Source organism: Aotus nancymaae, unplaced genomic scaffold, assembly GCF_030222135.1.
Source record: "Aotus nancymaae isolate 86718 unplaced genomic scaffold, 86718_ANA_hifiasm-v0.15.2.pri h1tg000040l, whole genome shotgun sequence".
Lineage (NCBI taxonomy): Eukaryota > Metazoa > Chordata > Mammalia > Primates > Aotidae > Aotus > Aotus nancymaae.
The window spans coordinates 53,466,236-53,538,324 of NW_026988454.1; the positions used below are offsets into that span (position 1 = coordinate 53,466,236).

General features: G+C 36.4%; 1 protein-coding gene across 1 annotated transcript; it reads left to right on the forward strand.

Moving 5' to 3' along the window:
• Positions 1 to 3,487: 3,487 nt before the first annotated feature.
• Positions 3,488 to 32,587, forward strand: HDAC2 (histone deacetylase 2). The gene is made up of 14 exons (XM_021666831.2): positions 3,488 to 3,756; positions 13,512 to 13,624; positions 14,928 to 15,045; positions 16,999 to 17,073; positions 17,518 to 17,656; positions 20,075 to 20,216; positions 23,939 to 24,031; positions 24,112 to 24,220; positions 27,050 to 27,190; positions 27,745 to 27,853; positions 28,812 to 28,942; positions 29,727 to 29,882; positions 31,466 to 31,523; positions 32,217 to 32,587. The coding sequence occupies exons 1-14, from the start codon at positions 3,705 to 3,707 to the stop codon at positions 32,245 to 32,247; spliced, it is 1,467 nt and encodes a 488-aa protein (XP_021522506.2). The 5' UTR covers positions 3,488 to 3,704; the 3' UTR covers positions 32,248 to 32,587.
• The last annotated feature ends 39,502 nt before the right edge of the window (positions 32,588 to 72,089 follow it).

Here is a 72,089-nt window from a genome sequence, read left to right on the forward strand (position 1 = left end):
ACATGCATACGCCACCTCCATCTGTATGGTTCTGGTGCTAGGTGGAGAAGAATGATGACTGGATTTTAAAGAATGTTAAAAATGTTAAGATAGGAAACAGGAAGAATTCAGATACACAAGTAAGGTGACCAGGAGACATTAACAAGCTGATTTTCCCAGATGCAGTGTGGGTATAAAAATTAGAAAATGTGGCCGGGCGCAGTGGCTCATGCCTGTAATCCCAGCACTTTGGGAGGCCGAGGCAGGTGGATCACGAGGTCAAGAGATCGAGACCATCCTGGTCAACATGGTGAAACCCCGTCTCTACTAAAAATACAAAAAATTAGCTGGGCATGGTGGCGTGTGCCTGTATTCCCAGCTACTCAGGAGGCTGAGGCAGGAGAATTGCCTGAATCCAGGAGGTGGAGGTTGCGGTGAGCCAAGATCGCGCCATTGCACTCCAGCCTGGGTAACAAGAGTGAAACTCCGTCTCAAAAAAAAAAAAAAAAAAAGAAAATGTGAGCAAGTAGATGGGTTAGATCAAAGTGATACTGTGTTTTGAAGGTCATGGGCAAAGCATTAATCAATTAACAAGGTGACAGGAATGACTTGAAAGGTTTAATGTAATAGTAATTTAGTAGATAAGCTATAGTTCAAAAGTATATTTTTAATGTAAGCGGATAATCTGAAATATTGTTACACAAATGCACAGTTCAAAAGTACTATAATCTCTCATTGTTAGAGACTGATACTCAGATTTATGAGTTACAGTTTGTAGTACTGTGTAAAGATAGGTACTTGCTTACAAGATCAGAATTCAGCTTGAGGCTGTTTTAGTTTATGACAACACTTCAGTGTACCACTGTACTTTTCTGTCTTCTGTATCACAGTATGGAATTGCTACACAAAATTAGCACTAAGAAATCTAAATTTCCTTAGATTAGAAATAAGCTTATATTAATAATTCTCTTATAGGAATCACAAATTAAACTATCTGCTGCAGTTGTCAGCAGGGTTTAGTTTTTAGCATAAGCTGTGGCCATCAATTTCTTAACAGTCCTGTTCTTAAATAATCATTTTTAAGAGATCATTTTACTGAACAATTTTAAAGCACTAAATATCTTCAAGATTGAAAAATTAACTATCTATAGATGGAGCAGAAACTAAAGAAAACCAGTTAAAGGAAAAAGGCAATCCTTAACTATGCATGCATCTTATGAATTATCCATGCTTTCAGCTTGTTTCCTTTTACTGCATACTGTCTAAAACTCCATAATTAAAAAGGTTTGATAAAGAGTTAGAATGTGGTCAATGAAATTCGAACCTTGTCAATGGGTTTCAATAACTGATGTCACTCTTAGCTCTGCTAACCTAAATTTCATTATAGAGATTAGGGACAGAATTCTCTTGGCTAACTCCTATAACTGGATAAAACTCTTTCTCCAACACCAGTTTCTAAAGGCAATATAATTTGCTTCTATTGGTTTAAAATTATTAAATAAGTTTCTCTCAGCCAATCAAAAGCTATGTCCAGGCTCTTCTCACAAGTTCAGTGGTAGGTGCTGTGGATACAAACAGTAATTTAGTAACTGTCACTGTTATTATAGTAATTGTAAAATCCCTTATTCATATAGTTCATTTTCAAAAAGCGTTCCATATTTTCTTATTTGAGATTCTCAATATTCATGAGAAATTACTCTCCAAGTAATACTGCCCCATTTTACAGAAAAGGCAATTCAAAAAAAGTTTAAGTGACTTGCTCTAAGTCACTTAATAGAGAAACTACTATATGCAAGACAAACCTGGTCCCTTCACTTACAACACTCTGTTGATAGTGGGACATTCAGACAAGTTGTGGGCAACTGCAACAGGGTTAAGTGTTGAGCTACAGCATACAAGGTACATGGCATGGAGAAGAGTCCTGTGGGGAGAGGGGTCAGGGAAGCCTTCCCAAAGGAAACAAAGTCTCATTTCAGACTTCAGTGTGTTGGCCCTGGGGAAGAACATTCACTGCTACTAAATTAAGTTATTCTGTTCTCAGAATCTTCCAAGTTGATTTTGAACTTGATAGAGCACAACTTAGAAGGTCAATTAACTTTACCTTTAGGCCAGTGTTTTACTCACCCTAATTTCTGTACCAACTAAACTACATCAGTCACCTGGGGTCTTGTTAAAAATACAGAAGAGGGGGTGGAGGGAGGGCAGGGGCCACCACAGACTTCCTTTTTCTAAATCTCTTGGGGGTGAGGTTGAGGAAAATTGCTGCTTTAAGTATGAACACTTTCGGGATTTTGAAGTTAAACAGCAAATTTAAAGAGTACTTTTGGTAGTAACTCCAAATGGTTCCAGCATCAATACAGATTTTTTTTTTTTTTTTTTTTTTTAATGGGGGTATAGAAGAGAGCACGCATTTGAGGCGGGGGAATCGTAAATGATACAATTGGAATGGGTGCTATAATACAGGCTGTTAGCCTCTAGCCCTCACCTGCAAGGTGGCTGCTTAAGGTAGGTGCTTGATAAATGCAGATTTATTGAACACAGGAACACACGTATTCATAACTTTCAAGAGTTTCAGAAGTCTTTCTTTTAGCTCTCTGCTCCAATCTTCCAGTTTCTAGCCAGTAGCATCGCTGGTAGAGTGGAACAGCTAGGATGTGTGGTTTTCAGAATGAGTTCAAACCTCTGGACATATCAGTTAGCAGTAAGAGCAAGTTCCTCAATCTGCCTCCATCTCTAAAGGAGTACAATTACTACTTACCTCCTAGAGTTGTTGTAAGAGCCTTAAATGAGATTAAGTATTATAGATTATCAATGAAATATATTTTAAATGCAAGTGCTTAGAACTGTACCTTATAAATGAGCTCCACAAATGCTTATTAAAACCCAAGCGGTATCCTCCACCCTTAACATCTGTAATAGATCCCCTTAATAGATCAGTACCTCGTATCCATTACGAGGAAAAAAAAAAAAAAAAAAAGAATAAACGAACAAACAACAAACAAGTAAACTGGGCTACCAGGCACTGGGACTATAGGCAGCAGACCAGCCGGCTCGTGGGCCTGGAAAGGTTGCGGGAGTGGGCTCTCCCCGCCGGGCTTGCGGCACGTGGTCGGCTTGGGCGGGAGCTTCGCGACAGTGGGGGAGGGGTGCAGCGTGGGACGCCGAGGAGGGGTCCAGACCGCCAAGGCTACGAGGCGCCGACTGCGCAGGCTCGGGGACAGCCGCAACCATTGCCCGCAGACCCGAGGGGGAGAACGTCCAACGGGTAGCACGCTCCCCGGATCTACTTGCGCAGCGAAAGCTTGTCATCTTCCTCATTTTAAGAATGTGTATGGCGCCACCGTGCGCAGGCTTTTCGCCCTCATAGGGCCTCTAATCCCGAGCGTGAGGCAGCTTCCTTCTCCAGCCGTGCTTCTTCCTCCCCCGTGGAGGTCGTAGTGGATGCGCCCACCTCCCTGCGGCCTCCGGTGGTGGTTTGGCGGCCCCCTCCCCTCCCCAGCGTCGCGAGTTGGTGCCGCTGCCACCCCCCGCTTCGAGCTTTCGGCTTCTCAGCCGGGCGGTATCAAGCTTTCCAAGAGCCCTCTCCTCTCCTCCCTCCGACCTGCCTTTCCCCGCGGGACTACCGCCCCCACCTTTCCCTCAGCCCTTTCCTCTCCCGGCCGAGTCGAGGCGGCAGCGGCAGCAGCAGGAGGAGGAGCCCGGAGGCGGCGGTGGCCGGGGAGCCCATGGCGTACAGTCAAGGAGGCGGCAAAAAAAAAGTCTGCTACTACTACGACGGTGAGCGGCCGGGTCGGTGGCGGGGTGGGCGCGCGGGTCCAGGACTCCGGGTTCCGCAGCCGCCGTCGCGAGTGGGCGCCGGGGCTGAGGGGTGGGAAGGAGGAGGGACCGACGTTTGGCTGCATCTTAACCCGTTCCCGGCCCGGCGCGGTTAGCGCGAGACCCTTTTCCTCGCGCAGCCCCCGCGCCTTCTGCGGGCGGGAATCCCGGGGCCGCCCACCTTGTTTCCTATTTCTTTACCTTCGGCCTTGCAGTCTGTAGCCCCAAAGGTAGCCGCTGCAGGGACGGCGCCGGCCTACCCCGCCTTGGTAGTGGCGGCGGCGAAGGGACGGCCCATTCTCTCCCCTCTCCCGCCCACCATTCCTGGCAGGGCAGGTTTGGGGTGCCCTGCGTTGGCTTCCTACCTCCTCGGCCCGCCTTCCCCGAGGCAAAATTTCTACCCCGGCCCTGACTCTACACAAAGCCCCGCGGCCGCGAGAGCTCCGCCCCTCCTGTCCCCTTCCCCCTCCTCGCCTGCTCGGCTCGCCTCCCCTCCCCTGCGTTCGGTCTGGCTGAGCGTCTTCTTCCTCGGCTTCCACCCTTTCCCCGGACCCCTCCTCCCGGGTGGGCTCTGGAGAGTAATTACTGAGGGTGGGGGCTCAAGTCCGGTGTGTGGCTTTATCACACCCATGTTTTGCGTGGGCTCCAATCCTCTCCTTTGTTCGCGGGGTCTTTGAGCGCCTCTTTCTCTGGTTTCAAATGGAAGGGCGTCACTTTCTCAGTAACAACAATTCGAGTTTTCCAGTTTGAGACAGGTAGCCTTCGCAGGAAATAAGAGGAGGTGGTAGGGAGATGTGGAACTGTTAAACTGCTTGTGTTGTAGATCAGACTCGATGGGTCCTGGCTTGCCTCCGAGAGAGGTGGTTACCACCCACTTCTTTGTTGCTCTTTGTTCGATCAGGAAATATACCCTGCTATGGGGATTTAGAGAGCTTTGGTATCTTGGCGAAGGCTGTTCCTAGGTGGTGGGAATCCTGATGTGGGAAAACTTTGAGGAGAGGTGCAGAAATACTAAATAGTCTAATGAGGTAAATTTGAGCTCATCGTGAATTATGAAAGTTAGATAATTTAAGCATTCTCTAATTTGGAGTATGTGCAGTAAAATTAAATCTCTGAATCCTGTTTCCTGTGTTTCCTGTGCTCAACGGGAGTAGTAACCTGTTCCACAGATTTCACAGTCTTGGTAAATAGTTTCTAATAGGTTGCTCTTGAGAGAAGGGATTCCAAAATTTAACAGAGAACCTATCCTAGGCTCCTTGACCTGAGAGTCCTGTCTAATTTGTATGAAGTAATACAAATTTTGGAAGCTGTTTTCTACATTTGGTGTATAAATCACAATATCTTAGAGAGTTAAGACCCTAGAGTACCAGCTCAGAATCTACCTTTAATTTGAAAATGGCCATACTGTCTCTCTTTAGTTAGCAAGGATTAATCTTTCAATGACTGTTATATAAAATAACCACCTGTATCTTTTGGGGAAAATCTGAAATCTTACAGAATTAATCTAAATGATCTGATCTGCGATAGCTAGGACAGAATAACAGCCCTGCTTTTAAAAAATTATTTTTCAGAGGGCTAGATATATGTGTTATATAAATTGATTTGAAATTATGCCATCGTGGAGGGGTGGAGTTGGAAATACATTTTAATTTCAACATGATTTACATTGCATATTTTGGGTTATTCTTGTCCTTCATTCCCTGATCAAATTGGAAAGGGAATAACCCTGTGTATAAGTAAGTTTGTAAAATTATATTATTTCTAAAGTTTAGAGATTTATCCTCATCGGGGCTTGGAGTAAGAGGAAAGCTTTAACAGGTTAGGGAAAGTGGTACTCAGGTTCTTCTGGAAGCTGTCAGTTGCTGTTGGTAGTGATGGGCTCTGAGGAAGTAAGCTGCTTGTAACTTCTTGTCACCACAATGTAACCCTGGAACCAGGAGGGTACACTTGAGTAGCAGTTTGTGAACGGCTGTCTGTCTAGTGCTGGGCCTATTTATGATAACCTTTGTTGAGGGATTGGGAGCAGGCATTGTTCCCCGGGGAAGGATGTAGGGTGGAAATATTTGTTTGTGATTGTGACTTAATATAATACTTTATTGTAGCCCATTCACCTGCTTTACCTGATGGCCAGCAACCAAGTGAATAGCTTATAGTTTGGAAATCTCTGTCAGGTTATTTTGTCTTTTGTCTGTGACTCTCACTTGTTTTTTAAAGTGGAGTTCTTAGTTGCTTATATTTCACATACTGTTGGAATTTTTGTGGGAGGGACTTAAAATATTTTGCAGAGATTTAAATTTCATAGGTATTATGCTAATTATTAATATGTGATAGCGTGCTTACCTCATCCAAAAACTTAAGTTTTTATTACCAGAGAACACTGTTTTGTCAGCTTACAAAATTAGCAATAGTAATTCTTTTTATATTTTAAGAAAAGAATGCAAGGAAAGGAGGTTCCCTACCAAAGATTTGTGTCTTTAAAGTATGTAACTTGGAATGGGAATGGGTTGTGTCTGTAGTAATGGGGTCTGAATTGTCTGCTAGCGTAGGTTAGATGGTTTTAACTTCTTAGTAAAGGAGGTAGAAGGAAGAAAGTGAGTGAAAAAGGAAAGGAGGGAGTCTTGTCTTTAGTCTTCCTGTGGCCCTTAGGCACACTGAGCCTCTTGGCCACACAGAATGTCTGCCTTTGAGGCTGTATGCATCTTAATGAAGGAACTTATGAAGATCTATATATTGTTCTTTGCGCACTTTATGTAATCTTCAGATGACCCTTTAGGTCACTGAAATTCTGGTCCCAAGGAAACCTTCAGACGTTGATGGATGAGGTATCCTTAAACCTTTGAAGAAGAAAAAGTTACTACGTCTCTGACTGTAGCTATTGACCTATGCTTCCAAATTCCCCAAAACATAATTCTAAATCTTGTTCATTCTTTATACACTTGAAGATCATCAACAATCTGTAAAATGATACAGCTAATTAGGTAGTCACTAAGATCCCTTCTGGGCCTTAAAATGATGTGATTTTTCTCTGCTTAAATATAATTAGCAGCCAAGCTGTGTTAGGGTCTAGTTATAATACTTATATTTATAATACTTTGTCTAGACATGTTTATACTTTGTTTTGAATTAATCTTGAGTCCAAACATATTTAGTGCCTGTTTTATGATACATACAGTATAATAGGGTTTATATACCTAATCTATGTAACTATACACAGATTGCTCTGTGCTCTGTTTTTTCCTCTGTGAGGGATGCATAATCAGATTTGGAGACAAGTGGTTCAGAAAAAAACACACAAAGACTATAAAGATCAAACTATATAAACATAAAAGTTGTCAAGATTAGTTCAGGCTTGGAGGCTCATGCCTGTAATCCCATCACTTTAGGAGGCTGAGGCAGTCAAATCACCTGAGGTCAGCAGTTTGAGAAGACAACATGGTGAAACCTCATCTCTACTAAAAATATGAAAATTAGCTGGGCACCAGTAATCTCAGCTACTTAGGAGGCTGAGGCAGGAGAATCGCTTGAACCCAGGAGGCAGAGGTTGCAGTGAGCTGAGATAGTGACATTGCACGCCAGTCTAGGCAACGAGAGTGAAACTCCGTCTCAAAAAAAAAAAAAAAAAAAAGTCACCAAGATCATACCTCCCAACATACTCCTTATTTAATAAATTATAGAAATTCTACTTGGCAGCCAGCGGTTGTCAGATTTTCTTAGCCTTGTATTTATGAGTGGTACCAAAGTCTTTTGCTGAATAACCTTTAATACAACTGCATAGGTTCTTAGCTGTACTATAAATATTTATTATCCATGAAATAGATTGGAGGCAAATCATTGCTAAGTTAATTACAGCAGCAGTTTATAAGTACCAATAATACTAATTGTACAATAGAACATGACTAAATAAGACTGAAATTTTCCTCTGCTTGACTTGTCTTTCCCCTAGAAATCATTTGCTTCTCATTTCTTTCAAATTTTACCTTATCAGAGAGGCTTTCTCCTATTACCTAAATCCCTTGCTGCCTTATTCTTCTTCCTTTCGGTTGTACCATGAAACTTTTGTCTCTCTCCTCACTAGAGTATAAATTCATTAGTACAGTCTGTCTGTTTTGTTTGTGTCTGTATCTTCACCAACTACATTTAAAAACATAGCTTTTTTTAAAAATAAATTAGTGATGAGTAAATGATTAATTCTTTATTTTTATTTTATTTTTATTGTTTTGAGAAGGAATTTCACTCTTGTTGCCCAAGCTGGAGTTTGGTGGCGTGATCCCAGGTCACTGCAACCTCTGCTTCCCACCCCCCAACCCACCCCAACCCCCGTTTAAGTGATTGTTCTGCCTCAGTCTCCCAAGTAGCCGGGATTACAGGCGCGTGCCACCACACCCAGCTAATTTTTATATTTTTAGTGAGACCGGATTTTACAGTGTTGCCAGGCTGGTCTCAAACTCCTGACCTCAGTTGATCCACCCGCCTCAGCCTCCCAAAGTGCTGGGATTACAGGCGTGAGCCACCTTGCCCAGCCAATTCCTTATTCTTACAGATAGAACACTTTCATATAATGTTCTAATTCTTAGAACTACTCTGAGCTACATTTAGGTAGGATGGGTAGCATTTTGTGTATTTAGATGAAATCAGATTCATAATTCTGCTTGGTGCAGTCTACCACTTTTCCTTTTCCACATTGACTCTAATTTTAATGTCCAAGCATAGGTCGGCACTCGGAATCTTTTTCTTTGCTCCTTTTCAAAGAGTTTTCTCTGCTACCAAACAAAAACCCTTAACAAAAATTTTAATTGCTTCTGTTGACAAATCCTTAAAGGAAAACACTCGGGATTGGAGAAGGCATCTCTTAGGGAATGTTAATAAATTCAAACTTGAAAGAACTCAAGTCTAAGGATGTTTTTTTGTAATGGATAGTAAGCTTCATTCCTCTGTATTTCAGTAGCAGTCTGCTTATAGATACTTGTTTATTAAGTCAGCTTTGGGTTCAGTCATATCAAATAGGCTTAAAGTTCCTACTGTGTGCCAGGTTGCTCAAGTCCTGAGAAAGAAATAAAAGACTGCAGGTATAAAGTAAGTTGGGGGATCTTTGATAGGGTAATCAGAAAAGGCAAGGCCTGAAGGAAAAGAATGGGCCAGCCTTAAAAAGAGTTTACTACCTAAGATATTGCCAATAGGAAAGCCAGATAGTTATTAGTAGAACTTGGTGCACTTAATGGGAAGGAAGACAAGGAAAATGTGGAGTCACATGTTAGGCAGTAAAAAGTGGGACCGCACAAAACTGTGTAGTAAGAGATTTGACTTTACCTTACCCAGAGGTGGAAAGCCATTGAAAGTTTTTCAAATGGAGTGCATTCATTCTCTTAAAATACTTGGTAAATAGTTGTAGAATATAGGCTGGAAGCAAGAATTGAACACTTATTGGTCCATATAAAATGTAATGGTTGCATTTTAGATAGAAATAGACACATTTAAGAGAGATTTGGGCCTCAAACCAATATAATTTTTGATGGAGCTGGGGTGTGGTGGCAGAGAATAAGGGATGACTCCTAAGTTTCTTGATTGAGCACTTAGGTGGTGTGTGATACTACTCACTAAGATTGGGAATACTAATTAAGAGCTCTATTTTGAACATCTTATATTTGAGATCCTTACTGAATTCAAGTGAAAAGACTGAGAGTAAACCTCTGAGTTTATAATCCAGAGAGGAGATCCTAGACATAGAAATCTGGGATTTGTTGGTTTATAGCTGGTGAGACTAAAAAAGATACAGCATTGATAGACAACTGGTTCCAGGACTTACTCCCAAGAGAAGAGAATTCAGGGCAGAACTATTGTTCACTGATGTACCCAAACACTTAGAGCAGTACCTGCTTGGCACATAGTAGGCTCTTGATTAAATGAATGAACTGAAAACCTTTGATCTTTAAAGATTGGTGGAGGAGTGGCCTTGAGGTAGGAGTAAAATCCAAGAAAATGGTATTATGGAAGCCAAGGCTCAGAATGTCTCAAGGAGGAGTGACCTCGTTGAAATAAGTGTTACTAATATGTTAAAAATTGCTAGTGGGCTAAGTAGTCTGGAAGACAAAAATAATAGTTTTTTTTTCTTGTTTTTTCCCTGAGTCTTTTTTTATAGTCAGCTTACCTTTGGGGCTAAAGGTACATTTCACAGTCCTGAAATCCAAAATGATCTGAAAATTGAAAAAAAATTCGGTAACTCATTTGGAATGAGAATCTTAACCTGAATCAATATGAGGCTATTTGTGATCTTTATTCCACTTACTGTGAATATTCACACTTTTTTGCTGCAAAAATATTAGTGTTTGATTCTATCATGCTACTCAAACTCTTCAGGCTATTGCATAATATATGGCAGGTATACCATATTATCTCTACAAATCTGAAAAAGTCTAAAATTAGAAACATATTTAATTTCAAGGAATATGGATAAGAGATTGTGGACCTTAGTAGACACTTATATTCTGTTAGCTTCTTGAAGAGTGAGCAATTTGTAAAATTTTGCAGATAAATAATTCTTTATGGTAATTTCTTTGCATTGACAATTGAAGTTTGTTGTGTTCAAGGAACCACCTTGAGCTGAGTTTTCTGGATGTTTATTTCATTGGTAAAGTATTTTTGTGTACAGGTTGAGTATCTTTTATCTGAATACTTGGGACCAGAAGTATTTCAGATTTGGGGAGCTTTTGCAGTATTTGTAATTATTTACCAGTTAGCATCCCTAATTCAAAAATCAAGAATCTAACATGCTTCAGGTAGCATTTCCTTGAACTTTAAGTTGGTGCTTAAAAAAATTTAGATGTTGGAACATTTTGGATTTCAAATTTTCAGATTAAGGATAATCAATCTGTATTTTCTTGAAAATCAGTAACATTTAAAATTCCCAAATTAATATATTATTGACAATTTAAATGATGAATATAAATTGTAGGGTCTTAAAACTTCTTAGCCTTTTTACACTTTATGAAAAGGTGGATGCCTACAAGGTAGCCATCTAGAGAATTGTGAGATACAGAATTAAGTGGGAAAAAGTTGGAGATGGTTATTTTATAACTTCTTTATATTTTGGAAGAATTCTTGATAAACCAAATAATTATCTGTTGGTTGGCTGCCCTGTAGACATGTATCATTTAGATTCTTTGTGTATTCTTTGTGGGACTGGGGTCCCTAAATTTCAACCGAGAAACTTGTTGAAAGCTATACATATTCATATAAAATTTGAGGACCTTATTAGTAAAAAGTAAATTATTCTGATATATTAGGTACATAGTTTGTTGTGTTCATTTTAAGTTAACCAAGACCTTTAAAATATTTATATTTCATATTATGTCTTTTTTGTCAGCCTTTACCCTGCCATTTACAGTGACTATAAGTGCCCTTGGCATTCCAAGTTGTTATTACTAAGAACATAAGCTGTGAGCTGTCCTACCAGAGTTTGAATCTAGCTCCTCCACTTGCTAGCTGTGTAGCTTAGGCAGTATTACCTGACTTGTCTATTTCTCATCCTTCTTCACTATTACACAATAGGAATCATGTAATACCCACATGATAAGGGTATTAACAAGATTAGAAGATAATATATGTGAAGTACTTAGTGCCTTCTAGTAAGCACTCAACAAGTGTTAATTACTTTTTTGTTTTTTTCAAACACACTTGCTCAGAAATTGCTACTGCAGTCTCCGATTATTAGGGCCGGGCTTTCCACTTGATTTTCAGTGTGCCCATAACTAGAGTATTTGATGTTATGATGTGGTAGATGTTAGAGACATTCATTTGGGTAATTCTTACACAGAGGTAGATAGATGGAAGTTATTATGTAGTTTGTGTCTTTTCCATTTTAGGTCATATTGGAAATTATTATGGACAGGGTCATCGCATGAAACCTCATAGAATCTGGATTTCTAGTGAAGACTAGACTTTCATTTTTTACTCTAATGATTTTTTTAGTAGTGATAACTAATAAATGCCTTCCCTTGTATTAATTACATGATACTTTATGACACTAGTGGGTTTTCCATATCTAAGAATTTGATGAGACCAGGCTACTTTCAAGGAACTATATTATATCCCTTGTATTGCCACCATGTAAGGTAGAGCTTTATGGCAGATTCTTCTTAATAGGTAGTTTATTTTCTGCATTCATGGCCTCTTAATTATGATTGCAGAGGAATGTTGCGAAGGGCCATGGCCCTGGTTTGCTAGTTTAAAGTCTATATATTGTTTCTTAGCGTTACTGGCACCTATGTTAATAAAGGTGGCTTTCTCTTTAAAAGACCTTGTGTATATGAATTGTTTTCAGAAGACAGCTGTGTTAAAAATGAAGTTAAGTAAAATTAGAGGTATGATACCAACAAAATCAAGTATTCATATTATTAGAAGCATGGATTTTGTAAAAGGTGATTATTTATCCTGGACTGTTATCAAATACGTGGGAGAGAAGACAAAAGTTTTGGGGTTCTTTCTTTCCATTAAATAAACAAGAAGTGTATTTAGGGAGGACTTTGGAAGATTTAGTGGATAAATGGCATTCTTTATTCTAGCTTTTCTTATAATATATAAGCTTAATGTTGAAATTACAGACTTCAAACCATTAAAATAGCTTGACTGTCCTGACCCTGTGGGGGATTACTTTCAATATCCTTCACAGATACCAAAATTCATGGATGTTCCAAGTTCTTTAAATACAATGGTACAGTATTTGCATATTAACCTATATATATCCTCCTTTACACTTGAAATCATCTCGAGATTATTCATAATACCTAATACAGTGCAAATGCAGTGTAAATAGTTGTTACACTATATGATTTAGGGGAAAATGACAGAAAAATGACAAGAAAAAAGTCTATACGTGTTTACAACAGATGCCACTGTCTGTTTTTTAAAAATATTTTCAGTCTGCGGTTGGTTGAACCCACAGGTATAGAGGGTTGATTTTATATTTTTTTAGAGACTTCTTGTTGTTTAGTATTATAAGAAACATTGGAGCTTTACCTAAAATTACTAATTTTACTGAAATTTAGTTGATGAGTATCTGTGATTTTGGTGTTATTTGCTGATTTTTAAAGATTGTGATATAAGATGCCATTTAAAAAGACAAGCTAGGAATTACAACTTTTTAGTCATAAAGAATGAGACAGTATTTTTATTGAAAAATGTCATGCTGTGTCTTTAAGGTGCAAAACCTCATTTAGGACCTAAATTTCAGTTACCAAAACTTCCCTGATGGGCTGTAATATGGACACAGTTTGTTTTAACATGCAAAATGCCAATTATAAGGGATTTCTGGAATGCTAGCAAATCATGCAAGAAGCTGTATTTGCTGGAAAAAATTTTTAAATTATACCAATAAAACTTAGAGAGCTTACCTTAAGCATCTGAATTTGCCAGAGAATACTGAAAGCAGGCATCACTTCAAGGAACAGAAATTTTAAAAATTAAGGGTAACTAAAAATCAGAAAAGCTTGCCTTCCTTAATCCACAAATAAATGTAGTGTGTAATAATGGAGTAAAAAGTGTACGTAGTGTCCTGGTCATCTGATACAGTTCGAAAGTTGCAAAATAAATCTAAGTTATTAAGGTTTTAAATAAATTTTATTAAGTGGTAAATGCCTTTTAATGATAGACATATATAAATTCAGATAGTTCATGGAGAGTCTCTTTTCTGTATTGTTTAGTTTGTGTCTTTTCTATTTTAGGTGATATTGGAAATTATTATTATGGACAGGGTCATCCCATGAAGCCTCATAGAATCCGCATGACCCATAACTTGCTGTTAAATTATGGCTTATACAGAAAAATGGAAATATATGTGAGTATTCCTTTTGGTACCTATTCAGCACTTACTTTGTTTTTTATTTAAGCTACTATGAAACTTTGTTATTCCCCTTCTTAGGGCATTCAGCAGATGAAAAGATGTGGAAGAAAACAAACTCCTTTTTTGTTTTATTCTTAAGAAATGAATAAGAATGAGAGCTATAGCCTTTTTTATTATTTTTCCTTTAACAATTTTAAACAGTTCCCCCTACCCTAGGCTTTCATGTTTCTAGAGAACAACTCAGTATAGCATACTGTTTTTGTTACAGTAATTGTTAACTTGCCTATGCTACTGAAAACAGACTCCTCTTTTTATTTTATTCTTAAGACATGCATAAGAATGGGAGCTGTAGCTCTTTTTTCCCCCCTTTTCCTTTAACCATTTAAAAAGATTCCCCCTACTTTAGGCTTTCATGTTTCTGGAGAACAACTCAGTATAGCAACAGTCAGTATAGCATATTAATATTTTTTTACCATAATTATTAATCTGCCTATGCTGCTGAAAAGAGTTGTCCTGGGGCTATTACGAAATAATTACACATAGAATTAATCCCACACATATTTACAGGGCATATAATAAATATGGAACACTGTTAGTGACCAAGCATAGTACAGATAACACAAGTGCAACAGCTGTCTTAATGTTTTTGTAGATAAAGATGAGAGTATGTATAAACAAATACACAACAGTTAGCTATTTGGGGAGAAGAGAAATATTTAAAGCAATTAATAATGTTAGGCAATATATGTGAATATGTGAATTATTTTCAGTCACATGTAGACATTTAGAGAAGAGGGGAGGTTAGATAAGACTCTCAATCTGGAAGCCTTGTGGAAGACGTGTGTCATATTAAATTGAGCTCTTTGGAACAAGGAAGATTAGGATAGGAAAAAAAGTTGAGAGGTCATGAACAAAGATTTAGAATTGAAACTCTCTTTCAAGGAGGTCATTGATGAAATCACTGAATGTTTTATCATGGAAAAGGAGAGAAAGTAGAGTTCATGAACATACAGATTTGACTTTTTACTGGTTGACCTATTTCATTAAAATAAGGCTCGATTAAATCATAGTTGATATGTCTGTCTAACGCTTTTAAAGGAATTTGAATTCGTTTTGAAATTGATTACTGTTCTCTAAAACACATGTATAAGTTTGGGTTAGTTTTAGAATTTATGTATTTTGTTCTGGTAGATTTAGTTCTTTTGAGGAGACTGGTAAGGGAATTTGTATGTTTGTTTGATAATACTGATATAACCAGTTGTAATCCCACAGTTCTGACATTTATTTCTCTTCACAGAGGCCCCATAAAGCCACTGCCGAAGAAATGACAAAATATCACAGTGATGAGTATATCAAATTTCTACGGTCAATAAGACCAGATAACATGTCTGAGTATAGTAAGCAGATGCAGAGATGTACGTTTCTAAGTAAAAAGTATTTTCACGTTGATAAATGTAAATGAGTATTTTTAGGAGCTTAGAATGATCCAAATCTGATTATTTTTCCTGTGGGTCTGATACGTAACAATTATTTACTGATTTGAAAAATCATTGTAACACTACTAAAGCTACTTCAGAAAAAAACAAACCTATCTGAAGTTTATTGGTTCATGAAACTGTTGTTTGGATATTCTTCTACTCCTAATTTGCTCCCCTGATAACTTTGGGTTAATACATATTGGTAGGGAGACCTCACTCCCTTATTCCCTTGCTTCAAAAAAAAAAAAAGAGATTACACTTTGATTTGCCTGAGTTTGGCATATACCTCTTGTCTTCTCTTTGTGTACTTCAGTTAACCTGGACTGTAATACACATCTATTTTTCTTCTTTGTTGAGATATTAGTAAAGCTTTTGATTCCACATAGTGTTCTCTTGTGCAGGTTAAAAGTATTTTATTTTTAGAGATTGGTAACAAATTGGCCTGAAGGTAGAATGCAAAAGTCAACCTAAAATTATTGGAACAGTATCTTTTAAAGCTTGATACTAAAGTTCATTCTCGTTGGTGTTTGTATTGATTGATTAGTGGAGGTGCTAGACATCTCATATTTACAATTGTACACATTTCTACCATAGATTATCTCGTTTGATTTGTTGTAGTGGTACAAGATAACTAGAACAGATATTATTTAATTATTATTTTTTTCCAATGAGGATTCTGACTTTGAAAAGAGGCATGGGTAGCCCTTGGGCAAATGAAATAACAGGATTGAATTAAAACCTGCATAATAATTAGTTCTATTAATAGTTATGATCCTGGCTGGGCGAAGTGGCTCATGTCTGTAATCCCAGCACTTTAGGGGGATGAGGTGATGAGGCGAGAGGATTACCTGAGGTCAGGAGTTTGAGACCAGCCTAGCCAACATGGCAAAACCCTGTCTCTAATAAAAAAACACAAAAAATTAGTTGGGTGTGGTGGTATGTGCCTATAATCCCAGCTACTTAAGAGGCTGAGACAGGAGAATTGCTTTAACCTGGGCAGTGGAGGTTGCAGTGAGCTGAGATTGTGCCATTGCACTCCAGCCTTGGCAACAGAGTGAGACCCTTGTCTCAAAAAAAAAAAAAAGTTATGATCTGTCTGAGCAGTAAGAAACTAAAATGTATTTCTTATAGTGCTTGTGACTTAAGGGTGTACAAAGATATTAATAAATAAAATAATGACCCTTATTCTTGAAGAGGTTACAATTCGGGGCATAGGGAAAGACTAAGAAAGGGTTACATACATCTGCCATATCCTCTTCATTCTTTTAGTACTAAGAAATTAAATGTGTCATGTTGTGTTGTTTATCTGTATATGCTTTTTCCTTGTTGTCTTTAGTATCCCTTCTATATTTTGGCTCCCATGAACCTAGTTAATTCTTACTAACTTCGAAGATCAAGATTACATGGGTATAGGCAACCAGCTGTTACATCTTTTTGGTTTACTAACTTACTGACATGCATTTCAAAGTTACAGATAGATAATATGTGTAGTTAAGGAGTTGTAAAGAAAGTAAATCATAAAGCAATTGAAGTTACTTTTAGAATGTTAACTTATTATTGCAATATTAAGGGGAAATGCCTAGAAAATTTGTTTGTGTTTTAATTAAATAAGAACTGTTTTACTTAGACAACTGTTGACTTCTTGTTAATAGACCAGAGATATTCCACAGATAATCCTGATAAGATTTGATGGTGATCTTTCACAGATAACACTTTAATTACCTTGGCTAAAACAATAAATATATTTTAAAGTTGTAAACCTACATTATGAAGTGTATGTTTGATCATCGCATCAAGCAAAAAAAGTATTGGTAGGAAGTAGTTTTTGTAAGAAAAGACTTTCATTAATTTGCAGAGTAGGTTGAAATTAATGAAATCCATCTCCCACAGTTAATGTTGGAGAAGATTGTCCAGTGTTTGATGGACTCTTTGAGTTTTGTCAGCTCTCAACTGGTGGTTCAGTTGGTAAGTGCTAATGCAATCAGATTTAAAAGTTGAACTAAATTTGCTGTGTATTTTTTGGGTTATTTGTGTAAAGCAGAAGTTTTAATGATTGTGAATTTTGATAACAAAAGGAAATCAGTATGTTTTTAGTAAAAAAAACTTTCAAACCTCTGTGTTTTGTGATTGTGACTTACTTTTTTAACTTATATTTTTAGAGACTTCTTTCATCCCCTTGTCTTCTAGCTACCATCTGTTATTACCACTTTCCACATATACCATTATTTAATCTTAGGTCACAGCTCTGGTAGAATAATTTTCTAAGGAGAAACTGCTGTTTGTGTCATAGATGATTTCTGTTTACTTTTATGATTTTAAACTCTTGCTTAGGCATGGCATACTCTTAAAGGGTTTTTGTCTCATTGTACTAATTTTTTATGTTAAATGTCTATCTTGTTTCTACCTCAGCTGGGGCGGTGAAGTTAAACCGACAACAGACTGATATGGCTGTTAATTGGGCTGGAGGATTACATCATGCTAAGAAATCAGAAGCATCAGGATTCTGTTATGTTAATGATATTGTGCTTGCCATCCTTGAATTACTAAAGTAAGTTAATTTATACTTTTTTCGGTGATAAAATGTTTTCATTAAAACACGAAAAAAGTCTATGGCTTTTAAAAATATCAAGTAAACCATAGGTTGAAATAGTTTATGGTGAATTTTCTATAAATTCGTTACAAAACACTGAAGAAATGCAGGAAATTTTCCCAGTTCTTCAATTATTAAGAGTGAGAAGTATGTCCAGGCACTATGGCTCAGGCCTGTAATCCCAGCACTTTGGGAGTCTGAGGGGGGCAGATCTCTTGAGCCCAGGAGTTTGACCAGGCTGGGTAACATGGCAGAACCCCATCTCTACAAAAAAAAAAAATTAGCCAGGTGTGGTAGCATGCATCTGTAGTCTCAACTACCCAGGAGGCTTAGGTGGGAGGACCTGAGCCCAGGAAGTTGAGTCTGCAGTAAGCCATGTCTGCCACTACACTCTAGCCTGGGCAGCAGTGTGAGACCCTGCCTAAAAAAAAAAAAAAAGAATTAGAAGTGTATACAGATGTCAAAACTCCCATTAAATACCCTTTTTAAAAAGTAGTTTGGCAATTTTGATTTTAGTTAGTTTCAACTAATAATGACAATGACCTTGGAAGTTTATATTCTAGTGTTTTGTAAGTTTTAAATTGAAGACAAAAATTTGAAACCTGTGTTAAAGGAAATTTGTTTACCTGTTAAGTTAGTCTAACTGCCTATCTTCCGTATCTGAATGAGGCTTTGTTCTCTACTGATGAATATAAAAATATCTCTGAAGGAGTTATTTTTCCTTATCTGTGGCTGCTGTTTGAGAAGAGAGAGACCGATAGAGGTACTTACGAATTTGGACATTTTCAATGTTAGATTTTGCCATCATCAGTTATAACACAGCAAATTCTACTTTATATTGTACTGAGCTAGTGTTTTTCAGGTACTTAAAATTGATAATGACTCCCCAAATTAACAGTAATTTAGCAGTATCAAAGTAACATCTTGTCAGCTCTTCAGGAGCAGAGGAAAACCATTTGCAGTCATTTGCCTTGTTTTTTAATTGACTATTGATACTGGTTCCATTGTCTTCAACTCTTCGAGCAAGTTCTTGCCCACTCAGCTAATAGTTATAAACAACTAATTTCTCTGGACACTTTTTTTGTGTGGTGTAATCAAACAAGATTTAATAATTGACTTGGTGCACAGCTTTCCTTGATTAGATAACACATGAGCCACTCAGAAACTTTACCTTGATCACAGCCTCATTTCTGTTTTTTAATCTTGTGAAGAAATTTTGCTATTCTATGATAGCTTTTTATATTCCTTTTTTTTTCTGTCTTTCCCCCACACCCTTTTTGTGGAGAATGGGGTCTTTTATATTGCCCAGGCAGCTCTCAAACTCCTGGGCTCAAGCTGTCCTCCTGCTCTGCCTCTGTAAGAGCTGGGATTACAGGTGTGAGCCTCCGCACCTGGCCTGCTCTTTATATTCTTATGAGAATATTCTTATGAGTGTTTAGTGTGGAAATATCAGTTTACATTGTATTGTTTTATTTAGCACAGCTATGGCATCATTACATAATAGATACAGTGCTTTGCCATCTAATTTAATAACAAAATCTCACTTCACTGTACTTCAAAAGGATAACATTAGAAGTCCATTTTTCCCTTATTTTGACGTGAGTATGCACTGGTAACAAATCATGATGTGATGATTCTTATGGCTCCTAAAATGTGTTTGAGTTACAACTGTGTCACTCATCTGTGGTGCTCCAAGCACTAGTTTGAAGTGATGAGAGTACCCCATGTAGCCTCTGTCACAGCTACTCAATTCTGCAGTTCAAATGAAGCCACAGATAATAAACAATTGAGCATGGCCATCTTTAAGTAAAACATTTTTTATGGACACTGAAATTTGAATTTTTTATGGACACTGAAATTTGAATTTTTTATAATTGTCACATGTCAGAAAATACTCTTGGTTTTGTTTTTAAACCATTAAAAAAAAAATGTAAAAACTATTCTTGTTCAAAGCTGTAAAAAAGAGGCAATTGGCTAAATTTGGGCCATGGGCCATAGTTTGCCAATCCCTATTTTATAATATTGAAGATTTACTACAGTGGTATTTTAATTAAAGTAACGATCTTGAGCATGGTGTAATCTTCAGTTTTTAATATATTAGAAATATGTGCTATATTTTTGAAGCATGTAGAATAGAACAAATTTCACAAAGAGAGTAAATATATATTTTTTAAACTATATTGGGCCACCAGCGGATATTTAAAGGCCTAAAACTCAAACCTCAGATATCTGAATAGTCTTTTAGGCTAGAAGTAAAAGATGATTAAGCATTCTGGAATGCAAGAGCTCAAAAATAGGTTTCCTGAATTCATGGTGCTTTCTTCCCATGTTAGAACCTTTAAAGAAAAAAACAAAAACTTATGGATTTGTTTTCAGGTATCATCAGAGAGTCTTATATATTGATATAGATATTCATCATGGTGATGGTGTTGAAGAAGCTTTTTATACAACGGATCGTGTAATGACGGTATCATTCCATAAATATGGGGAATACTTTCCTGGCACAGGGGACTTGAGGGTAAGACTAAATTCTGTCTGAATAAATTTTGTGAGATGAACCTAGGAGATTAGTAATCCTATACTTGCAGTAGTATTGTTCCTGAGTTAATAATTTGAAACTTGTATGCAGAATTAAATTATTTTGTATGCAGTAACGTCTGCTAGAATTCACTGTTGCTGACTATAAGCAAAAATTTAATGAGAACTTAAGGACTTTTTTTTCTCAGCTCTTTTCTTTGGTTGAGTAATATTTTTGACTATCCACAAAGCATGAAACCTTTCTCTTGATGTTCAATTTGAATCTTCAAAACTACCTATGTAGTTCAAAGTAGCCTATGTTGATATTGATTGTAAAGATCAGTGGAATAAAATAGACTAGGTCTTTTTAGGTTCCTCTCTTCTCTTTTGTGATTGGTTTGGATTTTTAGTAGGTCTAATTTTAATCTTCTTTTTTTTTTCTTAAGCTTCTAAAATTGGTAATGTATTTAGGTAAAGAATACTATAGTGTTGCCCTGCCTGCCTGTTAAATTAAGTGTAGTTCTATTTTATTTCTGTTATCTTTTTCCATTTGATGCTCTTTTCTTTTATAACTGAAAACCACTGGTCAAATTCTGTTTCTCTAAACTCATTGAGGGTGTTTTGTCTCGCTGCAGTTTTTTTGAACCTAACTACATGCATGTTGAAATTTACGCAGTGATTTAAACAACTGTTTTTGGTTCAGCCTGGATTATATGGGAGATGTATCTTATAATGGGATTGAACAAAGTTCTAAACTATTTTATTAAGGTTATTTTTCAGATCTATGGTATGTCATTACAATTTAACAACCAGAGTTTAAAGAGTTGCCTTAAAGTATTCTTCAGCTGTATGGCTTTTCTTTATTAAATCATAATGTGATACTTTCTCAGTAAACCCTTTGAGTAAAAGAGTTACCTTAGTAAAACTTTTCTGTACTTATAGATGGGTGGGAGGTCAGATGTTTGGTTTGAGTTTGAATTATTTAGCTTTTAAAATTGCAGATTTGTCATTTCATTTCCTTGCCAGTAAACTTCAATTTCTCTCTTTTCCCACCTGGTCTTATCTTACAGACCAGTGGTTCTCAAATGTGGCCCCTAACTGAGGAAAGTAGACCAGCATCACCTGGGAACTTGTTAGAAATACTCATTCTTAGAGCTCAAAAACCCTGGGTGATTCTCCACCTTAAAGTTTGAGAACCACTGCTCTAAACCGATAGAATACTTTTGTCAGCAACCATTATGTCCTAGTGGAAGTCAAGGAAAACTCTTCTCTGATTTAAGCTTAAAGAATAAAATAATATCTTTGCAGTATAATCCTAGTTTATCTTAGAAGTGGCAAATGGAAACCTCTTTTAATTTCTGACAGCAGATGGATATCCCTGTGGTCTCTTTTCAGTTATTCATAATTCTTACAGTTTGAAGTTTTTGAAAATATTAGAGAATGCATGTTTTAGAAGGATTTGAGAATGGCTTTCAACATCTGTTTTCCTCACTTAAGATTTTACCACTGTATAAAATGATGTTCTAAGGATAACATTTGAATATTTTAAGCATGTCCCCATAACTGTGAGAGAATTAAAATCAATCATTACATTATATTTACAGCTGTATTTGGACTTTCTCTATAATTCACGTGTATCTTTGAATGTTAATTTAATCAGCACTCATTTTTCTGCCTGCTAATTCATTCTAAGGCTGAAAAGAAGGCTACTCTCAGCTTAGCTCATTGTTGAAACTGTTTGCTTTAATTCAAGTAGTCTAGTGGAAGAAAGAAATAGAAAGGGTGGTATAATAGCAGTTGCAGAATGAGACCTGGAAGAGATAAAACTTAGTCTAACAAGGACAGCAATTCTGAGTTACCAGCTAGTTAGTGGCATTTAGGATGAGAAGTGCTGACCAACTTTTCTGTGTTCTGAAATCTTAGGGTCAAAATATATTTCATCTGTATTTTAACTGTGCAGCAGGAGTGTAAGGATTCACAATACTTTGGCTTTTCCACATTTGTATGACTTGTATTAGTTAATAAATCTTAACAAAAATTTAGGCTTCTTTAAGAAAAATTGGGAGAGGAGGTATATAATTCCGCTTGCTTTTTTCTCATTGGATGTTGGGTCTCATAACTCTAATATTGCAGGTAAATTTTGCTTTTGTAAAATTGGACTGAAGCTAAGATTATTCCATGAGAGGTTCAGAAAGAACTTGCACAGGTGCTAGTAATCCTAAAAATTAATGGATCTTCAGACATTATAATTTAACACACATAAGACTTAGGTGCACCCCCCCCCCCACCGCCCGCCCCCAGCCCCTAGACAGGCACAGTGGCTCATGCCTGTAATCCCAGCACTTTGGAAAGCCAAGGCAGGTGGATTACCTGAGGTGAGGAGTTTGAGACCAGTCTGACCAATATGGTGAAACCCTCTCTGTACTAAAAATATAAAATAGCTGGGCATGGGGGCATTTGCCTGGAGTCCCAGCAACTTGGGAGGCTGAGACAGGAGAATTGCTTGAATCCAGGAGGTGGAGGTTGCAGTGAGCTGAGATGGCGCCACTGCACTCCAGCCTGGGTGACAGAGTGGGATTCCATCGAAAAAGAAAAGAATTAGGCATCTCTCAATCCTTTGGTATTGCAGTTAAAATACTATTTTGTAGAAATGTCTGTACTATACAGTGTCTTCTAGGAATGCATATATATACACGCAGAAATGCATACACATACGTACAAACAAATGCATGACAGATGCAAATAAATAAAATAAGTATATATAATACATGTATATATCACTTAAGAGTACCTGTAGCTGGAACCTTTGCGTCTTTTGAGAGAGATTCATGCCTGGAGTGGTACTCATTCAATAAGTAGAAACAAAATTTGTTTAAGTCCAATTAAAGAACAAATCAGAGGCTGGACGTGGTGGTTCACGCCTGTAATTCCAGCACTTTGGGAGGCCAAGGTGGGCGGATCACCTGAGGTCAAGAGTTCGGGACTGGCCTGACCAACGTGGAGAAACCCTGTCTTTACTAAAAATACAAAATTAGCCAGGTATGGATTACACAAGCCTGTAATCCCAGCTTCTTGGGAGGCTGAGGCAGGAGAATCACTTGAACCTGGGAGGCAGAGACTGCAGTGAGCCGGGATCGCGCCATTGCACTCCAGCCTAGGCAACAAGAGTGAAATTCCGTCTCAAAAAAAAAGAACAAATCTGGTGCTTTAGTCAGTAGCTGTTAAATCTTCAAGAAAGTCTGGGTCATTCTTTCATCATAAGTAAACTCACACCAAGAGATTGTGAACCACAAGAAGGATTCTGCAGAGGATTGTCCTGCAGGGCTTTTTGGCTTAATTTATTTTTCACAGGTTTACTCATAAAGTTGCCTCGTCATCTTAAATATTCTGCTTATGATGGGTTTTCTGGTTTAATGTAATAATGTAATTTCGTTGCCTTTAACTGCTTGTGTTAAATTTCTTTTCTCCCAAAAATAATCACTATAGATTAATTGGAAATGGTTCTTGTATGCTTTATAAGTAGTCTTATAAATACTGGAGCATATACTTACTTGTTCTTTATTATTTTCTTTCTCAATTTGATTGTTCCTGTCTCAACTTCTAAGATGAATTCAAAATTGGATCCTTAATATTGTCTTTTAATCTTTTCAAAATGTAGTAAACAAATTTCAAACTTTTTATAATAGACTATTCTCTAAAATCTATTTTAACTATGTATTTTAGGATATTGGTGCTGGAAAAGGCAAATACTATGCTGTCAATTTTCCAATGAGAGATGGTATAGATGATGAGTCATATGGGCAGATATTTAAGCCTGTAAGTATTATTATTTTCAAAATTGGAATGGAATTTCAGAATGTTATTAGAGATGCTAACATTTGTTGCCTTGTGTGTAGATTATCTCAAAGGTGATGGAGATGTATCAACCTAGTGCTGTGGTGTTACAGTGTGGTGCAGACTCATTATCTGGTGATAGACTGGGTTGTTTCAATCTAACAGTCAAAGGTAAGCAATTTAAGGGTGGTATTCCCATTAAAAAAATGGTTTTTCTTCCACCCAGGAACTTCCCATAAAAGTTCTCATTGTAGTTTCTTGCCTGCTGTTTTAACACTATACTCTGTGCATTTTTCTTGGAGTTTTGTCTGTTGTGTGTATGACTAGAATTATTCTTGTTTCATTGTGTCAGATTTATATGTACATTTATGTATGACTAGTTTTATAAGGTTTATTGTAGTTTCAACCCAAGGCAGCTATTTTTGAATGTTTTTGCTGTTTTAGTGTAAATAACATGCATACTTGGTTACTTAATTGGATTATTTATTTCTCATTAAGGAATAAGAGAGTTTAGCTCTCCTCACCTCTTTGCCCACAGTATGCTTGTACCCTTCCCATATCTCTTTTTACAAATCAGAATTTGGTTGTGATATTTAGTGTTCACAGCAGCATCTTTAAACACTTTCCATCTTATCCAATTTTTCTTTGCCTCATAATTGTTCCTATGTTTCTCATTTGCTTAGTTTTCTCTCCACTTATTGCTAAACTCCTGGTGTCTGAGTATCTACATGTGTTCAGATTCACTGAGTATTCTGTCACTTTTAGCTTCTTGGAAAAACAGCCTTCTCATCTGTTCCTGTTTGGATGACTATTTTCGGCAGACCTGGAGGGACATACAGCTATTCTTTGCTTTTCTGTTGTATTGGATACCCATGGTGGCTCTGTTCTGTGTCCTTAATTTTTTCTCACGTTTTGTTGGAGCACCTTCTCATGTAGCTTGCTGATAAAAACCGTGTGGGAGATTAGGAGTGCTGTACTACATACTAAATTTTGATCGTATGTTGAAATCAGCATATGATTGCAGTCTAGGCCAAAGCAAAATATCACCATCATGGAATGGACTTCTAGTGTGTAAGAATAAATCTGAAATTTTACTTACTAAGATTTTAAAATTTATATGTAGGTTAGAAATGATTTTTATCATGAGTGTGTATGATTTTAGAGATTTTTTTTCTATGTGAACTTTTAGGTAGTGAGTTGATACTCGCTTTGTATTTTCTAAGATGTGGAGAATTCTCAAATAGAACTTTGTCCAGAACAGTTGCTGGTCTAAATGGAATTGGACAACTAAATAGAGCTATTAAAAGCTTTTTTAAAGTTATGATTGCTACTATACCAGCTAGTATTAGAGTTATGGTATAATCTATTATTCTTAAGTTGAATGATACTAAATTAATTGTCCCTTTATAGGTCAACAGTGGTTGAACAGCAGCAGTTTCATATTGTAACTTAATGTGTTAATAACCATCTTTTGCCTCAAAATGTTTATAAACTTTCTAAAATGATCTTCCTAATGTACTCTTAAAAATATGTATTAACTCTCAGTTTTCCTGTTTGACTTGAAAGTCCTTAATGTTTTTGTACTTAATAGGTTTTATAATTATAAACTGCAGCAGTTCACTCTTAGAAAAAAGTTCACATTGTATTTTAGCTAATAGAGTTTCAGTTTTATAAAGCATATAAGGCTATTTGTAATTCCAAGTCTTAAAACTTCATTCTGAGTGTCTCTACTGCCAGCATTGATTCAACTTTTTCAGATCTGCTGAAGTTAGTTATCTCTTGTCCATCTCCTTGTTGCCTTCAGTTACGTTCTTGCTCTTGTGTTCTCTCCCATTCTTCATTTTTATGAATTTTGGCCTTTAAAAAAAAATCCCTTTCCAGTCATTTTTGTCAAGTTTTGGGATAAAGGAAAAGTAAACATCTTTGTTTAACCAGCTATCTTTACTTGGAAGCCTGTAAGTTAACTTTTTGCATGTTTGTTTTGTCTTTAAAAATATTGAAATGGTTTTTATCTATTATGAGAATCTTTTCTAGTAGCAGAATTAAAAATTGGGTGCTGCAGTTCTGTGAATCACATAATGCAACTATTGAAGAATGCTTAATGAAAATTCCCACAGTATACAATTACATGAAGAGAACAGATAAACTTGGTAAAATTAACTCTGAATTGGAAGGAAATATAGAAAAACAGTTTTTTAATAATGTGGTTTTGAAGTGGTTAGTTTTTTTGTTGTCCCTTTTTAATTTTTTTCTGAATAATCTTTAGTATGCATGAATGTCTTTTGTAATTGAAGGATTTTCTTTAAAGATTGAGTTATGTGCCTAACTGGTAAAGTTCTGGGAAGGGAACTTACTGGTAACTTATAAATGATTATTGAATTATATGACATTTATCCAGAGAAAATACTTGCTTTTATGTTAGGTTTAGTATTAATATTATATTTAAATTTTTACACATAGAAGTTGATTGAAGTTTTCAAAAATAGTAATAGATATTTTTAACTCTTAAGTAAGTTATGAAAATTACTCATAATACCACTACCTAAAGTTAATCCAGGGTTATACTATGTTGTATAACTTTCCATAATAATTTTATAGCTGTCCATAGGGAAAGAAATGGTAATAAAATTTAGATTATACATAACGATTTATTGTAATCTAATTGTTTTCACCATGTAACCCTACATGAACATCTTTCTGTGTTAATAAAATAAGTGTATATATTTGTATCATAATCTTAGTATAGTTGCATACTTGAATTTTCCATCAGGGACACTTGCTAAAATAGCTAGTTATGTCATAATTTTTTAATATGTGTTACTATGTGAAACATGTTTGGAAAGGAGTTTTAGACCGAAACTTTTTATATTTTTAATCTTTAAATATTTAGAAAACCCATTTTGGTTGAATAACATTTTCTTTGCATTTATTATCTTTTAAAAATATTTTTCAAACTTAAAATTTGCAGATTTTGTTGTTACCCAAATCTTCTTATCTTAGGTCATGCTAAATGTGTAGAAGTTGTAAAAACTTTTAACTTACCGTTACTGATGCTTGGAGGAGGTGGATACACAATCCGTAATGTTGCTCGATGTTGGACGTATGAGACTGCAGTTGCCCTTGATTGTGAGATTCCCAATGGTAAGTGTTCTTATTACGATATCTTTATAGTATGAACTGTCAATACAGATTCTCCTCCACTTACGTTGCAATTAGGTCCTGATAAACCCATCATAAGTTGAAAGTATGATAAGTAGAAAATTGATATAATACACCTAACCTAGCACACATCATGACTTAGCACAGCCTACTTTAAACGTGCTCAGAACACTTAGGTTAACCTACAATTGGACAAAATAATCTAATATTGAGCCTGTTTTATAAAAATAAAGTGTTGACTATCTCATGTAATTTATTGAATACATGACGTTGAATACATGACATTGAAGTTGTAACAAGAAAGCCAGAAAACTGTAAGTCAAGCTGTTGAAAGTCAGAGGCTGTCTGTATATAGAAATAGATGGATGAACGGTTAAATTAATCGCCATTCTTTATAGATAGGAGAACATTCACTTTGTGTTCACCTTTAAACAGTTTCTTTGGAAATATTTACCTACCTACATCTGGATTCTGTGCATGGATTTTTGTGAAAACTAAGCTTGTAATATGTAACTTAATTTTGTTGTTTTCATTAGAGTTGCCATATAATGATTACTTTGAGTATTTTGGACCAGACTTCAAACTGCATATTAGTCCTTCAAATATGACAAACCAGAACACTCCAGAGTACATGGAAAAGATAAAGTAAGAAATTATTCAATTGTTTAGATAAACATTTTATCTTAACAAAGATTTAGGATGCTTTAGAGGGCCAAGTATGATGTATCCTTTAAACATTATTGGATATTTCTCTTGTCTTTTTCTAAAGGATTTGAAACATAAGTTACTGATTTTTTTTTTTTTTTTTTTTTTTCTAATTTTTAAATTTTTTGTAAGGATGAGGTATTGCTTTGTTGCTCAGGCTGGTGTTGAACTCCTGGCTTCAAATGATCCTCTCACCTTGCCTCTCAAAAAAAAGTGCTGAGATAACAGGCATGAGCCACCGTGTTCAACCATTTAATTTCTTCAGTTAATGGACAGAATTTTTTTTATCAGTTGAAATGTATTTTAAAATTGCAAGGGGCACTGTAAGTTGTTTTCATTGTCTGAAATATTGTTTTAAAGCTTTATATCCACAAACCAAGTAGAGACATTATAGAACATAGCATGGATTTGAGTCACCTCTGTACCACAAACAAGCTGTATGACATTTCATAAGTTCACTTGCCTTTGTGCTTGTTGTCTCATCATTGAAATGGGAGACTAAAATAGTGCCTCCTTCGCCAGCCAAGGTGGCTCATGCTTGTAATCCTAATGCTTTGGAAGTCCAAGGCAGGAGGATAGTTTTATACAAGGAATTTGTGACTAGCCTGGGCAATATAGTAAGACCTTGTTTGCAAAAAATTTAAAAATTAGCTGGGCATGGTGGCATATGCTCGTAGTCCTAGTGCAGAGGCTGAGGCCGGAGGATTGCCAGGAGTCAAGGCCGCAGTGAGCTGTTATATTCCCACTGGGCTCTAGTCTGGGCAACGGAGAGAGGCCTTTTAATTTATAGATGTAGCTAGCTCAAAAATGAAATTTTTTGCTAAGTATTTTCTCTTGTATGTAAGAAGAATTGCAAAAAACTGCATTTTGTCTAATAAACTTTGCATATGTAAATTAGGCAGCGTTTATTTGAAAATTTGCGCATGTTACCTCATGCACCTGGTGTCCAGATGCAAGCTATTCCAGAAGATGCTGTTCATGAAGACAGTGGCGATGAAGATGGAGAAGATCCAGACAAGAGAATTTCTAGTAAGATAATGCCTTGACTTTTCTGGTTTGTCAAAATGATACTTCAAATTGAAGGTTTTAGTGGCCTAAGAACTTCACTAGAAGTCATGTTAATGAGCACACTATTATTGTCATTTTTGCTATTTTCAGAGATTTAGCTTTCTGATGTGATGTCTCAAAACCTGATTTGGGTGTCAGCAGTTTCGGTTTATATGACTGGATATACATATATGATTGGAAGTTTTCAAAAATTGTCCACTTTACTATATTTGAAACTTAGTGAGAAGAATATTTATCTAAAGTAGGGTGAACTAAATAACTAAACATCTGTTTGATTTTTATAACTTCTCATTACACTTAATATGATTGTTAAGATTGTAGCATAATGGTATGTGTAATGGTATAAACTGTCTAATGTATTTGGTATTAGTATTATCTCTTTGGTCTGCTTTACCTCTCAGCTCTGAAATAAAATACTGCTTTTTAAGTAATGACATTATTCCCATCCCCATTAGAAAAACACACTTTTTTTCCTTCAGAAATTTTTAAAAGCATTTTTAAAAGAAAAAAAAATGAGATTTCCCCAAATCTTATTATGTGTTTTTGAACCATTTCTTCGTACGTGAAAGCAGAGTTTTCAGTATTAAGCAAACCATTCATTCTGTTCAAATCTTAAAATTACTAGGCATCTGTCATCCTTTACCTTTAAATGTGGTAACTGGTTAGTGCATTTGTATGAGTGTGCTGTAATGATTATAAAGCCTGTGACTATTTTTGTCAAAATTTATTAAAATCTTTTGTGCAGTTCGAGCATCAGACAAGCGGATAGCTTGTGATGAAGAATTCTCAGATTCTGAGGATGAAGGAGAAGGAGGTCGAAGAAATGTGGCTGATCATAAGAAAGGAGCAAAAAAGGCTAGAATTGAAGAAGATAAGAAAGAAACAGAGGACAAAAAAGCAGGTCAGATTTGTTTCTTGGTAATTGTGTTTTAATTGTAAATTTTTAAAATTGAGCTACAGTGTAATTTTTATGAGATCCTGAGGTCATTTTCACAAGTATCAAAGGAGGAAGTGTGCTGGGTAGATGACACTTTTTTTTCTTACATATAAATGGTACTTAGCTCTTAAAAGCTTTTGTATAAATGTTATTGTTTCTGTTTGCTTAAACCTTATTATCTTCTTGATAACACAGGTTTAAAATAGTGAAATTGCACTGTGAATATAGATTGGGTAAGAAAGAGGACAAAGTAATTAATGATGAATCTATTCGTAGTGTATGGTCAGAACTGAACTTATAAGGTAAATTTTAATTACCTAAACTTTATTTAATGGGAGAAACCACAAAGAAGAGTTACATTATCCTTAGACCAATTTTGCCATTTTGAAAAAGGTCAAACAATGGATTTTGTTCAGAAATTGAAGAAAACATTAAAAACTCTGAGGAAAGATAAGGGATTTGGGAACCTGGGTTAGGGAGAAGATAATACTTTGATACATTGCCTTACTTTAAAATGCTGTGTCAGCTTTAGGCAATTGAATTTGCTACTGGAATCTGTTACCTTTCATATGAATTCCAGAACACTTATACATGCCTCTGCCATTTTATTTAACACATCATATTATAGGATTTTGTCTCCCTGCTAAATTGAGCTGCTCATGGCTAGGGAACACAGTGTCTTAAATATTTGTTTTCTCAGCACTTGATGCATTTCCTAATGCAAATAATGGTGATGAGCACACATTTAATCTGTTAATTTTGATCCTGTAGCATGTGAAAAAACTGATTTAGAGATACTGATCCAACTTTTCCTGTATCTATCAAATTGAAGTTATGTGAGTTAAGGTGGCTCTTATTTTATTTTATTTTTTTAAACTAGATAGTTGGGAATCTATAACATCTGACATATCTAGTTCTGTTCTTTTACTTATGGATTCACTTGTCAGTAGGCTACATACAGTTCTTTATCTTCCATTTTATAGTTTTAACTTCCCACTGTATTACAATGATAGCTTCAGTCTGTATTTGTATACTGATTGACATCCAAATTTGAGCCGTGACTGAGGTTAAGAAGGACTTAACTTTAGCTGTAGGATTTTTCTAGCTTTTTTTCTTTTCTTTCATTGTCAGTATATCTTCTTGCCTTTTTTTTTGGTGTTCTTATTTTTAAAATCTTAATCTTTCCTGTGCTTAAAAAATAAACCCTCTGTTTGGTGCTGAGGCTCTTCTGATACGGCCTTGCAATTGTTAAAATTCTTCATCCTACAGAAAAAATGAAATATTACCACAGAAACCTTTTTTTAAAATTGTAGGTCAAAATCTAGAGTTAGGGCCACGTTTTCTCTTCCCTCCCCAGTCCTGTGACTATTGAAAGCTTGTACTGTTGGATATTTAGGAAATATCCAACACAAAGCTTATTTAGATTGAATAATAAGATTGAATGATGGCTTTTTATATTTTAAAAATAAAGTATATTTTGAAATCATATGTATATATATTTTATATTTCAAAATAGGTTTTAATCTTTTCCCAATCTTTATTTTTAGATGTTAAAGAAGAAGATAAATCCAAGGACAACAGTGGTGAAAAAACAGATACCAAAGGGTAAATGATACTTCTTATCAAATACTTTTTACATACTGTAAAAATACTAAACATGTTGGGGTGTCTGTGTATTTGTGTACACACTTTAGGAATACTAGACTGAACCTTAGAACATCATTATGTGGTGCTCCGAATTTTAGTCTGTATTGGTATATATGACAATATATGCCATCTTACCTATTGGTTTATATGTATCTGTTTGACTCCTTATCTGTTGCCTTTAAAACCTACCAGAAGATTAGTATTAATCAGTATAACTAAATCCATCAATATGTTTCTTTGTACACAGTTTATCTGAGACCATTTTTTGCTATTACCTTTTATATGTGCACTTAATGGTTTTTGTGGTGTTCTTATTTCTGTGTACATGATTTTTTAGTGTTGTGAGATAGGTAAATTTAAGAAACACTGAGCTGACATTAAGCACAATTTTTAAGTAAAAACAGTTGAGGATTTTATTGTAAGTATGTAAATGTTTGGCCGCACAATTTTGTGCTAGCCTTTACAGGGTAACTTGGAATAGATTATAAAATCACTAGAAAGATTAAGGCATTAATTACTCCAGAAACACTTAAGACATTATCACCTGTTGTATTTCTTGGCATGAGCCTAAAGGACCTGATCAACAGAATAGGTCAGTGCATTTTAACCAAGATTGCCATTTTTAATATTTCACATTGCCTCTTTTAACAGAACCAAATCAGAACAGCTCAGCAATCCCTGAATTGACAGTCTCACCAATTTCAGAATGTTAAAAAGAGAAAATATTGAAAGGAAAATGTTTTCTTTTTGAAGACTTCTGGCTTCATTTTATACTACTTTGGCATGGACTGTATTTATTTTCAAATGACTTTTTCGTTCTTGTTTTTCTTGGCAAGTTTTATTGTGAGTTTTTCTAATTATGAAGCAAAATTTCTTTTCTCCACCATGCTTTATGTGATAGTATTTAAAATTGATGTGAGTTATTATGTCAAAAAAAACTGATCTATTAAAGAAGTAATTGGCCTTTCTGAGCTGATTTTTCCATCTTTTGTAATTATCTTTATTAAAAAATTGTACTTGGATTGTCTTTTGTCTGTTTATTATTACAATATGAAATCTTGTTTCAAAGGCTAATGACATCATTTCTGTAGACTTAAGTACACACTAGGTGAAAGATGATTACAGCTTGAAAGATACCTATTTGCTGTTTGTTTGGGAAGAGTATGTACAGTAATTATTTATTTTTGCCATAGAAATTCTACCACCTTGCCTTCTATAGCTTAGCCAGTTAGTATCAGTGAAGATTAATATCCCATTACAATTTATGAAATTAATAATACAGGCTCTGCAGTTGAGATATAGGAGTTCTTTGAGCTGACCCAAAGAGTCTCAAAAATTGAAATGGAAGTTCTGAATTGAAAGAAGAAACTACCAGAACTGGTGTTGACCAGACTTGCCTGTGTTATATTGTTGGTTTAAAATGAGACCTGCTATTCAGACAAAACCTGTTGATTTTACTGCATTTACATGGCATCCAGGTTCCATTATTATTTACATGACATCCAGGTTTCTAAGTCAAGGAAATAAACAAGTGATGTATCATTCAACAACTACTTACTGAATGTCTACCCATTTTGAGACTGTGGGAATATAACTGAATATAATGGAAAAATGCTTTCACTGACGTCTTACATTCTAGTGCCAGGAAGCAGACAAATGAAGGTAATTCCTGCTACTAAGATGTACAGAGAAGAAAAAACATTTTAGGAACTTGCCAAAATCAGTGAAATCTCCCTTTTTGTCAGGCCCAAATTGATTCTTTTGAGATTAAAGATTACAGAATGCTGGAAGACAATTCAGTCAAAAATGTTTCTCTTCAGTGGAGTAAAATATTAAAAGAAAAAACTATTTCTCTACAAGCTTCTGTTAAATATTTCAGACATTTACAATAACATCTAGACTTTTGTAATGAACAGCTGTGCACCCACCCAGATTTAACAAATATCTTTTGCTATATTTACTTCAGTGTTTTTTCTTAAAATATACTGAAATTGAAGCTCTCTTCGTGTACTTTGTCATTTGTAAGCCTCCCTCCTAGTCTTAAAAGTAATCACTGTTCTGAAGTTTGTGAATATTTTATCCATGTTGTTGCACTTTTGCTACATATTTGCTAGCAATCTATAAACCTTTATGACATTAGGAACTAAGGAACTTAGTTTCTTCATTAGGGGGATAATGAAATGTATTTAGTGTTTGTGAAACATATAGATGGAATTACATATGGACAATTCTGTAAGTTTACTTTTTAAAATTTCTATTATTTTTCCATAAGTTATTTGGGTATAGGTGGTGTTTGGTTACACAAGTAAGTTCTTTAGTGGTGATTTGTCGGATTTTGGTGCACCCATCACCAGAGCAGTATACACTGCACCCTATTTGTAGTCTTTTGTCACTCACCCCCCCCTTTGTCCCCAAGTCACCAAAGTCCACTGTAGTATTCTTAGCCTTTGCATCCTCATGGCTTAGCTACCACATATCAGTGAGATTTTCATTCCTGAGTTACTTAGAATAATAGTCTCCAATCTCATCCAGGTTGCTGGAATGCTAATAATTCATTCCTTTTTATGGCTGAGTAGTATTCCATTATATAATACCACAGTTTCTTTATCCATTTGTTGGTTGGTGGGCATTTGGGTTGGTTCCAAGATTTTGGAATTGCAATTGTTCTGCTATAAACATGAATGTGCAAGTATCTTTTTCGTATGACTTTTCCTCTGGATAGATATTCAGTAGTGGGATTGCTGGATCAAATGGTAGTTCTACTTATAGTTCTTTATGGAATCTCCACACTGTTTTCCATAGGGTTGTACTGGTTTACATTCTCAACAGCAGTGTAGAAGTGTTCCCTGATCACCCCATCCACGCCAACGTCTACTGTTTTTTTTACTTTTTGGTTATGACCATCCATTACTTGCAGGAGTGATACAGTATTGCATCATGATTTTGATTTGCATTTCCCTGATCATTAGTGATGTTGAGCATTTTTTCATGTTTTCCATTTGTATATCTTCTTTTGAGAATTATCTATTCATGTCCTTACCCCACTTGTTGATTGGATTGTTTTTTTCTTGCTGATTTGAGTTTGTTGTAGATTCTGGATGTTAGTCCTTTGTTAGATATATAGATTGTGAGGATTTTCTCCCACTCTGTGGGTTGTCTGTTTACTGACTGTTCCTTTTGCCATTGGAAAGCTCTTTAGTTTAATTAAGTCCTAGCTTTTTATCTTTGTTTTTATTGCATTCGTTTTTGGGTTCTTGGTCATAAAGTCCTTGCCTAAGCCAATGTCTAGAAGGGTTTTTCCAATGTTGTCTTCTAGAATTTTTACAGTTTCAAGTCTTAGATTTAGTCCTTAATCCATCTTGATTTTTTCTAAGATGAGAGATGAGGATCCAGTTTCATTTTTCTACATGTGGCTAGTCAATTATCCCAGCACCATTTGTGGAAAAGGGTGTTCTTTCCCCACTTTGTGTTTTTGTTTGCTTTGTCAAAGATCAATTGCTTGTTAGGTATTTGGGTTTATTTCTGTGTTCTGTATTCTGTTTCATTGGTCTTTGTGCCTATTTTTAAACCAGTACCATGTTGTTTTGGTGACTATGGCCTTATAATATAGTTTGAAATCAGGTAGTGTGATGCCTCCAGATTTGTTCTTTTTGCTTAGTCTTGCTTGGGTTATGTGGCCTCTTTTTTGTTCCATAGGACTTTTAGAATTGTTTTTTCTAATTCTGTGAAGAGTGATGGTGGTATTTTGATGGGGATTGAGTTGAATTTGTAGATTGTTTTGACAATATGGTCATTATCACAATATTGATTCTACCCATCATGAGCATGGGATGTGTTTACATTTGTTTGTGTCATCTGTGATTTCTTTCAGCAGTGTTCTGTAGTTTTCCTTGTACAGGTCTTTTGCCTCCTTGGTTAGGTATATTCCTAAGTTTTGTTTTGTTTTGTTTTGTTTTTTAACAGCTGTTATAAAAAGTGTTGAGTTTTTTATTTGATTCTCTGCTTGGTCACTGTTGGTGTATGGAAGAGCTACTGATTCATTCACATTAATCTTGGATCTGGAAATTTTGCTGAATTCTATTATCAGTTTTAGGAGTTTTCTGTAGGAGTGAGGTAAATGATCATGTCATTAGCATAACAGTCAGTGTGACTTCCTCTTTACTGATTTAGATGCCCTTTATTATCTTTCTCTTACCTGATTTCTCTGGCTAGGATTTCCAGTGCTATGTTGATGAGGAGTGGTGAGAATGGGCATCCTTGTTTTATTCCAGTTCTCAGAGGGATTGTTTTCAACTTTTCTCCATTTAGTAGTATGTTGGCCGTGGGTTTGTCATAGATGGCTTTTATTACATTGAGGTATGTCCCTTATATGCTGATTTTGCTGAGGTTTAATCATAAAGGGAGGCTGGATTTTGTCTAATGCTTTTTCTGCATCTATTGAGAAGGGTTGTATTTTTCCAGGAATTTATCTATTTCTTCTAGCTTTTCTAGTTTATGTGTGTAAAGGTGTTCATAGTAGCCTTGAATGATCTTTTGCATTTCTGTGGTATCAGTTGTAATCATCTCCTATTTTGTATCTTAATGAGGTTAGATTTTTCTCTCTTCTTGGTTAATCTTGCTAATGGTCTATCAATTTTACTTTTTCAAAGAACCAGAATTTTGTTTCATTTGCCTTTTGTACATTTTTCTGTTTGTTTCAATTTCATTTCTGCTCTGATGTTATTTCCTCTCTTCTGCTGGGTTTGGGTTTGGTTTGTTCTTGTTTCTCTAGTTCCTTGAGATGTGACCTTAGATTGTTGCTGCTCTTTCAGACTTTTTCATATGGGCATTTAGGGCTGTGAACTTTCCTGTTGGCACTGCCTTTGCTGGGTCCCAGAGGTTTTGATAGGTTGTGTCACTATTGTCATTCAGTTCGAAGAGTTTTTAAATTTCCATCTTGATTTTCTTTTTGACACAACGATCATTCAGGAGCAGGTTACTTAATTTCCATGTATTTGCATGGTTTTGAAGGTTTCTTTCGGAGTTGATTTCCAGTTTTATTCCACTGTGGTCTGAGAGAGGGCTTGATATAATTTCGGTTTTCTTAAAATTATTGATGCTCGTTTTGTGGCCTATCATATGGTCTTTCTTAGAGAAAGTTCCATGCGCTGTTGAATAGAATGTGTATTCTGTGGTTGTTGGATAAAACGTTCTGTATATATCTGTTTAAGCACATTTGTTCCAAGGTATAGTTTAAGTCCATTGTTTCTTTGTTGACTTTCCGTCTTGATGACTTGTCTAGTGCTGTCAGTGGAGTATTGAAGTCCCCCACTATTACTGTGTTATCTGTCTCATTTCTTAGGTCTAGTAGTAATTGTTTTATAAATTTGGGAGTTCTAGTCTTAGGTGCATGTATGTTTAGGACTGTGATATTTTCTTGTTCGACAAGGCCTTTTACCAGTATATAATGTCTTTGTCTTTTTTAAATGCTGTTGCTTTAAAGTTTGTTTTGTCTGATATAAGAATAGCTACTCCTGCATACTTTTGGTGTCCATTTGCATGAAATTCCTTTTTCCATCCCTTTAAGTTTATGTGAGTCCTTAGGTGAGACTCTTGAAGGCAGCAGGTAGTTGGTTGGTGAGTTATCCATTCTGCAGTTCTGTATCTCTCTCTTTTTTTTTTTTCTTTTTTCATTTTTCTTTTTCTAACTAGAATAACCAGTTTAGTTCCGTATCTTTTAAGTGGAGCATTTAGGCCATTTACATTCAATGTTAGTATTGAGATGTGAGGCACCATTCCATTCATCATGCTATTGCCTGTTGGCTTTTTTTTTTTTTTAATTTGTGTTTTATAGGTCCTGTGAGATTTATGCTTTAAAGAGGTTCTGTTTTGATGTGTTTCCAGGATTTGTTTCAAGATTTAGAGCTCCTTTTAGCAGTTCTTGTCGTGCTGGCTTGGTAGTGGCAAATTCAGCATTTGTCTGAAAAAGAGTGTATCTTTTCTTCATATATAATGCTTAGTTTCGCTGGATACAAAATTCTTGGCTGATAATTGTTTTAAGGAGACTGAAGATAGGGCCCCAGTCCCTTCTAGCTTGTAGGGTGTCTGCTGAGAAATCTGTCATTAATCTGATAGGTTTTCCTTCATAAGTTACCTGGTGTTTTGGTCTCACAGCTCTTAAATTGTTTCCTTTGTCTTAACTTTAGATAACCTGATGACAGTGTGTCTAGGCAATGATCTTTTTGCGATGAATTTCTCAGGTGTTCTTTGTGCTTTTTGGTATTTAGATGTCTAGGTCTCTAGCAAGGCCGGGAAGTTTTCCTTGATTATTCCCCTAAATATGTTTTCCAAACTTTTAGAATTCTCTTCTTCCTCAGGAACACTGATTATTCTGAGGTTTGGTTAACAGAATCCCATTGTCTTTGTTGGATTGGGTTAATTCGAAGGACCTTGTCTTCGAGCTCTGAATTCCTTTCTTCTACTTGTTCAGTTCTATTGCTGAGTCTTTCCAGAGCATTTTGCATTTCTGTAAGTGTGTCCAATATTTTCTGGTTTTGATTGTTTTTTCTTTCCTTTTTTTTGAGACAGTCTTGCTCTCTTGCCCAGGCAGGAGTGCAATGGAGTGACCTTGGCTGACTGCAACCTTCGCCTCCCAGGTTCAAGCGATTCTGCTGCCTCAGCCTCCTTAGTACCTGGGATTATAGGCATGTGCCACCACGCCCGGCTAATTTTTGTATTTTTAGTAGAGACGGGGTTTCACCGTGTTGGTCAGGCTGGTCTCAAACTCCTGACCTGTGATCCACCTGCCTCAGCTTCCTAGAGTGCTGGGATTACAGGCATGAGCCACCATGCCCAGCCAATTGTTTTTTCTTTATGCTATTTCCTTGCGTATTTTCTCCCTTCACTTCTTGTATCATTTTTTGGATTTCTTTGCATTGGGCTTCGCCTTTCTCTGGTGCCTTCCTGATCAGCTTAGTAACTAACCTGAATTATTTTTCAGGTAATTCAGGGATTGGTTTGGATACATTGCAGGTGAGCTAGTATGATTGTTTTGGAGGCATTAAAGAACCTTGTTTTATCGTATTACCAGACTTGCTTTTCTGGTTCCTTCTCATTTGGATAGGCTCTGTCAGAGGGAAGGTCTAGGACTAAAGGCTTTTCAGATTCTTTTGTCCGAGCGGGTGTTCCCTTGATGTAGTTAGTACTCTCCCCCTTTTCCAATGGATGTGGCTTCCTGAGAGCCAAGCTGTAGTAATTGTTCTCTCTCTTCTGGGTCTAGCCACCCAGCAAGTCTGCCAGGCTCCAGGTGCCAGGAGATAAAGGCCTTGTGCTTTCTTTTGTTCAGCATTCTGATCTGCCCCTGTTGACGTGTTAAGTGTGATTCATTTTGAGTATTATGTATTATGTTTCATTATATGAGCATACTGAAATTGTACACTTCAGTATCATAGTGCATCTCCTTGTGTATTTAAGAGGTTTTGTTTTTCTAAGTAGTTTATTACATAAAACTAAAGCCTCAAGAGAATTATCTAAAGCAATTTCAGCAAGGTGGTTTGGTACAGCATTAATGTACAGAAATCAGTAACACTCAGTGACCAGGTCTATTGGAAGAACGGAGACCCACATTTATAATAAAAATAACAAACATTTCTAGAAATAATATGTAAAGAAGCTGTGGTTCTGGTGTCAAGTAAGGTCAGTGTAACTTAGGATGTCAAAATACCCCAATACTTTTAAAAATTCATATAGGATAAAAATGATATGTGAAATCGGCAAGGAAAGAGATTATTTTGTAAGTGGTATTGGGATAACGACTGGTAAGTAAATGGAAAAAACTCAGTAGTTTTCTTCCTTTCACTAAAAGATTTAAATAGGAAAAGATTAAACTGTCACTACAAAAAACCTGAAGAGATTCTTAAAGCGAATGGACTAGAAAAGGCCTAAGTGTGACACCAAAGTCAACTATGAAAGAAATGGTACATTTGATAGCAAAAACAATTAGTTGAGTGGACCAACAAAAACTTAGAAGCCAAGTCAAGAAAAATGACAAAAAAGACAGTGGGAGGCAGATTTGTAACTCATCCTAGGTCAAAAGGCTGATACCTGAAGATAGTAAAGGAGCAAAATGCATGAGAATATGAGCTGGGAAATAAATACATATAAATAGTTTGTAAATATGAAAAGATCTTTAGCTTCAGTAAAAGCTATAGAGAGACTTATTTTTTAATCTAATTTTTTAAACCAGTTACGTTTATTTCTTTTTTTAGAGAAAGGATCTGGGTCACCCAGGATGGAGTGTGGTAGCAGGATCCTATCTCACTGCATCCTGGAACTGCTGGACTCAGGATATTCTCCCACCTCAGCCTCTCAAGTAGCTGGGACTACAAGTGTGCACCATCACACCTAGCTGATTTTAAATTTTTATTTTGGAGAGATGATGTCTCTGTGTTGCCCAGACTGGTCACAAACTCCTAGGCTCAAGCAATTCTTCTGCCTCAGGCATGAGCCACTGTACCGGGCCTAAACCTGTTATGTTACGGATTAGAAGTGTTTGAGGAAACTCATGTCAGGTTTGGTAAACTAAGACATTAACTCAAAAGTAAAGTTCTTTAATTCATTTAATAAAGGTGCCATGTAGTCTCAGTTCTCTATGGTATGGGTGAACGCTGTTCTAAGTCAGCATTGGTACTCTAAGCTAGTTACATGATTTCTACGCTTTGCGCTTCTATCAGAGCTACTAGCATTTTGTCGATGGGCAATTATTTGAAGTTCTTAACATTGAAGTTATTCACCTGCATCTTCTATTTCTTACGGTTTTGACATAGAAATGCTGCTGAAGTTTTTCTGATAACTGGGATTCAAAACATTTGTTATTCATATTGTGATAAAAATGATAGGGGCTTTATAAAACAAGTAGTAATCATTTCAATAGCTTAGGGGCTTTCTTCACCATAATCTTATGCAGATTATCTCTGTGCCTCAATTGCTTCATAATTTAAAATGAAGAAAATAATAGTCCCTACCTCATAGGTTTGTGGTGAGGATTGAGTTAATAACACAGTTCATGCTCAGTAAGGGTTGGCTGCTATTTTCTTTCCTTTTTTTTTTTCTTTTTTGAGACAGTCTCACTATGTTGCCCAGGTTGGAGTACGGTGGCACAATCTCTGCTCACTGCAACCTCTGCTTCCAGGGTTCCGGTGATTCTCATGCCTCAGCCTCCCAAGCAGCTGGGATTACAGGTGTGCACCACCACACCTGCCTTATTTTTATATTTTTAGTAGAGATGGGTTCTCACCACATTGGTCAGGCTGGTCTTAAACTCCTGACCTCAAATGATCCACCCACCTTGGCCTCCCAAAGGCTGGGATTATAGGCATGAGCCACTGAGCCTGGCTTGCTATTGTTATGAGGTAAAGATGGGTAGATGGGTCAGAGTGATGCAGGGAAAAGTTTTAAATTTTCGAGTGTTCCTTTAGATGCCAGATGGGTTGTATATGAGCCTTTTGTTGCAGTTTGATGCCTACTAGTGTCAGACTACTAGGTTATGGTAGATGGAGAAGCAATCCTTTTGAGACCTGATTTTAGCAAGGATAAGAATAGTATTTTATAACTTTAGGGGCATCTTAGTGCCTCTGTTATTTACTAAAGGATAATCTCAAGAAAATAGTATTAAGTGGATTACAGAAAAATAGAACTATCATATTGTTATCATTGGCTATTTACATGAGGAATGTGGAGAAATGCTCAGGAGGGTTACAGCATTTAGAAGCTTCTCAATTGCTGCATTTCCTCACTGTACCACAAGATGGCGGATACTGCATTTTTAATTTTTTTTCTGTTAGTGTGTTTCCACTGATAGTCACTTGGTGGCCCATGTACAAGCAGAGCAACATATATTAACAGGTTCTTTTTAAATGCAATATTGGATTAAAAACTATTTGAATTAAACTACAATTAAGTGTACTTATTTAGGTTTTTCTGTAAGAATTATAACACTAATTCCTAAGTTTTACATCTGCAAAACACAGTAGAATGTATCTGGTAGTCATTCGCTAATTGTGACTGCTAGTCAGACAAAATGGAACTGAATATTAGAGCCAGAATAATTTTGTTTTGACTAGAGGTAAGAATCAGTATACAGAATGGAAAGAATTGAAATTTATTTCTAGGAATTGTAGCTTAAAATAGTGAAGTTAATATTCAGGGGTATTGGATGCTTGTCCAGCTTCTGTTTGCTAAACTAAGTACCTAACCCCTTTGGTCTTTGAACACTGGAGAGTTGTGATTAGGATTATTAAGGAAAAAATATTTTTTAGTAGAATAAATGGTTAGGAAACGCAGACACCTTGATTAGATTCTGTTATTTGCTCTTTTTATTTAGTTATTTGAGGTTGTTTTACTCTAAATATTAAAGAAATGTATAATTATTTCTAAAGTAAAATGAGTAGCAGGATTCTGAATAGGAAATTTTTTTGGCCAGACCCATTTTGCAACCAGTGGTTTATGTTTAGGAGTGAGTTGAGCAAAGAAGACTAATCTGTTTTTATGTTGTGGATTTTAGATTCTATTAACAAATCAGTGGCTTCCAGCTTCTCTATCATCTAGTAGTCATCTTTTTTGTTTCTTCAGAAATCAACATCGAGGGTCACTTCATGCACTTGCACTAGCCATATCCTTAACAGGACGATGTACAGGTAAAACTTTTAAAGGAAAGTACAGATAGGCAATTTCTAAAGGAAAAGAGAACACATTATCAAAACTGATTCTACTTAACAAATAACAAAAAGTCACTACACTTCTGGCAACAAATAATATTTTATCTAAAGAGACAAGGATTTCCCTTTTTGCTCTTGTTTTTTTATATATTATGTCCTTAAGTGAGAAATGCACTTCAAAAATTTTTTTATTCTGAAGTCTATCAGGAAAGTTTGAACTTGTGTTGCCTTTGACTAGACTAGGTGAGACTAAGGTCCTCAAGAGGACACTGTTGTGTGGCCTTGTGTTCTTGTGTTAGATAGTAGCCCTCCAAGTGTGAGGATGGGAGATCTACTTTTCACCAGTATTTCAGAAGTTAACATTTTTTTTTTTTTTGAGACCAAGTTTCACTCTTGTTACCGAGGCTGGAGTGCAATGGTGCAGTCTCAGCTCACTGCAACCTCTGCCTCCCAGGTTCAAGCAATTCTCCTGCCTCAGCCTCCAGAGTAGCTGGGATTACAGGCATGCACCACCATGCCTGGCTAATTTTGTATTTTTGGTAGAGATGGGGGTTTCTCCATGTTGGTCAGGTTGGTCTCAAACTCTGACTTGGGTGATCTGCCCGCCTCAGCCTCCCAAAGCGCTGAGATTACAGGTGTGAGCCACTGCATCTGGCCAGAAGTTATATTCTTAAAAAAGCCTAGATTTCTAATTTCCATAGAATCTAGGTATGTTCTTTTCAGAAAACTCAGCATCTGTTAAGAAAGGTTGGGCAAGTAGGTGCAAAAAATTTACTCTAAATACCATTTTCCAGGAAAAGAATCTCTATTATCCAAAGTCCAAATTACTACTAGCTGTCATCTTCCCCAACAATCAAATAAGCATTGTAATTGTCAAACATATTTAATTGTATAGTCCAGTGTTTACATGTAATAGGCTTAGGTATAATTTCTGTGCTATTTCCTTTTGATGCCAAACACCCTTTTGTAATCTGTTTTGTTTGAAATCCAAATTAATATGTCTTAAAGTAAATGACAGAGTATTGGGCTTTCTTAATGTAATGACTCTTCCGCCATCCTATTTCTAGAGTTAGGCAGAAAATTCTGTAAATCTATCTTATTTCCAGTCTGTTTGTGACTATGACTATGGTGGACAATGAATCTGATTTCCCAGAAAAACACATCTGGACCCTAATAGGTAAGGTAAACAAGCCTCATCTTAAATTGTTTGTGCTTCTGACCTGACCTCAAAACACCATCATCGTCTAGAGCAGCAACATGTAAAGAACAATGCATTGGAAGTCATAAATACGGGTCTAGCACCAGACTTTACATTATACAGCTTTGCTTTAGGCAAGTCAGAGACCAGAGTTTCCCTGCATCAGTATCCAGTCACAAGATGGGAACCATACTAATTTGAACATGTAAAGTTAATATAATCCTTAATAATAACAGGATTGAAATAGGGGATAAAAGAAACAAAAATAACTCTCTCCCTCTGTACACACACACACACACACACACACACACACGTACGTAACAGACACAAGGAGCAGCCACCATTCCCAAGACTGAGGTTGGGTACCCAAGGAAGAGCCTACCTCCCCTGTCCAGCACTGAGATAGAAACTCTAGAGAAGGCACATTAATGAGTCACTGAGTGGCAGAGAAGTCCTCAGGGCATTGCATGGGTTGTAACGTTGAAAATTCACTCTCCAACTCTTGCTGGATATCTGCCCTCTAGAGTGCTAGGGAAAGCTGTTCGTGGAAAGGTGTCTCACAGGAGGAATCTACCATGACACTCCCTGAGCTGGTGCAGAGGAAGCTACTGTGTGCTGTTGACCATCATACACAGCAGAGGCCAGATCCTAGAGAACTGCCTGGAGATGTAGGAGTAAGGAGCTAAAGAAGCCATGTGTGTTTCAGGGACCTGATGAGAAGAGCACACCTGAAAGTGTGCAAAGAAGCTTCCTCCATGATGTCTTAGCAAAGCTTGACATCATGCCAGCTGGCAAAATAGAAATATTTAAAGGGTTCAACTCCAATATTACAGTGCAAACAATAAAGAAGATACTTGAAGTTGAGAGGCAATAAAGTGTTAACTAACCTATTCCCCTTGCCAGAGGACTCTGATGTTAGCTTTTGTGTGCAATGAAGTAGTAAGTCAGCTATTATCTCTGGTTTCAGCTTAGCTAGACCTGAGCCTCTTGCTTTGCCCTCTATTCCCTAAAAGTGAACCCATTCTCCCTTCCTGCACATCTCTCCCAGCCATTATCAACATCTCTCCCAGCCATTATCATCACTATTCTAAGAAGGTGAACTTGTTGATTTTTACCGTCGAGAACAGAGGGAACTCTAAAACAAAAGATTGTGAACAGTTAGTGAAGCCAGATGATATTGAAGCAAATTGTGTGTACTTATGCTTAGGGAGGCAATATAGGGTGATATAAAGGCCACTGAAACTAGGCTCCAGCACTTATTTGTGACCTTCGACAAGTTTCCTATACCTCAGATTCCTCATCTATAAAATGGTGATAATATTAACTTCAGATAGCTATCAAGTTAAATGACATGAGTTTATCTCTGGTCCTTCCCAAAGCTTCACTAATATGTTAAAAAGGAGGTAAAAATCCAGAAGGAAAATAGAAGAGGAAACGACAGCAGAAAGGGGAAATGATCATTTAGGAAAGTTAACAAGCAAGTGGTGACTGAATCCACCTGCAAACGAAAGAGCCAGGGAGCAATCAGTTCCCAGGCCAGAACTGCAGAAAGGTCTAGAAATGTGAGTCATCATAGAAAACTGCAGTGCAGATTGGAGTTGCAAATAGGAAGACTGACTCATGTCCTCAAGAGCAGGAGTATTTAGACCCCTGGATACCCTCCTCTACCTTGAGAAGCCTAACAGGCACATTCCTTCACCCCAACAGAAAAGGTGTGCCCTTTGCTGAAGCTGAATCTGATTGGCTCTGGGCTCAGAGACATAGGAAGTGAAGCTACACACTGAGAAAAATATAGTCTTCATGTTGAACTGTGAGACCTCACTGAATCTCAGTGTGGATCTCTTTGTGTTTATCCTTAGATTGTGTTGCTTCTTAGATTTGTAGATTCGTGTATTTCATCAAATTTCAGGAATTCTTGGTAAAGATCCCAAAAAGCTGACAAACCACTAGGCTAGGAAAAAGACTATGTAAATAACTAAAATCAGAAATGGAAGTGGAGACATTACTACCAACATTACTGAAATAAAGATTATAAAGAATACTATGAAGAATTGTACACCAACAATTCAATAGCCTAGATGAAATGGAGAAATTCCTAGAAACACAGAAATTACCAAAACTGGCTCAAGAGAAAATGGAAAATCTTTATGTACCTATAACAAATAATGAGATGGAATCAGTAACCACAAACCTCTGAACAAAGAAAAGTCTGGGACCAAATGGCTTCACTGATGATTTCTACCAAACATTTAAAGAATTAACACCAGTCTTTTTCAAACTTCTGAAAAACAGAAAGGAATATTTTTTAACTCATTCTATGAAGCTTTTCGGATACCAAAGCCAGTCAAAAGCACCATGAGAAAAAAAGAAACTACAGACCAATATCTGTTATGAATATAGATGTAAGCACCCAATAAAATACTAGCAAACTGAACCCAACAGCATGTTAGAAGGCTTATAAATCACAACCAAGTAAGATTTATCTCAGGAATGCAGGAGAAGTTAAATATAAGATAATCAGTGTAATACACAGCATTATTAGACCAAAGAAAAAAAAATACATGACCATTTCAAGTGACACAGAAAAGACATTTCCTAAAATCCAGCACCCTTTCATGATATTTTTTTAAATGCTCAGAAAACTAAAAAGGGAACTTCAACATAATAAGGAACATTTATGAAAAACCCATAATTAACATTCTCATTGATGAAAAACTATATAATTTCCCTTAGATTAAGAAAAGAGAAGGATGTTAGCATTTATCATCACTATCCAACATTGTATTAGAATTTTAGCAGAGCAATTAGATAAGAAAAAGAAATAAAAAGCCATCCAAATTAGGAAAAAAACAAGTGAAATGATCTTAATTTGCAGATTACATGATCTTATACGTAGAAAACTTCAAGGAACCCACAAGAAAACTACTAGAGTTAATTAATTTAGCAAAGTTGCAGGGTGCAAGATCAGCACACGAAAATCAATTGGTTACTATATGTCAAACAATTTGAAAAGGAAATTAAGAAAACAATTCCATGTATAATAGTACCAAAAAGAAAAAGATATCTAGAAATAAATTTAACCAAGGAGGTGAAAGACTTAATACACTGAAAACTACAAAGCACTGCTGAAAAAAAGAAGACCTTAAAAAAAATAAAACCTAGATAACACCAGGCTCATAAATCAGAAGACTTATAATTAAAATGTCAATACTACTCAAAGCAATCTACAGATTCAGTCCAACCCCTGTCAAAATTTCAATATCAGAAATGGAAGTGGAGATATTACTACTAACATTGCTGAAATAAAAATTATAAAGAATACTATAATATTTGCAGAAATGGAAAAGCCAACCCTCAAATTCATATGGAAATTGCAAGGAATCCTGAATAGCCAAAACATCAAATACCATGAAAAGATAGTCAACATTATCAGTCCTTAGGAAAATGCAAATCAAAAACCACAATGAGATATAACTTCACACATGAAATGTGTAGTAGGAAAAATATGTATATATAGAAGATTTGAAGAGAATACACCTAAATGTTCATGTGAATGAGATTATGAATATTTTTTGTTTTACCCTGTATGTTTATATATATTTTTCAAATTTTTAACAATAAACATGTATTATGTATAGCAAATCAAAAGATAAAGAGCATGCATTTCCATGTTTTGCCTTTTTGCTAAATTTACTTTGCAAGCTCCTGCTAAGACAAACTTAGAAAGGAGACATGGAACAGGTGTGGGCAATCATTAGTCCTACAGAGAGTGACTGGGATGGAGGGAAATGATGCTTTTTATTCGGTAGTTCAAAGGCCCTGAGAAAAGGATTTTTTCTGCAACATTATGTATTTGTCAGCAACCTTGTAAAAATCAAAGCTTAGGGGAAAATTATGGAATAGGGTCGCTCTTTATGCTTTACTCTCCCCTTAATTCCCTCTACATTTCTGTTTGTACCCTACTAATAATTCTATCCTCTATATTCAAACTGATCATTCTGCCATTGAAGATGATAGTATCCTAGTTATCTATTGCTACATAATGAATCACTCTAAAACTTAATGGCTTAAAATGGCAGTAATCAGTTTATTATTATTTTTCATGGTTCTGCATGTTGACATGGTTCAGTCGGGTAGTCTGATTCTGAGTCTCAAGTCTTTTTAGCCTGAGGGTGGCTGGATCTGGAGTCACACTGAAGGCTTCCTCACTCACAAGCAGGTGGTGGTGTCTGGCTGATGACTGTTCCTTTATCTGGGTTGCTGGCCAGAACACCTAAATATGGCCTTTCTATATGGCCTGGCTTTCCTCATGGCTTAGACATAGGTGTCTGGGTTCCAAGAGCAAGCATCCCAACAGAGAGACCCAGGAGGAAACTGCATGACCTTTGCTAGCCTAGCTTCAAAAGGCATGCGACTTCCATCACATTCTATTTGGGGAAGCATCCTCAAAAGCCCACCCAGGTTTTAAGGGAGGGGACATGGATTTCACCCCTCCATGGAAAAAGTGTCAAAACATTTTCAGGCATATTTTTAAACCACCATTGATAGTAAGTAATATAAAATCATATTACTAAGGCTTAACCAATGCCTCGCTTTTGTTTACTTTGTGGCATTTTTCAAGTTTTAAAATTAGCTTATTTCTGTACTTGTGGAATGTCTGCTTACCTCCACTGGTTTAAGAGTTTTATAAGGGCAAGGGCTTTGTTTGTCTTACGTTCCATTGGGGATTAATCTCCAGTGTCTAGAATGGTGCCTAACACATAAAGCCTCAATTATTATTTCTGGAATGGAATGGAATTTGAGTGAAATGGAAGGAGAATAGAATAGAGTGGAAGGGATATAGAAGTGAGAAGAGGAGTGAGAGGGGATTAAAGAGGATAGAAAGGGATAGGATAAGATGGGATGGGATAGGATCAGATCTCAGGTCCAGGAGTCAGAATAACTGAATCCTATTCTAGTTCTGCCATTATAACAAGTCCTGTGGTATTTGGAAAGTCACTTAACCGCCTGGCCTTGTAGAATATCACTCAGTTTGGACATGTCTGGTGTTTCTTCATGGTTAGATGTAGGCTGCATGTTTTGGGCAAGAATATCAAGGAATGATGCTTGTTCTCAGTGCACCCAGTCAGATAATGAATGACTTCAATTTGTCTCATTACTCATGATGTTAACTTTAATTATTTAGTGAATGAGAATATGAGCATTATTTTGAAAGCAACTGAAAAGTTTTGATGACAATATTTTAGTAATTACGTATCATTTCCCCCAAGGATACTGGCTTTAGGATAATGTAAACATACATGGAAAACACAGAGCTTAAATAAAGGAAAAAGATCCGTCTCTTTTCCCTCTGAATCACATGTGTGAAGATGGACTATTGCTTCTCTCTTCTCCATGCTTCCTCAGAGAAAAGTAAGGGTGTTTGTAAATGTGGAGGATGTATGAAACTGTAAATTTTATAAGCATATTTAAGCCTAAGTCTAACTTTAAAAATTGTTGACACACACACAAAACTAATTTTAAGGTATTTATTTTATTGTTGTCTACAATAACATCCTAGATATTTACCCTCAAAAATTTCTTTAACCAGAATGGTGGGTAGAAGCAACCTGGCTTCACTCCCCATGGCCACAGAAAAACAAAGACAAATATACAGTGCTTTGATTATCACCAGCAATATCCCAGAACTCATATGTAAGGATAAACTAGTTCTTGAGGTCACAGAGAAGTGAAAAATTCTGAGCAGATGGTAACAGAATTAGACCTCCATACCTACAATGCCCCTCTTCTCATTTTGCCTGTCACCAAGCACAGGGAAAATTTCCCTAAAACTCAGAATTTCTACACTTGAAAAAGTAAGATTGAGATAGATAACCAGCTTCCCCCCACCCCACTGTGGTTTTCTTGGCAGGAGACCTGTCCCTGCCTCAACCCATAGAAAGCATTAGGAGTGCTAGGAAAGAGAAATATGCCTGGGGACAGCAGGAACAAAGAGAAGAGGCAGGACTACCATCACCAGCCCTGGAAACTCTGCTGTGTACCTCAGCCAAAGGAGATGCCAAATCAGGGTGGCTTAGCAGCACCACACTGCAGGAGGTTCATTCCACAGGTCCCTTAGGCACAAATCCCTAGCTAGCCTTTCCACACTATTAGGACATCCCCTTTGAGACTGCTTCAATTTGGGACAGGTGGCACTCTGTTTACTAAAACCAAGGCAAACTTGAGCTTAAGTCCTGTCTAGTCCCCAAAAGGAGGCAGCAACCTAGAAAAGAAAGAGAGAGAGAGAGAGAGAGAGAGAGAGAGAGAGAGAGAGAGAGAGAGAGGAAAGGAAAGAAAGAAAAAGAAAAAAATGAGAGAGAGAACGAGAAAGGAAGAGAGAAAGAAATGAAGAAAGAGATATGGTTTATCTCTGTGTCACCACCCAAATCTCACCTTGAATTGTAATAATCCCCATGTGTCAGGGGTGGGACCAGGTGAAAGTAATTTGATTATGGGGGTGGTTTACTCTATGCTGTTCTCACAATAATGAGTGAGTCTCTTGAGATCTGATGGTTTTATAAGTGTCTTTCCCCTGCTGGCACTCATTCTCTCTCCTGCTGCCCCATGAAGAGGTGCCTTCTGCCATGACTAAGTTTTCTGAGGCCTCTCCAGCCATGCAGAACTGAGTTCTCTTTTCTTTATAAGTTACCCAGTTTTGTGTATTTCTGCATAGCAGCATGAGAATGGACTAATATAGAAATGAAATAAAAGGAAAGGAAAGGAAGAAAGAAAATCAACAGGTAAATTAGAAAGAATCTCTAAGTAAACATATCCAGTAAAAAACAAAACGAGCCAGACAATGAAGACTGAAATAAATAATTAACCCTTCAATGCAAAGACATAGTTGTACACCTACAAGAAACAACAGAAAAGAGGGAACTCTGACATTCCCACACAGAAAAAGCAAGTAACCAGTGATTGACCCTAAGGAGATGTTGATTTGTGAGCTCTCTAACCAACAATTTAAAGTAGTGGTTTTAAGGAAACTCAGTGATCTCCAAGATAACACAGACAAGCATTTGAGAAGTTTATGAGAGAAATTTAACAGAGAGATTAAAATAATTTAAAACAACCAGAAATCTTGGAACTGAAAAATGTATTTGCTGAACTGAAAAATTTATTATAGAGTCTCAAGAGCAGACTGGATCAAGCAGAGGAAAGAATCAATGAGCTTAAAGACAGGCAATTTGAAAATACACAGTCAGAGATAAAAAAAAAAGGAAAAAAGATCACCTTCAAGATATAGGAAATTACCTCAAAAGACCAAATCTAAGAGGTATTAGTGTTCAAGAGTGAATTGAAGAAGAACAAGAGGTGTAAATCTTATTCAAAGAAATAATAACAGAAAACTTTTCAAAACCTAACTTGCATGATCACCATATACCACAATAGGCTGTCTGCAGGCTTGAGGAGAAAGAACAGCCAGTTTGAGTATCAAAACTGAAGAACTTAGAGTCTGATGTTTGAGGGCAGGAGGCATCCAGCATGGGAGAAAGATGTAGGCTGGGAGGCTAGGCCAGCTGAGCCTTTTCATTTTTTCTGCGTGCTTTATATTCACTCACAGCTGATTAAATTGTGCCCACCAGATTAAGGGTGGGTCTGCCTTCCCCAGTCCACTGACTCAAATGCTAATCTCCTTTGGTAATATCTTCACAGACACAACCAGGAACAATACTTTGCACTCTTCAATTAAATTGACACTCAGTATTAACCATCACACTGAGGAAGAGATACATATCTAGGTACAGGAAGGTCAGAGAACACCAAACAAATTTGGCACAATAAGATTTCCCAAGGCATATAATAATCAAACTCTCAAAGGTCAAGGACAAAAAGAGGAAGAGCAAGAGAAAAGAAACAAATAACTAACAGCTCCAATTCACCTGGCAACAGACTTCTCACCAGCAACCATACAGGCTAAGAGGGAATAGGATGACATTTTCAAAGTACTGAAAGAAAAAATTTTCATCCAAGAATACTGTATCCAGCAAAGCTGTCCTTGAAATATGAAGAAGAGCTAAAGTCTTTCCTTGAAAAACCAAAACTGAGAGAATTCATCACCACCAGATTTATCTTACAAGAAATACTAAAGGAAGTTCTTCAATCTGAAAGGAAAAAACAAAACAAAACAAAACAAAAAACTAACATTCAAAAATAAAACAATTGAAGATACAAAACCCACTGATGGAATATACTGACAAACTCAGAATACTTTAATACTGTAACTATGGTGTGCAATCCACTCATAACTCTAGTATGAAGCCTAAAGGACAAATCTTTCAAAAATAAAAATAACTACAGCAACTTGTTAAGAGATATGCAATATAAAAATATGTAAATTGAGACAACTTAAAGTCAACATTTGGTGGGAGATTGTCAGGGACCAGCCCTGATGTGGACTGTCGGGGTTGCAAGGGATGGCGGAGACAAAGAAATGAGAGAAGGCAAGAGTGCATAAAGTGGGGATTGGGGGCCAACATGAGTATGAAGGCTGCAAAGGCCCCAAGCTCTGGAGACCCATGTCATTTATTGGTGCACAACACAAAGCAAGAATGCGGTAGGGGTGTGGAGGGGGAGATAAAGGAATAGTGGTCAGGCAGGTGATGCTAGGGTGGTTTGGCATTTCCTTTGAGGCATATAGAACAAATTCTATTCTAGATTTAATCATTAACTAAGCTAGAGGGGTCGTAGATAGGAGCCAGCAAATCTAGTTTCATTCTTGTGCTTCAAAGAGGCGTTCTTCCCTTGAGCATGGAGCACTTTCTTTCTGCACCAGATAAGCAGGTCATGCCATGACCTTCCTTCTAGCAGGGATAAAGTTTAAATTTAGAGTTTAAAAATTTTTTCTTTATTTTTATTTTATTTGTGATCTATGATAAGTTGTCATCTTTAAAAAATAACTTTATATATCTATAAGTTGTTTCTTTTAAGTATCATGTAACCACAATATAATATAATCACTAAAAATGAAAACAAAAAATTAGGACAGACTGCCAGAGAAAAATCCCTTAACCACTAAGAAAAATAGTAAGAAAAAAAGAAAGGAAAAGAGGAGTTACTAAACAGCTAGAAAACAAGCAACTAAATGGCAGTAGTAAATCCTTACTTATCAACAATAACATTAAGTGTAAATGGACTCAGCTCTCCAAATAAAAGGCACAGAGTGGCTCAGTGGATAAAGAAACAAGACCTAACTATATGCTGACTACAAGAAACCCACCTTACCTATAAAGACACAGACTGCAAGTAAATGGGTGGAAAAGATATTCCATGCAACTGCAAACTAAGAAAGAAGAGGAGTAGCTACACATATATAAGATAAAAAAGACTACAAATGCAAGACTACAAAAAGAGACAAATTTCGCTATATAACAATAAAAGGATAAATTCAGCAAGAGGATATAACAATTACAAGTATCTATGTGCCCAACACCAGAACTCCCAAGTATTTGTAAATGAGCAATAGATCTAAAGGGAGAGATAGACTGCATTACAACAATAGTAGGGAACTTTAAAACCCTACTCTCAGTAATGGACAGATCATCCAGACAGAAAATCAACAAAGAAACACTGGAGTTAAACTACACCAAAATCAATAGACCTAACTGACTTTTATAGAACATTTCACCCAACTGCTGCAGAATATACATTTTGTTTTATCAGCACATGGAACATTCTGCAGAATAAACTTATCTTAGGCCATAGAACAAGTCTTAACAAATTCAAAAAAAGTAGAAATCATCTCAATATTTTTTCTGACCACAATGGACTAAAACTAGAAATCAATAACCAGAGAAACCTTGGAAAATACACAAACACATGGAAATTAAATTATATACTCTAGAATAACCAATGGGTGAATGAAGATATTAAGAAAAAAATTTAAAAATTTATTGAAACAAATGAAAACTGAAATACAACATAACCAAATCTATAGGATACAGCAAAAGCAGCACTAAGAAGGAAGTTTAAAATACTTCACAAAGCAATTTACAAATTCAGTGCAATTTCTTGTAAAATATCAATGATACTCTTCACAGAAATAAAAAAATCAGAAATTTATATGGAACCATAAAAGATCCTAAACAGCCAAAGCAATCCTTAGCAAAAAGAACAAAGCTGGGAGCATCACACTACCTGATGTCAAAATATATTACAAAACAAAAGTAACCAAATCAGCATGGTACTGGGCATGAAAACAAATACAGACCAATAGAACAGAATAGAAAATCCAGATATAAACCCACCATTTATAGTCAAATAATTTTCAGCAAAAGCACTAAGAACATACTATGGTGAAAGAACAGTCTCTTTAATAAATTATGCTGGAAAAGCCAGATAACCATATGCAGAAAATGAAACTGGACTCCTGTCTCTCACCATTTACAAAAACAAAATCAAAATAGATTAAAAAATTAAATCTAAGACCTGAAATTATGAAACTACTAAAAGAAAACACTAGGATAGCACTCCAGAACATTGATGTGGGTAAATCTTTTTTATGTAAGACCTCAAAAGCACAAGCAACAAAAGGAAAATAGACAAATGAGATTACAGCAAGCTAAAAAACTTCTGTACAGTAAAGGAAAAGTCTTCAATAATTTGAAGAGACTATCCATAGAATGGGGAAAAATATTTGCAAACTATCCATCTGACCGAAGAATAATAAGTAGAATGCATATGGAGCTCAAACAACTTAATAGCAACAAAAAATTGGATTAAACATGGGCAAAAGATCTCAACAGACATTTCTCAAAAGAAGACACACAAATGGCTAACAGGTATATTTAAAATGCTCAACATCACTAATTATCAGAGAAATGGAAATCAAAAGCATACTAAGATATTATCTCACTTCAGTCAAAATGGTTTGTATCAAAAGGACAATGATAGATGCTGGGAGGATGTGAAGAAAGGGGAGTCCTTGTGCACTGTTGGTGGGAATGCAAATTAGTGTAGCCACTATGGAGAACAGTATGGAAGTTCCTCAAAAAACTAAAAATAGAATTACCCTGTGATCCAGCAATTCCATTACTGGGTATACATCCAAAAGAAAGGAAATCAGTTTTCAAAGAGATATCTGCACTCCCATGTTTATTGCAGCACTATTCACAATAACCAAAGTATGATCAACCTAAGTGTCCATCAGTAGATGATTGGATAAAGAAAATGTGGTATATATACAATATGGAATACCATTCAGCCATAAAAAACAATGAAATCCTGTCATTTGCAGCAACATGGATGGAACTGGAGGTTAATATGTTAATGAAATAAGCCAAGCATAGAAAGACAAATATTGCATGTTCTCAGTCATATGAGGGAAGTAAAAAAGTGGATCTCATGAAGATAGAGAGTAGATTGGTGGTTACTAGAGGCTGGAAAAAACAGAAGGGAAGAGGGAACAAAGAGAGATTTATTAATGGACACAAATATAGAGTTGGATAGAAGAAATAAGACCTAGTGTTTGATAGATTAGTGGGATGATTATAGTTTACAATAATCTGTTATACATTTCAAAATAACTAGAAGAGAATAATTTGAACGTTTCTAGAATAAAGAAAAGTCAAATATTTAAAGTGATGGATATCCTAAATACAGGATTTGATCTTGACAAATTCTATAAATGTATTAAATTATCACATGTACCATGAAAATATGTATCTTATGTATCAGTTTTTTTAACATTAAAAATATCTTTAAGAAAGTATATAGTGTATTAATTCAATTAAATACTTATTATTCTATAAAAGTTACAATGTAAATCTATATTATTGACATGGATATGTATTTATATTAATTAGTGAGGGAAAGCAGATTATAAAATAAACATAAAATGTGACTACATTGTTGTTCAGGTGATAACAAAAAATATGTATACACTGAAAATAAACTTGATAGCATTGAATCTACTAATAATACTTCCCCAAATTCTTTGAGCATAGAACCGTTTCTTGTTTTAGCAACTGCTAATATAATTGGGAACTAGTATCTGCAGAGCAGATTATGGAAGATCTGAGCTTAAGTGGTGATCCAGACTCTGTATATGTGTATCAACATAAATAGAGTCTAGAAGGTTAAAAATCAAAATATTAACAGTGATTTTTTTCTGTATGATGTGATTAATATGTTTTTAAATTTCTTCCGTTTATCTCTATTTCTCAATTTATCTTCAATGAAAACATATATTAGTTTGATAGTTTATTAAAACAACTCATTGGCTGCAAAATGTGATTAACTTTCTGCCACTGAAATACTGTTAACATTTTCTAACTTCCAGATAAGAGGAAAGCTGGAGATAAAAAATTTACACAAAGAAGCAAATTTTGGGATCTCTGTAATTTTTACTATTTTTTTCCAACTAGAATCTTGAAGAGATCCAGAACTGTAACTGTAAAGTACTTGCTGACAGTGTACAACCTGTCATTAAACAGGCCTGATGGAGACCTACCACAGAACAAAGGGAAATATTAGATTGCTGACCTGTCTCTTGGAGAGATTCCAAGGGAGTCTAGGGACTGCACATATTAGCTGGTCAAACTGAATTTCACTCAAGAAAAGCTGAAAATCCATAACAAAGCACTGGATCACCATTTAAGCTCATGTCTCTCATAATCTGCTTTGCAGATACTAGTTCCATGGTATAATAGCAGTTAATAAAAGGAGAAAAGAGTTCCATGCTTGAAGAATTCAAGGAAGTATAAGATTAAATGTCGACAAGTTTATTTTCAGGAGCACCTTCACAGAACTTTGAATGTGCAAGTGTGATTGGTGATCTCTTAAAGTGAGATATCACATTCACAGTTCTCTAACTTATTGACCACAGAACGCTTATTCTCCACAGCACCTCAAAGGACAACACTAGTGACTTTAATGCTAACTAAAGAGGTAGGTAGGTCTAATCAATGAGGCAACCTGCAGAAAGATATCCTAAGGCTGAGTAAATGGCCCGCAAGTGGCAGAAAGGATTCAATGTGGACCAACAGATAATATAAGAATATAAAGTCACAATATGTTGTTGGCCGTGAGATCGGCACTTTTGCCAAGGATCTCTTGACTAGCAAGAGGGTCTTAATACCTGGAAGAGAGAGTGCGCGGAAGAGAAGAGAGAGAGATAGATGGGTCTGGAGGACTGAAATGAGATATGCTCAGATTAGCGATTTATTCTTTGTGCACATGTTCTTATATATGATTTTACATACAGTGACTGACGTCAGTTTTCTTACAGAATCATTATCAGGGGGAAAGAACAGAAAGTTACAAGGTAACTAAAGGAGGTTCAAAGTAACCAAGGGAGGGGGCAACATACAAGTTTACCTAAAGGTCACAAAAGATTCTTATCCTTTTATCCATTGTTACAGAAAATAACGTTAAGACAGGTGGGCAAGCAATAAATCAGGAGGGGAACAATTTTGTAGTGATTCAGTGAATGATCTCAATGTTTCTATGGCTACGGGTAAATAGAGTCATAGAACTAGCCCAGAACATTGACTTCAGGAGAAACACAATAATCTGGCATTACTTCAGTCAGTGAACTGAGAGTGACTTTCTGCAAGCTTAACATTTCCCACGTCTTCCTGTAACCACCTCACTCGACTGCACCCAGTGGAGAGAGACGTGTCTGGGCTCAAACCCCGTCATGGCGGAGACACGGAGGGGCCTCTACGCTGGTGGGGGATCCCCACAACAATACCAACTTCAGTAGTGTTCATTCTTTTCTAAAAATACTTTGTTTTTGAAGTGATACATGACTAGTGTAAAAAACAAAATAAGTAATACAGAAATGTACAAAAAGTAAAACTCGCCTTGGATGCCATCATAGGTCATTGTTAGTAGAATTCAGAAAACAATTTTAATGACTTTCTATACCTACTCCATGTGTATTTATGCATTCATAATTTATAGGATTACATTCTACACGTGGTATTCTTTAAGCTATGGTTTTTTAATCCATTTGTTTTAAAATATTTTCCATGTCAATAAATATAGATCTACCATTCTCTAAAAGTTGCATAATTTTCCTTTATGTGGATGTGCTATAATTTGCTGAGCAAACCCCTCTTGATGGGCATCTATGGTCTTTCCAATGTATTGACAATATAATAGCATCAATTATCCATTCATTGAGACTTTCCCATTGGTTTCCATGGACAAAGGCTTACCTAGATCTCCTTCTAAATTTTTAAAATCGATCTTCTACCTTCTTTTGCTTTTCTCTAAATTACGGATGTTCTCCAAGTTTCTGCTATTTGCCTCTAGTGAGTTTGTCTGTTCTCATGGATTCACATATTTCTAAGTACATGATTTTAAAACTCATATCTCTAACTCCAATATGTAACCCTCCTCTAACCCCACACATGTGTTCCAGTACTGTAGTTCCAACTACATTTTGCACAACTTTACTTGGATATCCTGCCATCACTTCAAGCTCAATGTGTTCAACATTAAATTCATCAGCTTTTACTCCAAATTGGCTCTCTTTCCCAACTACAATATGTGCGCCAATGACCTAGTTACCTTCCCATCTTTGAATATGTTTCTCCCCGATTTCCTGTATTCAGTCCACTATTTGTTTCTTCCTTTATAATATCGTTCAAATGTGTCCATTTAAAATCATATATTAACATTGAATATCTATTATGTACCAGGTGTTATAAACTGAACGTTGTTGTCCCCTCACATAAAATTCATAAGTTGAAATTTTAACCTCCAATGTGATAGTATTAGAAGGAGCCTTTGGGAGATAATTATGTTATGAGGGTGGAGTCCTCATGAATGAGATTAGTGCCTTGTATGAAAGGGACTGCAGATTGCTCTCCTGCCCTCTTTCTGCCACATGAAGATATAGTGAGAAGATGGCCATCTATAAACCAAGTAGTGGGCCCTCATCTAACACCAAATCTCCTGATTTATCTTAGACTCCCTAGCCTTCAGGACTATGAAAAATAATGTTTGTTGTTTAACACAGTTTTTGGCGTTCTATTGTAGCAATTTAAACTGATTAAAATACTAAGCATTCAAAAACCTTTATAATTTAGTCTTTATAATAATTATGTATGCTGGTTTCATGTCAGTTTTATAAGTAGAGCAAATGATGTGAGAAAGGTGGGTACCTTGCTTGAGGTCACAGAGTTTATGAGTTGGACTGTGATTCAACTCCAATTTTTCTGATTTTTGAAGTCCATGCTTTTCCCAGTAGCACATAGTTTTTTTCACTGAATTCTACTGTAATGATCTTCCTCATTTCCCTCATGCATTATGGCCAGAGCCTCTGAGTTTGTCTTCCCTCCTTCCAATCTCTTCCTGCTTCAATCAACCCTTTTCAATGTATCTCTCCTGCCAGGTTAATTTTGCTTAAACATGTATATATCCCAAAGACATAGGTCCCCAAAAGCTTTTTATTGAAACTGGCAGGAGAGGGAGCTGTGAATTTCCAGTGGCTTCACAGAACTTCAATTATTCTGCTCCCAGTAACATTTTCAAAGAAAAAAAAGGAAGCTATAAGTAATCAGAAGAGGACAAAACAGTTGAAATCTTCAAGAGTACTTGTATGAGACCTCAAGTCAGGTGAAATCTAGAGAGGAGTAAGATGTGGAGAAGGGATACAAGCCCATGGTCCAGATGTTTGCCTCCTTTCCCTTCTGTTCCTTCTCACGCACCAAGAGGAGGAGGGTCCCTCTGCACAGCACAAGAGACCCGGTCTGGGAAACCTACCAACAATCCATGATGGAAACTGGAAAAGGAAACTGATGTTTTGATTAAGTGAATATTTGAAATTATTTCATTCCAAAGAAAAATATCCCAATGAAAGTGCCAAGCATTCAATATTCACAAACAGAAAACAGATGCAACATGTGTTCAGTTTGAAACTGACTTGGGAATAACTCTCATGAAGTGGAGTGAGGACATATTTAAACAATATAATTCATAACAGCTCTGGAGAGGTTTCATAGAGGAGACAAAGGGGTACTATACACACATTTAGCTATCCCTAGAGTATGTTCATGAACCAAATATAATAAATATATGCCTGCTATTTAGCTTTGCAATTTCCACATGCTTTTTAAATGATGAAATTGCTGACCATATAAGACACTAAAATATTTTTTAGCAATATATATACTGGTAATGTTTTTAGAACCAAATTATCAAAATAATTAACCAGTGGAAAATATTTTTTCTGCTTCCCGAGTTCAATCCTTTCCTGAAAAAATTTTCTACTTCCTGATTTGGAAAATGAATTTGGAGCCAATATTTACTTTCTCTTAGAAAGAAACCTTCAACAAAGCTTTCTCATCCTTTGATCCCCTTAGAAAAAATGAGGCCTATCACTCTTCAGAAAACAAAATTATTTGATAATTCATTCTGCAGTAACCTAAAAGTGTGTTTGGAGTGCAAAAATAAAATCATGGTTTTAAAGTGGTATCAGAATGGCTAAATTTTAGCTAATCTTTCATCCAAGTGGATCAAAAAGTTTTAACAGGCCTGTAAAATGCTTCCACATGTTTCTGAGCAGGGAGCTGAGGATGGATACTAAATCGTGACATTGTACAGTTTATACTGTCATCAATATTTTGTATATTTTTTTTTATTACTGCTGTTCTTTGTTTTAACAAATGAGATTTCTCACATTTTGAATGTGTTATTTTAGCAAGTTCCCACATTCAAAACAAATTCACATAGAATATATTCAACAAACACAATTGAGTGCTTGCTATGTACAAAGCACTATACTGTGCTGCTTTAAAATTTTCAATTTGAATTAAACTCTTATATTGGTCTATTTATGTGTTAATTTTACTAATTTTTTGAAAGAAATTTTCGGTGTGATTTTCCTTATTCTAGTTCCTTACCATTCTACTGTGCAATTGACCATGTACCTCTGAAGTCTCCATTAATATATATATTATGCATCCAGTACAATACAAAATTATGAATTCTGTTAAAAGTGTGGTATAAGATTAAATATTAAGTGAAACTGGAAATATATAGTTACAGTATGTGGTCTAACACTGCTGCAATATAAACACATATGTGAACACTAAGGTATCATGGTAGATTATATCATTGGCCCTAATTTCTGTGCCCCACTCTCCCTCCCCTGTATCTATACTCTTTACCACACCACTTTGCAATGCTTTCCCATAGTAGGCACAGCATAATTCTGTACCTTAGGTTTAGTCATGTGAATTGCTTAGACCAATAGAATAGACAGAAATGATAGTGTACTAGCTCCAAGATTAGGCCTCAAGAAGTTTTGCATGTTTCCACTTTCTCTCTTGTGTTCTTGCCATTCATAAGAAAAATATGCCAAAGCTTGAAGTCCACAGGAGCTTAAAGAAGAAATTTAGACATTTGGAGATGCGTTGCCACAGCTAAAGTACCCTAGACAAATCTAGCCTAGAGCAAATCTCCTGGTCAAGCTATAGTTTGAGCCTACTTGATAGCAGCTGTGAGTTTGCTAGGGCTGCCATAATGAAGTATCAGAGACTATGTAAGTCATAAGAACATTTATTTCCTAACAGTTCTGCAGGCTGGAGATAAAAGATCAAGGTGTCAGCAGGTCTGGTTTCTCCTGAGGTCTCTTTCTGTGGCTTGTAGATGGCTGTCTTTATGTTCCCATGGTGTTTTCTCTGTGTTCAGGTTTGTGTCCAAAGCTCCTCTTTTTATAAGGATACGAATCTTATTGAATTAGGACCCACCCTTATGACCTCACTTTACCTTAATTAACTCTTTAGAGACCTCATCTCTGAATACAATCACATTCTGATCACATATAAGCTAGTTATGTTTATTTAAGAATATAAAATAATATTTTTTCATTACTATAAAAACACAAAATATAGTACTATATAAAATATAGAAACAAATATCACTTATCGTCTGTCTACCATCTCATCCATTGAAACCTGTATTGAATACCTTCCAATTATTTCCTATTTACAAACACACACACCCCCATACACATTTTGCCACATATAACCATACTTTTTTTACAAAAAGGTATTATATTAAGCATAGTTTAAAGTGCTTCTATTTTTTAAATGATATTTTTTCTTAAGGCTAGATAATGTTCTATGTAAATAAATATAGAGCAATACTGTAACTTTTTTTTTTTTTGATATGGAGTCTCGCTCTTGTTACCTAGGCGGGAGTGCAATGGCATGATCTCAGCTCACCGCATCCTCTGCCTCCTGGGTTCAAGCAATTCTCCTGCTTCAGCCTCCCGAGTAGCTGGGACTACAGGTGTGCATCACCATGCCCAGCTAATTTTTGTATTTTTAGTAGAGATGGAGTTTCACCATGTTGACCAAGATGGTCTCAATCTCTTGACCTCCTGATCCACCCACCTTGGCCTCCCAAAGTGATGAGATTATAGGCGTGAGCCACCGTGCCTAGCATGGTATGCAATATCATCATAATTTACTAACTTTTTAATGACAATTATTTAGATTGCTTTACTTTTTAGAATTATCTTGTTTTTTTCTATTTATTTTTTTAAAAAGATGAAATAGTATTTTTTCCTAAAATGCTTTCAGATTCAGAGTTGAAAGAAATAACACATGCAGAGACTATTATCATTTCTTGTTTACTGTAACGTTTCAACCTCAGCCAGCTTTACATAGATAGCTTTATCAAAGCCTGATGATGACAATGTATTTGGCCTTGGTGCAAAGTTCAGTGAATTGAAATGAGGATGATGATAACAGCAGAGCTGGTGGACTCATTTTATTAAACATTAATTCAATCAATATCTATGAAGTTACCCACGAAGTATATGACACTGTCCTACCCATGACAGAAATGAAGTAGACATATATGGTTTCAAGTCTCCTCCTGCCTAGCATGAGGAGCAGACAGAGATGTTCCTGGGTGATCCTAGGGAATCTCCACCTTAAATCCATAAGGTTGCATTTGAGATGATGAAAGAAGCTCCATATGAGTGTTCAGAAGAAACATTTGCTTTTCAAGCTTTTCTAATTTTATAATGGATAAAATTTAAAAACCTTTTCTTAAGTGCACTAATTTACTTTTTGTTTTTTCTTCCTGAATAAGATAAAGCTAAAACTCTCATTTTCCAAGTAAGAGCCTCCTAGGCAAGTATTTTCTGAGAAGTTTTTGAGGTAGTCCCTTCAACTTTGGCCAGCCATCTGTCAATTGCAGGCCTAGTTTCTTTCCTGCTTTCTGCCATCTCATCTCTGTCAGTGTGGCCACAACAGGAAGTCAGTGCTGATCACATGAGGACAACCTCTACTTTCACAGCCCACCTGAACCCAGGTTGGCTGAATGGCTGCTGCCATTTGTTCAATAGTTTTGGGACCTCACCTTGGTTGTGATTTTGTGCCAGAGAATCTTTACCTCTTGAGAATGCAGTGGAGAGGTTCTTGTGTAATTTCACTTCCAGAATGCAAGGCTACCCAGCCACCCACTGTGTTAAGTAATGAATTAAACAGAGGTATTTTTCTCTGCAAAATTGGTAACCTCATGGGAGGAAACAAGATTTTTATCTGAGCACACACTGTTTGAATTCAGATCAGTGTGATCCATAAATTGTACAAACTCCATGCTAACCTACTTTCTTCACTTCCATCAGTAAATTTAGAAGCACAGATTAGTGCAGCTATATTGAGTCTTTATTTTATTTAATGCTTTTAGCAAGGCTACATGTTTTCAATATTAGATTTCTAGGAAACCAATACTTATGTTGACAGATAATGTAAATGACAAGCCTACTTACCACATACTTACCTCTAGATACACACTCAGTCAATCTGAGGTGCAGAAGAGTGAGGCTGGGGACCAATAGGTATACATGTTTTCAATCAGAATGCCAAGGATCTGAATCAAGGAGCAGGATCAGATTTCATATTGAAATATTTGTTAACAGATGAAATACAGAAAGTTGTAGATAGTGTCATAATAATAATAGCAACAATAATAATCATAACCCAACCATAACTAATTATTGAATGCTTCCCATTGCCTGATACTATGTTGATTACTTTACCTATATTAACGTGTTTCTTCTCTACAACAACATCACAAAGGCAAACACTATTGCTGTTATTATTATCAGTCTTATTTCCACTTTTTAGAAGATTGAGGCACAAAGCCACTAGTTGATTTAGGTTATTAAGTGACAGAGTTGAGATTTTTACTAGGCTTTTAATTACTGCACTATGATACTTATGCTCATTATGCACAATGTGTGGCAAATAAGATAATGAAAAAATAAGACAATTTTCTTCTTATTTTGCATCCAAAATAAGGAGAAAAAAATCCAGTCAGTAGAGACAGATCCATAAATTATACAAGTGGTAAATTAGACATGTAAATAGAAAAATTAAAATAGTTATCATAATTATTTTCCATAGGTTCTAAAAGATAGAAAATGGCTTTTTCAATTTAATAAGTGAAAAAAAATAGGTAGAGGAAAGATTGAGCATGTTATATGATGACATTAAAGATGTAAGAAAGATCCAAACATAACTACAACAGATGAAAAATACAGTGTCTAAAATAAAATAATAATGGATAGGACTAAAGTAGATTAAATACTGCATAAGAAAAGATTAGTAAACTTGAAGACGTAGGAATCAAAACTATTCAAAATGTGATAAAGAGAGAGAGACTGAAAACTATGAAGGGAGCATTATTGAACTGTGGGGCAGCAGTAAGTGGCCTAATGATGTAGTTTGGCTTTGTGTCCCACCCAAATCTAATCTTGACTTGTAATCCCCATGTGTCAAGGGAGAGACCTAGTGGGAGGTGATTGGATCATGGGGGTGGTTTCACGCATGCTGTTCTCATGATACTGAGTGAATTCTCATGAGATCGGATGGTTTTATAACTGGTAGTTATTCCTGAGTTCTCACAAGCTCTCTTTCCTGCCATGTGAAGAAAGTTGTTGCTTCCCCTTCACCTTCTGCCATAACTGTAAGTTTCCTGAGGCCTCCCAATCAATGACAAACAGTGAAAAGAACATCTTTTCTTTATAAATTACCCAGTCTTAGGCAATTCTTTATAGCAGTGTGAAAATGGACTAATATATCTAATAAACTTGTAATTACAACTCTTGAAGGAAGAGAATGAGGGTAGAAAAATAATGAAAGAACTATAGTAACAACTGAAAAAATTTAAAATTTAATGAAAACTATAGGCCCACAGATTCAGGAAGCTCAAGGAATCCCTAGCACAAGAAACCTGAAGAAAATATTACAAGAAACATAATAATCAAATTGCTTAAAACTAGTGAGAAGAATAAAAATCTTAAAAGCAGCTAGAAAGAATATACATCATGTATAGAGAAACAAATATAAAATAACATTAGATACCTCATTAGAAGCAATGGAAGCCAAGAGATAATGAAGCAGCATCTTTAAATATTGAAAGAAAAAGACTATCAAGCTAAAATTCTATACTCAGCAAAAATAGCTTTCAAAAGCAAAAGGCAAAATACTTTTTTAGATGGTAAATTAAAAATGTCTGTTTCTTTAAAAACAAAACAAAACAAACAAAAAAGAAACCAGAACAGAGAAAGTATTTATAGCACATATATCCAAAAAAACCTGGTCTTCAAGATATATAAATACTAGTATAAATCAATGAGCAAAATGGCCGGAAGATCTAAATACGTACATTTGATTTCTTTTTTGGTACGTTACCAAAATATATAAATAAATATATAAAAGGTATAGGCTCTTTTAGTAGCCAGAGAATTACAAAACGATCATACCATTAAATACCTATCTTAGTGGCCAAACAATGAAAAGCTCACATCTTACCTTTTCTTTTATGATTTATAAGGAGAGAATAAGAGCAATATTATTTTAAATACATTTCTATTCAGTAAAAATAGATTCTTATTTCTCTCACTGATAGTGATAACAATGTGTTGAAATGATTGAGGCAGTTTGTATAAAACAGCTACAAACTGGTTTTCTCATTAATGAGTTTTCAGATTTTCCTAAATTAGAACCAATAAGTCAGAATATTATATAAATTAAATTATGTTAACTTTTATTAAAAATGTGAACAATCATGAAACTATCAAAAGGAATATTCTCAATCTGGTAATTAAATTTGAAAGAACTGTTACAGAAATGCTTTTGTATTTTTTCAGCTAATCAATTTTATGAGACTAGAGAAGATTGTGGTTTCATTGTGTGTTTATCTTATTAAAAATAACTGTTACTATGTTTGAAGGAAAAAATTTCTCATTTAGAATAAGAACTATATATTACTTATTTCTGTGTCCCTTGTGCTTCTGGGAGTGCCTGGGAAATAGAAAGTTGCTCATAAATGTTTTTTGGATAGAATTTTGATGTTCTAAGATTTTTTTTTGCAACCTTTAGAAAAGGTGAAACTACACTCTACTAAAGAATTTGATTCTATCCTCTTTTCCTTACATTATCCAGTATGTTTATCAACATTGATCAACATATATAACTAAATGATTGTCATCAAAATTCAAATAAATGAAGCTATAATTAAAGTCTAACATGTGTTCATTTAAGCTGAATTTACTTTCAGTAAGAACAATTCTACTCAGCAAGATGGAAAACTAATGATCAATGCCGTAGGGTATAAAGTTGTATTAGACCATTCTTTCATTATTATAAAGAAATACCTGAGACTGGGTAATTTATAAGAAAAGAATTTTAATTGCCTCATAGTTCTGCAGGCTGTACAGGAAGCATAGCACCAGCATCTGTTTCTGGGAAGGCCTCAGGAAGCTTCCAATCATGGTGGAAGGTGAAGGGAAGCAGGTATCTCACATGGCAGGAGCACAACGGGCAAGAGAGAAAGTGAGAGGGTAGGTACCAGACACTTTTTAAATGACCAGATCTCGTGAGAACTCACTCACTATCATGAGGACAGCAGCAAAGTGATGATGCTAAATCCTTCATAAGAAATATCCCTGCATGATCCAATCATCTTTCACTGAACCCTCCCTCAACATTGGGGATTACATTTCAACATGAGATTTTGAGGGGACACCTATTCAAACCATATCAAGGTTGATTGCTATTTAGTGGACCCACCCATGAAATGCCAATTAGAAAGACAGAAAAAAGGTGGCCAAATTATTTTCTGCAACTTTTCAAAAACAATGTGAATAAGAGCTTAATGAAACAAGATTTAAATCAAATCCAGTAAACATTTATTGAACATCTACCACGTCACAGAAGCTGCATGAGTTATGATTCTTAAAATAGCAACAATGCATCTGTCCTAAATTAGTGATATGGTTTGGCTGTGTCCCCACCCAAATATCATCTTGAATTGTACATCCATAATTCCCACTTGTTGTGGGAGGGACCTAGTGGGAGATTATTTCAATCATGGGGGTAGTTTCCCACATATTGTTCTTGTGGTAGTGAATAAGTCTCATGAGATCTGATGGTTTTATCAGGGGTTTCCACTTTTGCATCTTCATTTTCTCTTGCTGCTGCCATGTAAGAAGTGTCTTTCACCTCCCACCATAATTCTGAGGCCTCCTCAGTCATGTGGAACTGTAAGTCTAAATAAACCTCTTTTTCTTCCCAGTCTCAAGTATGTCTTTATCAGCAGCATGAAAACAGACTAATACAATTAGAAATGTTGAATTGGAACACTGAATGAAATAATATGCTGAGTTAAAGAGGGTTCATGTTAATATAGAATGGAATAAACTATGCAGGCAAACAGGAATGTTTAATTTTCCATTGATTGCTTCAATAACTGCTAGCAATTTGGCTGCTATCTTAAAGATGAATTAAATTGAATACCCAGACATCTACATATGGCCTCTAATTTTATGCTCCTCAGAGTTTAGCTCCTTGGTCCTCACACTTTACCCTTTATAAGAGTCACAGTACTAGGTTGTATATACTGAGCTATGTCTAATATGGATAATTTCATAAATAATTTAAGGAATTTTCAAGAATAATTTTGACTATATATAAGTTTTAGTTTTCTTGTTGTAGGGGTGGAGACCAAGTTTCTCTTCTACTCTCTGAATGTTCACTTAAATGACTGACAATAGTCAGATTAATAGGGGGAAAGGCATACACACTTATTTAATGTGCATCAGCAAAGGAACTGTGGTGCATGAACAGAAGGACCGTGCATGAGTACAGGATGATTACCCAAGACTCCAGCGATATCCAGATATTCATATACCCTGCATAGGGGAGTTGTAAAGGCAGACATTATCACGTAAAAAAGTCTGTCCAGGAATGGTTACATTCCTTAGTTGTTGTTTTTCTGTGATACATAATGAGATTTCAAAGAAGGGAAGGGTGGAAGGCAACTGTTCTCTTTGGCAGGTCCAGTCTTAACGTAGAAAAGGGAATACTATAGTAGCGCCTCTTCCAACATCTGCTGACTCTTCATGAAAAATAATCAGCATACCAGGGTGCCATATTTAGGGGTGAAATTCCACTGGGTAATACTGCCAGAATGGGCAGCTGGATTGGACTTTATTAAGATCAGGATCCCAGGTTGCGCAGACTTTGAGTGGGAAAGCTACCCACTCTGCCCAGTCCTAAAGCTAGCTGTATTATTTTCATTATAACTGGCCACCAAACCACTTCTGGTGTTTGCACTTTTGATTAAACTAAATGACTCTGACCATTCGTAATTTCAAAGATGGAGGCATTTTCAGAGGTGGGTCATAATTGCTTAAGTTGGTTTCAACTACCAGTGGTGTCAGCCTTTATCAGGCCTGTCACTTTCTCCCAATAAATAGGGTAGAGGCGAACACCAGGCATGGATGCAATCACTGAGGCCCCACTGTTGTCTTGGAGGCAGAATACTTAATTAGCATCTCTGAGTGTCCATTAGGCCATCTGGAAAATGGGGATATCGATTATTCACCTCCCCCTTAAGTCCTAGCCAACTGAACCATTGCTGTCTTTTGACTTTAGCCTTTGCACATTCTGTTCCTCTGCCTGCAACTCTGCATCATCCTGCAAGATTCAACTTAGGTGGTGATGCTGTGGAAAAGAAGACATCAATAAGTAAATAAATACATGGATTCAATGTAGGTTCTCCTCCTCTGGGAAGGCAAGACATCCCCAATGCCCATCAACTCTTCCTCCACAGTTGGGCTGAAGAGCTGCCCCAGTGTGCTTGGGCTTCCTCTTATCCAGTGAGCTACATTCATCATTTACTCATTGGTTCCCCCCACACAGCTCTAAGCACCTTAAAGGCAGAGGTAATGTCTACTTCATTTCTGTGTCTTATTATGACTTGTAGGAGTTTGAAAAAATGTTGTTAAGTAGAAGAGGAATGGAATGACATCTTCGTAGGGATTCAGAAGAGATGGCAGATGTGAAGTACAAAGCAGAACACCTGACACATGGTAGGCACTCAGTGTTAGTCCTTCTTTTCACATCTCTAGTGCCCTTCCCTCAGTGGCATTGCCTCACCCTGTCCCTTATTATGGGAGGTGACTTCAGTGGCATCTGATGAAGGTGACCCCTTTCTTTAGGAAATGATGGGATCTGGATGGGAAATGTATGTCTTTGGAAAAGTTTCAGTTAAACTTATTTCAAGAGAATATGCATTTTTCAATGAGGACTTTTAAAAGTGTTTGTTTATTTATTTAGAGACAGAGTCTCACTCTGTTGAACAGGGTGGAGTGCAGTGGCTTGATCATAGCTGACTGTAACCTCAAACTACTGGGCTCAAGTGATCCTCTCTCCTTAGCCTCCCAAGTAGTCAGGGCTACAGGTGAACTAACATGCCCAGCTAATTTAAAACATTTTTTTTTTATAGATATGGGGTCTCAGTATGTTGCCCAGACTGGTCTTAAACTCCTGACCTCAAGTGATGTTCCCGCTTGGCCTCCTAACATTTTGGGATTAATGGCATGAGCCAAGAAGCCTGGTCCAATGAGTACTTTTTATAGTGATAAATAATAGTACTACTTCCTTGGAACATTTATAGTAAATTAGCTGATACATTAATCAGGTGGTAATTGCATTTTAGTGCAATCAGAAACTCAATAAACACATTGTTGAAAACCGATAATTACTAATTATAACAATAATACTGGATCTTAGATATTGAGATTCATCATGAATATTATGGAGCCTAGTTGGTAACAAGCAGGAAAAAAATTGAAAGCGCAAATTCAGTTGTAGGGGAAGTCAAACTTTACTCATTAAAATTATTTAAATATAAATGTGTGGCAGATTTGATAAAGCAGTAAAGATTATTTTTGGCCACTAGAGGGAGCTCATACTTTAAAAACTGGAGCACCCATCGCGTTTCAAGGACCACTGCAGGTTTTAAAAATCAGTAATGATTTTACCCTGAATTGTTTTTGGAGGCTTCTTACACACTAACATACCAGAGGGATGGGTAAGTGACAAAAATTGTAAGTCAATGATGTGAATATTTCAGAACTGGCTATAAATGTTCAAAAAATAAATCTCTGATCATACATATTTAAAGTTGGAGATTTAATTTACTCTTCTCCCCCTAAACATAAAGTATTTCTTAAAGGTACTTCCTTTGAAAAACCACTTTTTTTTTGAGACGAAGTTTTGCTCTTGTTGCCCAGGCTGGAGAGCAACGGTGCGATCTTGGTTCACTGCAACCTCCGCCTCCCGAGTTCAAGCGATTCTCCTGCATCCACCTCCCGAGTAGTTAGGATCACAGGCACGCGCCACCACACCCGGCTAATTTTGTACTTTTAATAGAGACAGGGTTTCTCCATGTTGGTCAGGCTGATCTCAAACTCCTGACCTCAGGTGATCTGCCCGCCTCGGCCTCCCAAAGTGCTGGGATTACAGGTGTGAGCCACTGTGCCCGGTCCCACATTTCTTTCAAAAGCAAAATCTGTGGAATTATTTGTTTTCACTTATTCAGGGAATAGGAGAATTTGGGTCATAATTTTTTCATTATGCGTATTTCACAGTATTATATACCTCTGGAATGTCTCTTATGCCTACTCCCTTTAACCTCAGTCCCACTGACCAGTCTTACTCACAGGCTCATTGCTTCTCCCCTGGCCTGTCATGGTGGTTTCTTCACCCCATCCTCACTGACCACCCCTGTCTGGTGTCTCCCAGATGCAATTGACTTTATACGTCCATCACTTTCAGATGATGTTTTCATGAAACATATTTTTGATCACATTACTTTTCTGCTCAAAACTTCTTAGGAGCTCCCTATTTCTACAAAACAAGTCCACAAACTGCCACTTGTTGTTCAAGGTCCAATTCAATGCTACCTCTTTTTCAGGCCCACTGGCTCCAGGCTGGAATAGGTCTTTCTCTTTTCTGAGTTTTCATGGTAGCTATTTTCTGTACGGACCTTGTGACATGCCTCCTTACTGCTTTATTTTATAGTTGCTTATGAGCATGTCTTATGTCACCTCTAAGACCAACTTCCTTAAAGCATGTGTCCTTGCTCAGAAACCAGAGAGGAAGCTTTGCTTCAGCAAGGAAATGATGTTGAAGGCCAACTTAAGAGATCCAGATTTGGGAGAAATTCTGATGTGGAATTGATAGAACTGGATGTTCTGGCTGCATAACAAGCCACCGCAAAATTTAGGAGCTTCAAACGAAAGCTTATTGTTATCTCTGAAGCTTCTGAGGGTTGACTAGACTCAGGTGGTTCTCACTTTGAGTTCCAAGTGGGATTGCAGTCAGATGGTGGTTAGACTGGAGTCCTCTGAACGCTCAACCAAGCTCAACATCCAAGATGGCTTCTTCACTTACATGTCTGGACCCCTGGGCTGGGCTGGCCAAAATCTCTGGGGTTTGGCCAAACATTTTGCTTTCTCTGCATGGCCCCTCCAAGCCTGGGCTTCCTCAGTGCATGGTGGTCTCAGGTTAGATGTCTTACGTGGTGGCTGACTTTCCTTAGAATAAGGAGGGAAAGAGCCCTATTCCCTAGAATAGGGCCTTTCAAAAGGCCCAGGTCGAAGCAGCAAGGCTTCCTGTGCCTTAACCTTGGAAACCTCACAGCATCACTTCCTCCAAGGGCAGCCCAGATCCAGCGTGGGAGGAGACTGCACAGGAGCATGGGTACTAGAAAGGTGGCTCCTCAGGAGGCCATCTCTGAAGCCTGGCTTCCTCGCATGCTAACGTTTTCAATGTGAAAAGCATCCTGCTCTTTGGAATGGAAGGGAAAAGCTGAAGACACACCAATCAGAAGAATGGGAAAAGATCAGGCTGACAGAAACTTAATTACAAGAGAAAAATAAGTGGTCAGTACTACTATTTAACGTGTCTGCAGATCTTTTTACACTATTCTCACTGGGAGGTGGGGCCATGTTCCCTCCCCTTGAAACTGGGCAGGCTTTTCTGAACGTTTTGTCCAGTAGAGTATAGCAGAATTCATGCTGTGCAGCCTCCAAGATAAGGTCAAAACAGGAGATGCAGTTTCTACCTTGGTTTCCAGAATGTTTGTTCTTGAAATCTTCAGCTTCTATGTAAGCAGTCTGATTTTTCTGAGGCTGCCATGCTGTAAGAAGCCCAAATTAGTCCATGTAAAGACCACATGGAGAGGTTTTGAGATGGCATGAAGAGAGAGATGCACAGCCAACCCCCTCCAAAACCCTGACCCACAGAGGCTGTGAGACGTAAAATGACT

Bases quoted from the DNA above. Each gene is read 5' to 3' on its own strand.
- HDAC2 (XM_021666831.2), top strand. From the start codon at position 3,705: ATGGCGTACAGTCAAGGAGGCGGCAAAAAAAAAGTCTGCTACTACTAC. The intron at 20,217-23,938 runs GTAAGACTAAAT...TATGTATTTTAG, and splicing joins CTGGCACAGGGGACTTGAGG to GATATTGGTGCTGGAAAAGG. The intron at 27,854-28,811 runs GTAAGAAATTAT...TATGTAAATTAG, and splicing joins GAGTACATGGAAAAGATAAA to GCAGCGTTTATTTGAAAATT.